This window comes from Salmo salar, chromosome 14 (assembly GCF_965601325.2).
Source record: "Salmo salar chromosome 14, fSalSal1, whole genome shotgun sequence".
NCBI lineage: Eukaryota > Metazoa > Chordata > Actinopteri > Salmoniformes > Salmonidae > Salmo > Salmo salar.
In genome coordinates this window covers 86,188,435-86,260,523 of record NC_138304.1, presented here as the reverse complement: position 1 = coordinate 86,260,523, position 72,089 = coordinate 86,188,435, and the positions used below count along the sequence as shown (strand labels likewise).

The 72,089-nt window shown below is 44.6% G+C and overlaps 2 protein-coding genes across 2 annotated transcripts; one reads left to right on the top strand and one right to left on the bottom strand.

The window, feature by feature from the left end:
- Positions 1 to 1,037: 1,037 nt before the first annotated feature.
- On the top strand, positions 1,038 to 3,906 carry LOC106570364 (small integral membrane protein 13). The gene is made up of 2 exons (XM_014142592.3): positions 1,038 to 1,371; positions 2,889 to 3,906. The coding sequence occupies exons 1-2, from the start codon at positions 1,296 to 1,298 to the stop codon at positions 3,065 to 3,067; spliced, it is 255 nt and encodes an 84-aa protein (XP_013998067.1). The 5' UTR covers positions 1,038 to 1,295; the 3' UTR covers positions 3,068 to 3,906.
- Positions 3,907 to 14,803: 10,897 nt separating this feature from the next.
- On the bottom strand, positions 14,804 to 64,059 carry nedd9 (neural precursor cell expressed, developmentally down-regulated 9). The gene is made up of 7 exons (XM_014142590.3): positions 63,800 to 64,059; positions 41,150 to 41,548; positions 20,260 to 20,358; positions 19,830 to 19,985; positions 17,506 to 18,714; positions 16,551 to 16,640; positions 14,804 to 15,918 (listed from the first exon to the last, which is right to left on the bottom strand). The coding sequence occupies exons 1-7, from the start codon at positions 63,809 to 63,811 to the stop codon at positions 15,355 to 15,357; spliced, it is 2,529 nt and encodes an 842-aa protein (XP_013998065.3). The 5' UTR covers positions 63,812 to 64,059; the 3' UTR covers positions 14,804 to 15,354.
- Between the last annotated feature and the right edge of the window lie 8,030 nt (positions 64,060 to 72,089).

Below are 72,089 nucleotides of genomic sequence, written 5' to 3'. Positions count from 1 at the left end.
CAGTTGTGTGAATTACTCTAAATATGTCACGTTTTGGGGGATCTAGGTCTAACTAGATTGGAAGAAATAACTCTCAAATGACATTGGAGGCGGCTTATGGTAGAGAAATTAAATTATCTGGCAACAGCACTGGTGGACATTCCTGCAGACAGCAAGCCAATTGCATGCTCCATCAACTTGGTTATAAAAAGATGCACATGCAAAAGTTTAACATACATATACACTATTATTAAGATGCTTTCATAATTCATATATACATACTATGCTACAAGAAAATGTACTTTAGTAGCCATGGTTTGCTAGACAAAGCCTGTGGAGATTAATGGTGTTTTTGTATAATGGCCAAAAATAAAGTCTGTGGTACACACAGGTTTAGGAGATCGTATACGTTTTGTCCTATGAGATCATCTTCATCAGCTAACGTCCCTTTTAGTAAATTCTGATGCATTTATGTAGGGTCGGCAGGTAGCCTAGCGTTGGGTCAGTAACCGAAAGGTTGCTAGATCGAATCCCCGAGCTGACAAGGTAAAAATCTGTTGTTTTCCCCCTGAACAAGGTAGTTAACCCACTGTTCCTAGGCTGTCATTGTAAATAAGAATCTGTTCTTAACTGACTTGCCTAGTTAAATAACATTTATCATTTATAAATGTCATGCTTGATATTATCTCATAGAACAAATCGTATAAGATCTCCTAAGCCTGTGTTAACCTCAGACCTTATTTTCGGCGTTTATCCCAAAACCCTATTCTTTCCCCATTAATTTTCACATAGGAACGGCTGAACGAACCAGAGGTAAATCATTTCCGGGTTTTAGAACTGAAAGCTAGCGAACTCTATTGAATACAGTACCCAAAATGCAACGCGTATCTTGAGCCTACTGCGCATGCTCACACCGATTTTGTAATATCTGCTTTTCTTCCCCAAATGTAATCGTTCAGGTTGCAATAATGCAGCTAGATATGAACGGTACTTTATCCGTCCATGATTTTGGCACTGTAAACCGACGTTGACATTTTTGCAGGCGGCGAGACCGCATCACTCAGCAACGAAGGGTTTCTTTTCCTTCGCCGCACTAGCTAGTTAGGTATCCTCCACCCATGTTGAAGCAAGGAATTATGTTGTAACGTTATTTCTGTGGCAAACAACAGTTGTAAACTGTCAGTCTGGTGAATGAGTTAATGGACTGAACGGTAAAGCGAATTGGGGAGTTAACGTAGCTGTCAACAACTTTGACTTTGTAACGCGTTAGCTAACTAGAAGCTAGCTGGCTAGTTAGCCCTGACAAGAAGACAAACATGTGGCAAAGCGTTGGTCTAACTGTGCTGGTTATTGTGGCCACCCTTGTGTGCGCGTTGCTCTTCATGGTGTTTGGTAAGTAACATAATATTTTGCCTTAAATTTTCCGTTTTCTTGAATGTAATGTGAAATATGACTACTCGGACACAGCTGTGAAACGTATTAGCGGTTAGGTACAGTAAGCTAGCTAGCATTCAGCCATGATTATACTTAGTGCTTGCCATGGTGTTGCATATCCAGCTACATGCCATCCATCTTTCTTTAGTGAGCAGTCTTGACCTTTTTCCTTCTCAAAATGTTGAGTAGGTAGATCAAAGTTGTCTATACAAAGAATAATCTCTCAAGCCCTCAATACATCATGTTAGAAGTTTGTCCCCCATAGCTATTATTCATTGGATCAGTTTAAATAATTGATACATATCAGTTGAGTCTCTTTTTTGTGCTTGACCAGTGTTCAGCAGGATTGTCTTGCAACATCATCCAGTCAGGCAGTCCCCTCTATAAAGGGGAGGAGACTGAAGGAGCGTAGCATGGCAATGGCACTAATTTGACCTATAATAATAACCCTATCTGTCTATAATAATCCCAAAGTGTGATGATCAATTGTTGAGGCCCAATTACATTAATTTATACATACCTGTGTGTGGAAAACAATGACTTACTTGATGTTAAGTTTTGGACTTTATCTTGTGTTTTTACACTGAACAAAAATATAAATGCAACATGCAACAATTTAAGATTTTACTGAATTACAGTTCATATAAAGAAATCCAGTTAATGAAATACATGAATTATGCCATAATCTATAGATTTCACATGCCTGGGAATACAGATATGCATCTGTTGGTCACAAATACCTTTAAAAAAAGAAAGAAAAATAGTCAGTATCTGGTGTGACCACCATTTACTTCATGCAGCGGGACACATCTCCTTCGGTTGTGCCAACCCACAGTTTCATCATATGTCCGGGTCGCTGGTCTAAGACGATCCTGCAGGTGAAGAAGCCGGATGTGGAGGTTCTGGGCTGGTGTGGTAACACGTGGTCTGCGGTTGTGAGGCCGGTTGGACGTACTGTCAAACTCTCAAATGATGTTGGAGGCGGCTTATGGTAGAGAAATTAAATTATCTGGCAACAGCACTGGTGGACATTCCTGCAGACAGCAAGCCAATTGCACGCTCCATCAACTTGAGACATCTGTGGCATTGTGGTGTGTGACAGGACTAAACATTTTAGTGGTGTTTTATTGTCCCCAGCACAAGGTGCACCTGTGTAATGATCCTGCTGTTTAATCAGCTTCTTGATATGCCACACCTGTCAGGTGGATGGATTATCTTGGCATAGGAGAAATGCTCACTAACAGTGCCGTAAACAAATTAGTGCACACAATTTGAGAAGCTTTTTGTGCATATGGATCATTTGTGGGATTATCTATTTCGGCTCATGAAACATGGGACCAACACTTTTTTTACATGTTGTGTTTATTGTTGTTCAGTGTGTATATAAAAATAAATTACAACAAATGAATTGTTTGATTCATATACGGTCACTGTTCACTTTCTATTGAGGACTTTTGTTCTTTTTGGCACCTCAGGTTGGTATGTTGTCTGGCAGCTCTTCCTGTCCAAGTTCAAGTTCCTGCGTGAGATGTTGGGCGACACCGGATCTCCACAGACAGAGACCCAGCCGTCCGAATCAAAGAGCAAGCGTACCTCTCCTCCAACCCAACGCCAGAGGCGTCAGAGGGTCATTCCTCCTGAAAGCACTACATAGATGACCACACCCATCCGCTATCAGTCTCACCCTGTCCCCCTATTCACCAACCCTCGTCCCTCTAGGAAACCGTGGTGGACAAAATGAAACCCCTTACTAAATGGCATGATGTCGAATGTCATACTATTCCCATGTCCATGCATACTACTCCCCTTTCCACTACCTTACGACGTCCTCGTCGTAGACACTTGATACTCTACTTTTCTCTCCTGGACACTCTTACTAGACTACGCATAGCTGCTGATGTTATAAAGGCACAAGCCATCAAATCATGGGACGTTCTGTGTACAACTTTTTCACATTTCAAATATGTATTTTAGCTGTTCACAGTATATGTACTGAGCAGCACGTCCAGTCTCTTCACCTGGCCTTAACTGACACTGCAACATGGTCAGCTCTGACTGGCTGACACTGCAATATGGTCAGCTCCCACTGGCTGTCATGCTGCTAACACCTGCACAGGGAATCGCTGCTAACACCTGCACAGGGAATCTGTTTCTCCATGATCACACAAGTGAATTCTCTGTCATGACTGTGTATGTGTGCATTTTGAGAGTTTGTTTATTTGAACATACATGTTTTTGTAGCAAAGCCTATATACTGACAAATCTAGACAAACTGTTGTATAAAACAGGCTCATTTGTTAGCATTTGCTTTCAGAAGCAAACAACTGCTAGAAGAAAAAAAACGGAATGAAACAATTTGTATAACTGACAAAGTTCCTCGTCGTGTTCATTTCACTTTATTTGTAACCAAAGTGCAATGAAAGGAATGTTTATTTTTGTGGTTATTTTATTGTTGGTCAGAAATTAATACATATACAGTGCATTCAGAAAGTATTCAAACCCCTTGACTTTTTCCACATTTTGTTACGTTACAGCCTTATTCTAAAATTGCTATACATTTTTTTTTTTACCCTCATCAAGGGGAAACACAGATCTCCAGATCTGTGCCTCGATACAATCCTGTCACGGAGCTCTACGGAAGATTCCTTTGACCTCATGGCTTAGTTTTTGCTCAGACATGCACTGTCAACTGTGGGGCCTTATATAGACAGGTGTGTGCCTTTCCGAATCATGTCCAATCAATTGAATTTTCCACAGGTGGACTCCCAAGTTGTAGAAACATCTCAAGGATAATCAATGGAAACAGGATGCACCTGAGCTCAATTTCGAGTCTCATAGTGAAGGGTCTGAATACTTATGTAAATAAGGTACTTCTGTTTTTTCTATTTCATCAATCTGCAAAAATGTCTAAAAAACAGTTTTTCTTTGTCATTATGGGGTATTGTGTGTAGAGTGATGAGAGAAAAATGTATTTAATCCATTTTAGAATAAGGCTGTAACAAAATATTAAGTCAAGTGGTCTGAGTACTTTCCGAATGCACTGTATAACGGTTGTTATGGAATGGTGGGGTTACAATAACACAACAAAGATGATATCCAGGCTCCGTATGTACAGTTGAAGTCGGAAGTTTCCATACACCTTAACCAAATACATTTAAACTCAGTTTTTCACAATTCCTGACATTTAATCCTAGTAAAAAGTCCCGATCACCACTTTATTTTAAGAATGTGAAATGTCAGAATAATAGTAGAGAGAGTGATTGATTTATTTCAGCTTTTATTTCTTTCATCACATTCCCAGTGGGTCAGAAGCTTACATACACTCAGTTAGTATTTGGTAGCATTGCCTTTAAATTGTTTAACTTGGGTGAAACGTTTCGGGTAGCCTTCCACAAGCTTCCCACAATAAGTTGGGTGAATTTTGGCCCATTCCTCCTGACAGAGCTGGTGTAACTGAGTCAGTTTGTAGGCCTCCTTGCTCGCGCACGCTTTTTCAGTTATTCCCACAAATGTGTTATAGGATTGAGGTCAGGGCTTTGTGATGATCACTCCAATACCTTGACTTTGTTGTCCTTAAGCCATTTTGCCATAACTTTGGAAGTATGCTTGGGGTCATTGTCCATTTGGGACACCCATTTGCGACCAAGCTTTAACATCATGACTGATGTCTTGAGATGTTGTTTCAATATCTCCACATAATTTTCCTACCTCATGATGCCATATATTTTGTGAAGTGCACCAGTCCCTCCTGCAGCAAAGCACCCCCACAACATGATGCTGCCACCCCCGTGCTTCACGGTCGGAATGGTGTTCTTCGGCTTGCAAGCTTCCCCCTTTTTCCTCCAAACATAACAATGGTCATTATGGCCAAACAGTTCTATTTTTGTTTCATCAGACCAGGGGACATTTCACAAAAAGGTACAATCTTTGTCCCCATGTGGAGTTGCAAACTGTAGTCTGGCTTTTTTATGGCGGTTTTGGAGCAGTGGCTTCTTCCTTGCTGAGCGGCTTTTCAGGTTATGTCGATATAGGACTCGTTTTACTGTGGAAATAGATACTTTTGTACCTGTTTCCTCCAGCATCTTCACAAGGTCCTTTGCAGTTGTTCTGGGATTGATTTGCACTTTTCGCACCAGAGTACGTTCATCTCTAGGAGACAGAACGCGTCTCCTTCCTGAGCGGTATGACGGCTGCATGGTGTTTATACTTGCGTACTATTGTTTGTGCAGATGAACGTGGTACCTTCAGGCGTTTGGAAATTGCTCTCAAGGATGAACCAGATTTTTTTCTGAGGTCTTGGCTGATATCTTTTAATTTTCCCATGATGTCAAGCGAAGAAGGCGCCGAGTTTGAAGGTAGGCCTTGAAATACATCCACAGGTACACCTCCAATTGACTCAAATGATGTCAATTAGCCTATCAGAAGCTTCTAACGCCATGACATTTTCTGGAATTGTTTAAAGGCACAGTCAATTTAGTGTATGTAATCTGACCCACTGGAATTGTGATACAGTGAAATAATATGAAACAATTGTTGGAAAAATTACTTGTCATTCACAAAGTAGATTTGCCAAACCTTGTTTGTTAACAAGAATTTTGTGGAGGGGTTGAAAAATGAGTTTTAATGACTCCAACCTAAGTGTATGTAAATTTCTGACTTCAACTGCATCAAGCATCTCAGAGTAGGAGTGGTGATCTATGATCAGGCTCCGCCCTGTCCAAATAATCTTATTCATTGTGATCTAAAAGGCTAAACTGACCCAAAGTCAGCAATCCTACTCTGATATGCTTGATACATACTGCCCCAGAACTCCCTATTAAGGCAACAAATAAATAAATAGGCTATTGCTCTGGCTAGCTAGCATCCCAGAGGTGATAACTGGGGTGTATTCAATAGGAACCAAATGGAAGCGAAATGCAGAAACGGGGAGAACCTAAACTTGTCCAAAAATAATCCTTTGTTTTCCGTTGTAAAGTATTTCGCTATGGTGTGCCCTAATGACTACACCCCATGTTACAGGGTCGTCACTAGCTTCCGTAGTCATAAATATGGCATCCTTCCCTGTAGTTCATTACATTATCTCTGATCCAGCTATAAGCCTATAGCCGCCTGACATTGTAAAACAAGTTAATTCTCAATGTAATGGTTTAACGTGTGATTGTCCACATTTCAAGTTTGTTTTGGGCTATTGCTGTAATTTACATTCAGAATAAATATATTTCTTAACTCTGTAAAGAAATACATTTCTTTGAATTGCATTGTTTCAAAGCTGAAACTGGCTATTCAAGAATATAGAATTGACGTGGGGGGGGTTGTAAGCATATTTGTTTAACTGTATGTTCAATTTGATGTCACAACACAGACACATTTTAAGGCTTGTACAGCTTTGAGTGTATTATTTTGTCTTGCACATGTGTAGCCAGACGTGAAAGTTATCATTTCTTTGACCCTCCACACTTACTCTGTCATATCTGTATACAGTGACTGAACAACAGGGGGCAGTGTTGCCCAACATGAAACAGTGATGGAGTAAATAACTGTTTTCCAAACTGTAGTCAAAGGGAGTATTTGAAGAGTTTAAAACCAGCCAACTTACATTTCAGATGTAGCTGTATTTAAAGTCTATCAAGCCATGTGTTGTGACTGTGTAATCCCAATTAACCCAGAACTAAAATCTAGAATTTAGTCAGATTGGTAGTCTGTCCATGAGAGATTACAAATGGAATCACAGCTGGGAGCTGCCCAGTGACACGAGTCTACCAGACGAGCTAAACTACTTCTATGCTCGCTTCGAGGCAAATGGCACTAAAACATGCATGAGAGCACCAGCTGTTCAGGAAGATTGTGTGATCACGCTCACCGCAGCCGATGTAAGACCTTTAAACAGGTCAACATTCACAAGGCTATAGGGCCAGACGGATTACCAGGACGTGTACTGCGACCATGAAAATGTCTTCATTGACATTTTCAACCTCTCCCTGTCCGAGTCTGTAATACCAACATGTTTTAAGCAGACCACCATAGTGCCTATGACCAAGAACACTAAGGTAACCTGCCTAAATGACTACTGACCCGTAGCACTCACGTCTGTAGCCATGAAGGGCTTTGAAAGGCTGGTCATGGCTCACATCAACACCATTATCCCAGAAACCCTAAACCCACTCCAATTTGCAAACTGCCCCAACAGATCCACGGATGATGCAATCTATTGCACTCCACACTGCCCTTTTCCACCTGGACAAAAGGAACACCTATGTGAGAATGTTATTCATTGACTACAGCTCAGCGTTCAACACCATAGTGCCCTCAAAATAAGCTAAGGACCCTGGGACTAAACACCTCCCTCTGCAACTGGATCCGGGACTTCCTGACGGGCCACACCCAGGTGGTAAGGGTAGGTAACAACACATCCATCACGCTGATCCTCAACACGGGGGCCCCTCAGAGGTGCGTGCTCAGTCCCCTCCTGTACTCCCTGTTCACTCATGACTGCATGGCCAGGCACAACTCCAACACCATCATTAAGTTTGCTGATGACACAACAGTGATAGGCCTGATCGCTGACAACGACGAGACAGCCTATAGGGAGGAGGTCAGAGACCTGGCCATGTGGTTCCAGGACAATAACCTCTCCCTCAATGTGATCAAGACAAAGGAGATGATTGTGGACTACAGGAAAAAAAGGACCAAGCACGCCCCCATTCTCATCGACAGGGCTGCAGTGGAGCAGGTTGAGAGCTTCAAGTTCTTTGGTGTCCACATCACCAACAAACTAACATGGTCCAAGCACCCCAAGACAGTCGTGAAGCGGGCACGACAAAACCTATTCCCCCTCAGGAGACTGAAAAGATTTGGCATGGGTCCTCAGATCCTCAAAAGGTTCTACAGCTGCACCATCGAGAGCATCCTGACTGGTTGCATCACTGCCTGGTATGACAACTGCTTGGCCTCCGACCGCATGGCACTACAGAGGGTAGTGCGAACGGCGCAATACATCACTGGGGCCAAGCTCCCTGCCATCCAGGACCTCTATACCAAGCGGTGTCAGAGGAAGGCCCTATAAATTGTCAAAGACTCCAGCCACCCTAGTCATAGACTGTTCTCTCTGCTACCGCATGGCAAGCGGTACCGGAGTGCCAAGTCTAGGTCCAAGAGGCTACTAAACAGCTTCTACCCCCAAGCCATAAGACTCCTGAACACCTAATCAAATGGCTACCCAGACTTTTTGCATTGCCCCCCCCCTTTTTTTTTTTACACAGCTGCTACTCTCTGTTGTTATAATCTATGCATAGTTACTTTAATATTAGAGAGGCCTGAAACTTTTGGAAACCCTATATATACTAAACAACAATATAAACACAACATGTAAAGTGTTGGGTCCCATGGTTCATGAGCTGAAATAAAATATCCCAGAAATTTTCCATACATACAAAAAGCTTCTTTCTCTCAAATCTGGAGCACAAATTTGTTTACATCCCTGTTAGTGAGCATTTCTCCTTTCTCAAGATAATCCATCCACCTAACAGGTGTGGCATATCAAGACACTGATTTAACAGCATGATAATTACACAGGTGCACCTTGTGATGAAGATAATAAAAGGCCACTAAAATGTACAGCTTTGTCACACAACACAATGCCACAGATGTCTGTTGCCAGAGAATTGAATGTTAATTTCTCTGTCATAAGCTGCCTCCAACGTCGTTTTAGAGAATTTGGCAGTATGTCCAACCGGCCTCACAACCGCAGACCACGTGTATGGCGTCGTGTGGGCAAGCGGTTTGCTGATGTCAACATGATGAACACAGTGACCCATGGTGGCGGTGGGATTTTGGTATGGGCAGGCATAAGCTCCAGACATAGAACACAATTGCATTTTATTGATAGCAATTTGAATGCACAGAGATTCCGTGACGAGATTCTGAGACCCATTGACGTGCCATTCATCTGCCGCCATCGCCATGTTTCAGCATGATAATGCACAGCCCCATGTAGCAAGGATCTGTACACAATTCCTGGAGGCTGAAAGTGTCCCAGTTCTTCCATGGCCTGCATACTCACCAGACATGTCACCCATTGAGCATGTTTGGGATGCTCTGGATCGACGTGTACGACAGCGTGTTCCAGTTCCTGCCAATATCCAGCAACTTCGCACAGCCATTGAAGAGAAGTGGGACAGCATTCCACAGGCCACAATCAACAGCCTGATCAACTCTGTGCGAAGATGTGTCACGCTGCAAATGGTGGTCACACCAGATACTGACTGTTTTTTTTTATCCACACCCCTACCTTTTTTTAAAGGTATCTGTGACCAACAGATGCATATCTGTATTCCCAGTTGTGAAATCCATAGATTAGGGCCTTATTTCTTTATCTCAATTGACTGATTTCCTTATATGAACTGTAACTCAGTAAAATCTTTGAAATTGTTGCATGTTGCATTTATATTTTTGTTCAGTATATCTGCCTTCATGAGCACCTAGCTTGCCTGTGCTACCCGCTCTTCCTACACTGTGGGTTAGTGGTGAGCCAGAGGCAGGCATTTATAAGTTGTTTGGCAAGCAGCCTCTCTCACCATCCCACACAGACACAGATAGGAGCGACCAGGGCTCATAGGGCTCTGGTCAAAAGTAGTGCCCTATATACAAAATCGGGCAACACAGGACCAACCGACCTCCAGTCCTGAAATAGCTCATTCATTCATCAAGCGCTCTCAGTCTCCAGATCTGCAGCGTTAACTCAGCCAAGACTCTCAGTCTCTAGATCTGCAGTGTTAACTCAGCCAAGACTCTCAGTCTCCAGATCTGCAGTGTTAACTCAGCCAAGACTCTCGGTCTCCAGATCTGCAGTGTTAACTCAGCCAAGACTCTGTCTCCAGATCTGCAGTGTTAACTCAGCCAAGACTCTCAGTCTCCAGATCTGCAGTGTTAACTCAGCCAAGACTCTCAGTCTCCAGATCTGCAGTGTTAACTCAGCCAAGTCTCTCAGTCTCCAGATCTGCAGTGTTAACTCAGCTATAACTCTCAGTCTCCAGATCTGCAGTGTTAACTCAGCCAAGGCTCTCAGTCTCCAGATCTGCAGTGTTAACTCAGCCAAGACTCTCAATCTCCAGATCTGCAGTGTTAACTCAGCCAAGACTCTCAGTCTCCAGATCTGCAGTGTTAACTCAGCCAAGGCTCTCAGTCTCCAGATCTGCAGTGTTAACTCAGCCAAGGCTCTCAGTCTCCAGATCTGCAGTGTTAACTCAGCCAACGCTCTCAGTCTCCAGATCTGCAGTGTTAACTCAGCCAAGGCTCTCAGTCTCCAGATCTGCAGTGTTAACTCAGCCAAGGCTCTCAGTCTCCAGATCTGCAGTGTTAACTCAGCCAAGGCTCTGTCTCCAGATCTGCAGTGTTAACTCAGCCAAGGCTCTCAGTCTCCAGATCTGCAGTGTTAACTCAGCCAAGACTCTCAGTCTCCACATCTGCAGTGTTAACTCAGCCAAGACTCTCAGTCTCCACATCTGCAGTGTTAACTCAGCCAAGACTCTCAGTCTCCACATCTGCAGTGTTAACTCAGCCAAGACTCTCAGTCTCCAGATCTGCAGTGTTAACTCAGCCAAGACTCTCAATCTCCAGATCTGCAGTGTTAACTCAGCCAAGACTCTCAGTCTCCAGATCTGCAGTGTTAACTCAGCCAAGGCTCTCAGTCTCCAGATCTGCAGTGTTAACTCAGCCAAGGCTCTCAGTCTCCAGATCTGCAGTGTTAACTCAGCCAACGCTCTCAGTCTCCAGATCTGCAGTGTTAACTCAGCCAAGGCTCTCAGTCTCCAGATCTGCAGTGTTAACTCAGCCAAGGCTCTCAGTCTCCAGATCTGCAGTGTTAACTCAGCCAAGGCTCTGTCTCCAGATCTGCAGTGTTAACTCAGCCAAGGCTCTCAGTCTCCAGATCTGCAGTGTTAACTCAGCCAAGACTCTCAGTCTCCACATCTGCAGTGTTAACTCAGCCAAGACTCTCAGTCTCCACATCTGCAGTGTTAACTCAGCCAAGACTCTCAGTCTCCACATCTGCAGTGTTAACTCAGCCAAGACTCTCAGTCTCCAGATCTGCAGTGTTAACTCAGCCAAGACTCTCAGTCTCCAGATCTGCAGTGTTAACTCAGCCAAGACTCTCAGTCTCCAGATCTGCACTGTTAACTCAGCCAAGACTCTGTCTCCAGATCTGCAGTGTTAACTCAGCCAAGGCTCTTAGTCTCCAGATCTGCAGTGTTAACTCAGCCAAGACTCTCAGTCTCCAGATCTGCAGTGTTAACTCAGCCAAGACTCTCAGTCTCCAGATATGCAGTGTTAACTCAGCCAAGGCTCTCAGTCTCCAAGGGCCATTTCTTTCTATTGTTTGTTTTGGAGCCAACCACGAGATGTGCCTGGATGCCATTATTAGCTGACGATAAAGCAGTACAGAGTCTTGTCACCCGGGACCTGAGACTTGGGGGGGAATGACACATCTTCCTGATTTACCGTGTCAATCCGCATTCTGGGTTAAATTAAAACCTTTTAAAAGCCATTCCAGAGCGGATTCCGTTTTCTCGTCTCGTCCCCTGGGATAGCAGTGAATGGAATGCAGCAGGTGATAATACCACTGATGGCCTGTTAAGACCCAGGCTCTGTGAGTTAAGTTTTCTGATTGGGAGCTGATAGGGGTTTGGCATAGGCATCTCCTCCATACCCCTTTACCAGTCCCTTATAGCCACAGGCCCACCTCTCCACAGGGAGAAACTACAGTATATATACAGTGTATTTCAGTCAGGCTGTAATGAAAAGGAGGGTCAGGAGGGGTAGAGGGAAAATAAACAATGAATGTTTTTTAGCTGTATTTTAAGGCTCTGTGTGCATATCCAACCCACAATGCCTTTCATTAGATGCTGTTGCACTATACAGTATGCCGTGCCATAATAGATGCTTCATCTGTGTACAGTGCATCAAGAACTATGTTATGACCCTTAACCACTGTGTTATGACACTTTCTAGATGAAAAGAGATAATGCTAAAGATTGTTTCCAGATCAAGACCAGTTGGGCGTGATGTTCTGTCCTCCTCTCCCACCTTCCTAACTACGCCATAAAGGATGTTCCACAGGCTAACTAAGACTGATCATTTGGCATGGATGGACTCCTTTGTGCTGGCCCTGCCCCGCTTACCATGAAATCCTTTTAGCCCCGTCTTTCATCGTCCCATCCGAGGCTTAGATGGCATTAAAAAATCCTCATTGAATATGACGTGGAATGGAAAATAACATGAGGATCCAGGAGAATACAGTGGGGGGAAAAAGTATTTGATCCCCTGCTGATTTTGTACGTTTGCCCACTTACAAAGAAATGATCAGTCTATAATTTTAATGGTAGGTTTATTTGAACAGTGAGAGACAGAATAACAACAAAAAATCCTGAAAAACGCATGTCAAAAATGTTATAAAATGATTTGCATTTTAATGAGGGAAATAAGCATTTGACCCCTCTGCAAAACATGACTTAGTACTTGGTGGCAAAACCCTTGTTGGCAATCACAGAGGTCAGACGTTTCTTGTCGTTGGCCACCAGGTTTGCACACATCTCAGGAGGGATTTTGTCCCACTCCTCTTTGCAGATCTTCTCCAAGTCATTATGGTTTCAAGGCTGACGTTTGGCAACTCGAACCTTCAGCTCCCTCCACAGATTTTCTATGGGATTAAGGTCTGGAGACTGGCTAGGCCACTTCAGGACCTTAATGTGCTTCTTCTTGAGCCACTCCTTTGTTGCCTTGGCTGTGTGTTTTGGGTCATTGTCATGCTGGAATGCCCATCCACGACCCATTTTTAATGCCCTGGCTGAGGGAAGGAGGTTCTCACCCAAGATTTGACGGTACATGGCCCCGTCCATCGTCCCTTTGATGCGGTGAAGTTGTCCTGTCCCCTTAGCAGAAAAACACCCCCAAAGCATAATGTTTCCACCTCCATGTTTGATGGTGGAGATGGTGTTCTTGGGGTCATAGGCAGCATTCCTCCTCCTCCAAACTCAGCGAGTTGAGTTGATGCCAAAGAGCTCCATTTTGGTCTCATCTGACCAAAACACTTTCACCAGTTGTCCTCTGAGTCATTCAGATGTTCATTGGCAAACTTCAGACGGGCATGTATATGTATTCTTGAGCAGGGGGACCTTGCGGGCGCTGCAGGATTTCAGTCCTTCACGGCGTAGTGTGTTACCAATTGTTTTCTTGGTGACTATGGTCCCAGCTGCCTTGAGATCATTGACAAGATCCTCCCGTGTAGTTCTGGGCTGATTCCTCACCGTTCTCATGATCATTGCAACTCCACGAGGTGAGATCTTGCATGGAGCCCCAGGCCGAGGGAGATTGACAGTTCTTTTGTGTTTCTTCCATCTGCGAATAATCGCACCAAATGTTGTCACCTTCTCACCAAGCTGCTTGGCGATGGTCTTGTAGCCCATTCCAGCCTTGTGTAGGTCTACAATCTTGTCCCTGACATCCTTGGAGAGCTCTTTGGTCTTAGCCATGGTGGAGAGTTTGGAATCTGATTGATTGATTGCTTCTGTGGACAGGTGTCTATTTTACAGGTAACAAGCTGCGGTTAGGAGCACTCCCTTTAAGAGTGTGCTCCTAATCTCAGCTCGTTACCTGTATAAAAGACACCTGGGAGCCAGAAATCTTTCTGATTGAGAGGGGGTCAAATACTTATTTTCCCTCATTAAAATGCAAATCAATTTATAACATTTTTGACGTGTGTTTTTCTGGATTTTTTTGTTGTCATTCTGTCTCTCACTGTTCAAATAAACCTACCATTAAAATTATAGACTGATCATTTCTTTGTCAGTGGGCAAATGTACAAAATCAGCAGGGGATCAAATACTTTTTTCCCCCACTGTAAGAGTGAAGGTGAGGCAACTTATCTTGATGTTAACATGATTGACTGCATCTACTACTAAGTATTCTAAGAATTCCAAGTCTACTTCTTCAACACACCGTACATTTCTGTTGTTGTTACGTTCTCATTTATATTCAAACATGACTAGTATCTTCGTCCGTATGTGAAAACGTGAGCGGTTTACCATCCGGTCGTTATCATATCCATTTTATTTATTTCCACCACACCCAGCACTGGGTGAATGTAAGAGATGAATACCAGGCTTTAGCTGTGAGTTTCACTGTTGGTGCCAATATTGTGTACCAGTCCAGCCATTTTGGTCTGTAGTTACTGCTGTACAATATCCAGTTAATAATATCTCTGACTGGTCCACCTGTTTTTTTTGTGTGTGTGTGTGTACGCTTCTGTGTGGGCAATAACATGGTCGGTGAGCTTTTACAACGCATGGTTATGTCATGTCATGTGCAATGTCTGCAAACAAAGTGGAGCCCACTAGTCTTCCAGCAGTTCTTTTTTTTTAATAAAAAGACAGTCATATGGGTAAGAACAGTCCTTTACTTTGTCTGTTGAGAACCCTACCGCCTTCAATAAAAGAAGTACGACATCAAACCATTTACACAAAGTACTACTGTCATTTCCAGCAGTAGGGTGCCTCAACAATCTACAGGTGAAAATGAAAAGAAAAATGGACAATGTCATCATAAGTTGCTTTATAATATATGAAATTGGAATGTTACGAAAACATGTCCAAGTAACCCTAAAAAGCCACGGATATCACATCTATATATTCATATCATAATTAATTATATAAAACAATCTACACAAAAATAGAGCCTAATATTTACAGAACAGAGAAAACGATACTATTTACAACAGCCCAAAAATGTACTTTTAAGATTAACCATAAGCTATATATATATATATATATATATATATATATATATATATATATATATATATATATATATATATATATATGGTATATAAACGGTATATAAACAGGTTGCTGTGGTGAAATAGGCGGGACCAGGAAGTGACAACGCAAACTATCACAAAGCAGCCATCTGCAGCAGCTGTTCTTTGAACTGTTGAGCGTGGTGTGAGAGATCCGTGACTCTGTCCACCATGTCCTGCACGTAGGCTGTGTTGGGGTAGTGCAGCGCGGCCGTCTTGGTAGCTCCCACCACTGTCTTCAACAGGTCACATAGCACATTGCTGGAGTTCATCACCCGGTTGGCCACTTCGGGCGTGGCTGCTTGCCTGGACAGGGTGTCACCGATGAACACCAGTTTGTGGGCGCTGAGGATGACGAACTTGCTGTGCGCCACGAAGATGCGCGGCGGCTGGCCAGCGCCCACGCAGCCGAAGAAAGCGTCCACTGCGTTGAGCAATGTGACAAAGTGCTGCTGGCACTGCTCCGCATAGAAGCCCAGCAGCTGACGGTCCCGCCCACACAGCTGGGCCCCGCCCCCTGCCAGGGAAGGGGAGGGAGAGGAGGAGGAGTCTGAGGGGGAGGAGGAGGGGCCTGTCGGGTGCTGGTGGGAGATCCACTGTGTGATGTCATTCTCCACTGGTTTGATCACCTCTTGCTCCAACTGTTTGAACTGGTTAATCTGTGACATGAAAGAGTAAAGTGATCAATATTTTTGTTTCCATTTCTCAATTGTCTTAAAATGTACATAACTAGATAAACTGTGTGGTATTATGGAGACGGACATCTCTAATGTACACAATAAACATGATGAAAATACATCCTACATATCAGTTTCATCATGTTAGTACAAGCCACATGGAATTCTCATTCTTCTTCCATAGAGAGCATAACATAATTGCTGCATGATTACAGGAGTGAAAAGGTTAATCTCCTGTTCTATGAGAGTATGTTTGACTGCTCTGCCAGAGTGGGCCAGATGTGTCCTCCTGGCTCTGCTCTACTCTAGGAGGTAGGCACTGTCTCTGAACCCATGAAGGAAAGGTCATCCACTGTGAGCGTTTGAATAATATTGTATGTTCAATAAATTATGTGAACAGTATGAAAAGTCTGTTTGAGAGTGGATACATTTCTCTGCCCACATCTCAGTTTTATAGAAAACCAATGTGGCGGAGCAACCATTTTTTTGTTTTTCAAATTGAGGAGTGGGCCTTTAATACTGTAAATCTAGTGCATAGAAACAATACTAATACATGAATAGGCATGACTAAGTATGGTGGCCCAGATTGGCCAAAAGAGGAAAGAAGCCTTTACCTGTTCCTGTCCCAGCTGTACCTTGCTCTGCTTAATGATGTTCTCTTTCTCCAGGAGCTCCTTCTGCTGCCGCTCAAAGTCCTCTTTGCCCTGAGGAGAAACAAGAGTGTGACTGAGGAGAAGACCAACCAAAGCAGCAGATTCACACAGCTGAGGGTAGGTACACGTGTAATTCCCAATGCATAACCTGTGATACTATTCCTGCAACTCAGATTAGGATTGAAAACATAGTCCCTCATACAGTCCTACATGTTGATGCTCAGTAAAACATTTGTATGTTAGTTATTCCTTTCTAATCTATCTGTTGTCTTCCTGGATGAACAGATGGGACTACCCAACAGGCAGATACAGCCTGGCTTTACCCACTCTTAGAAAAAAGGGTTCCAAATGGGTTCTTCAGCTGTCCCCAAAGGAGAAGCCTTTTTGGTTCCAGGTAGAAACATTTTTGGTTCCAGGTAAAACTCTTTTGGGTTCCATGTAGAACCCTCTGTGGAAAGATGTGAATCATTCTGCAGAAAGGATCCTACATGGAACCCAAAAGGGTTCTACCTGGAACCAAAAAGGGTTCTTTAAAGGGTTCTCCTATGAGGGACAGCTGAAGAACCCTTTTAGGTTGTAGATAGCACCTTTTTTTCCTAAGAGTGTACTGATAATGCAGCTAGCATGCTCAACACCACCTGATCAGCATTTCCCTCAAAGGTTAAATATTGTGTCAACACACCTAAGACACGGTATAGGAATCTAGTGATTCACATTTAAACTCTCACGCATAGATCAGGGATTATATGGTGATGTGAGGGGCTAACATTTGACCTAGCTACCGTTTGTCTTACCATCTAAATTGAATGCTCGACTGTAAGTCGCTCTGGATAAGTGTCTGCTTAATGACCAACGTTTTATGTACAGTAAATGTAATCTGTGTGGTAGGTCAGGCTAGAGTCAGAGTCAAACATACCTGCAGATGGACGTAGTCATAGTCCTCCATCCAGCTCTTCACACATTTCTCACTATTGTTCATGTTGCCTTTGTCTTGGTTGGAGGGCACAGGAAAGGGCTTGGTCTGGCCTATGTAGTTGTCGCTGTCCGAGGACGGGGAGGTGAGAGGATGGATGACGGCTTCCTCTGGCGTGCCCCCCCTGGGGTAGGAGGACCCATCCACGGTTGGTGCCCGCCTGAAGAGCAGCTCGGCGTTACCCCCCACGGAGGAGGCCAGCTGTTTGGCATCGTCGGGCACCGTCCTGGACACCATAACGAAGCGGTCCAGGTTGTCACTCTTGATCTGGTGCTTGGTGCTGCTGGAGGTGGCCAGGGCGTTGAGGGCCCAGCCGCAGTTCTCCAGGCTCTGGTAGGTCTGCAGGATGATCTGCTGGGAGTCCTCCAGCCTTCCCAGCTGCCTCCTCAGCTTACTGTGCAGGCTGGGGTCCGACAGGGCTGTGGCGTTGGCCACAGCACCCCTGCCAAATACCACAAAGTCCGCCAGGGCCGCCCGCACCCTGTCCAGCACGGTGCGCACCTCGTTGGTGTGGCGCTCCATGAAGGGGTAAGTCCTCCAGTGGGAGGAGGAGGCCAGGGTCTGCAGGGCCCCCACAGAGGCCTCCACGGCCTGCTGCAGGCGGTACAGCCTCTGGACTGCCTGGTCCACATCTAGGGCCAGCCGGCCCTCAGCGCTGGAGACCGTGGAGGTGGAGGAGGTGGACATGGAGCTGCGTGTGGAGCCCGTGCTGGAGAAGGACAGGCGGTTCACTCCGTCTGTCATGTCCCCCAGAGCAGGTGGGATGTCATATATGCCCTGGCCCTTCCCCCTGTCCCTGTCCCTGTCCTGGGGGGTGGAGCGGTGCTGGGAGGGGGGCTGCTGCATCCCCCTGGGGATATCATACAGATCGCCACGAGGCCCCGCCCCTGAGAGCTGGTGGGCGGGGGGCGGCACGTCGTAGATGCCTTCGTGGTCGCTGGCGACAGGACATTGGAGGTGGTGGGGTCCGATTGGCTCGGAGCTGGGGGGAAAGTCATAATTGGACTGGGGGGATGGGGAGGGTTTGGTGAGGGTGGGTGGGGGTACGTCGTAGATGCCCTCCTGTTGTTTTTGTTGTTTGAGAGGTTGGGGGAAATCATAGTTCCCCTCCTGGAGGGCTGGGGTGTTCCGGCAGGGAGGCACAGAGTACACCTGTACAGAAAATACAAGCGTTTGGTTGAGTGCCTCATAGACTACAGTATTTTAAAAAAAAATGTATTTAACCTTTATTTAACTAGGCAAGTCAGTTAAGAACAAATTCTTATTTACAATGACGGCCTACAGTAAGGAGGGGAGTAGACAGCGCATCAACCAGCATGCAACATAGCTACAGAAATACAGCTTACCATATCAATAACAAACAAGCTTTGCACCACATTATTTCAATTAGATATTGAGGAACTGACAGAACTGACTGTTTCGGTTGATACTATATTTGCAAACCTCAATGCTCAGCCTCCTATTCCTTCCCCATAACTCAGTATCAGCCTGAATACGGCAAAACGCATAAGCAATAAACATCTAGCATTGTCCTGACAGTGTGGAATATGGATTGTGACGTAAATGGCACGTAGCGTGAAAGCGGAGCTGGATAAATAAAAAGAGTGGGCTGTAAGTGATTTCAGTCAGGCTTGAAATCTGCTCCTCACTGCGAGACAGCCGAACCCAACCGTAATTAGGAGCGACGCAAATAACGGGTTCCCACATATTTCACGTTATTACAAACAAACTGATGGCCCTAAGCCTTGGCTGGGCCTAGAACACTGTATCCAGGGTGTAATGTAAGATGGCCCAGACTACATCCCAAATAGAACCCTATTCCCTACAAAGTGCACTACTTTTGACCAGAAGCCCTATAGGGCCTGGATAAAGTAGTGCACTATATAGGGAATAGGGTGCCATTTGGGAAACATCCCCAGAGATGTAATAATTTAGTCCTTGACTTCCCTGCTGGAGTGTTAACAGACAGAGAGAACGCTACTCAGCGAGTTTTGCTCGAACACTATTGGCAGGCAACGCTTTCATTTAGGGAACCGCGAAAATGTCATAAATATGATAATTTGACATATTATTCATTTATTACCAGGCAATTAAGAGGGATAATAGGGCATATATCAATAAATATATAGTAACATTTTCCTTACCTAAATGGCTACCGCTTCCTTTTGACTTTATTAGAATGTAGAATGACCAGGTTATAAACCTTCTATATGTGGTCTCAGTGTGGGTAGTGTTTCTCTGTGTAGTTTGAGTGGTCTCAGACATACCCTTTGCGTAGAGGGAGGGATATCGTAAACCCCTTGTGTCCGGGGGTCCATCTGAGTGGATTGGGGAACATCATAGACTCCTCCTTGGGAGGGAGAATTGCAATGTTGTCCAGGATAAGGCGAACCCATCATTTTCCCAGGAGGAATGTCATACACCTGGAAAACAGAGTGACATTCCCAAATCAGGATACCATAGATTACATTGAATGGCAGAAATAGCAAAGTAAAACACTGAGGCTGTGTCTAAAATGGCTCCCTGTTCCTTATATAGTGCACTATTTTTGGCCAGGGCCCTGGGGTGCCATGTCAGACAAAGCCTGTGTTTTATACAAAGTAGCTAACTGCATAGAGAATAGGGTGCCATTTTAGATTTTCCCTGATGGATTGACATAAGAATTTCTATGTTATGTGTAGAGGTAGTGACACTTACCCCCTGTGGTCTCATGGGAGGAACGTCATAGAGGTCCTGTTGGGTGTGCTGACCAGGGCTGTAGGCGTACGACTGTCCCACTTGTGTTGGGGTCACCACCTGTCCACACCAGGACACACACAAGAAACGACACTATAAGGACCTCTGTCTTGACAACTGGTTCATGACAGTTCCACAACAGTGAGTCTTACAAATTACACACAGTGCACACAGTACCCACAATTCACCTCATACGTCCAATGACTTGTTACTGCAGGCCCTGAGTCATTCTGACTAAACTTATGTATCTCTCTCTCGTGGCTCCAATAGTTGGTTTGTATTCATTAGTGCACAATGGAACGGCAAGTGAAAACCAGCGTTTCTTATTGGAAATGTTCAGGTAGTCCCTCCCTGGACTCCCTTTAAGTATTCTTCTGTTTGGTGCCTAGTGAATACGACCCTGTTCTCTCTGGGTACATCCCAACTGGAAACCTATTCCCAATAGGAAGCTATTTGGGATGTAGCCACGGAACCGTGAAGTAGGGGACTGAGCTGTCATGAGGTGTGGTGCTGCGAGAGAACAGACGTCCCAGAAACATGGGTGTCACGTTGGCTCCTCAGGAGAAGGGAGATGAGAAAGAAAGGAACAGACCGCTTTTTCCTCCCTTTCCATCACTTTTTCACTCGTGTCACATTCCTCCACCTCTCTCTTTCCCGTAAGTGTTAATCACCCTCCCAATCTCTCTTTCTCCCTCCCAAACCTCTGTCAGTTCTCTACTCTTACCCTGTATATCCCAGCCTTCCGAGCTCCAGACTTCCTAGCTGCGTCAGACAGACAGAAGAATGTACGGAATGCTCTTCCCCCTTCCCTGTATCCCGCTACCCCCTCCTCTCTCTCCCTGTCCCTTCCTCCCCCTCCATAGACACACCACCATCACCACACTGGAACATGCAGGGTTCACTGACAGGGCTGGAAAATGGGAACCATACGTATGGCTTCCTGTTCTAAAGACAGAAAGACTCCAGGGAGGTAGCGAGAGGCTGCTTCCCAAATAGAACCCTATTTCATAGGGCTCTGGTCAAAAGTAGTGCACTATATATTGGGAAAAGGGTGCCATTTGGAATGCACAGTGGCTACCCTGAGATCTCTATGGTCTCTTCTTTAGTCCCTGTGTAGCCTCCGCTTTTTGAGAAGTTATGAGCTGAATGATGGCATCCATAACCCCAGCATTAGACCCCATCCATCCACCAGACTAAGATGAATGTCTCAGTGGAGAGAGAGAGAAAGAGAGAGAGAGACAGAGAGAGATACAGAGACCGAAAGAAAGAGAGAGGTATAGAGAGATACAGAGAGAGATATATCTCATCTTTATCAAAGAAACATGGTTATAAAGGAAACAGATCCAATGGTTACAAAGATATGGTAGTCCCATCCACAAAACTACCAGGTGTGAAACAGAGAAGAGACTCTGAGGGTATGCTAATTTGGTATAAAGCAGACTTAACCCACTCTATTAAATTAGTCAAAACAGGAACACTTTACATCTGGCTAGAAATTAATAAGGAAATGATCTCAACAGAGAAACATTTCCTCATGTGTGCTACCTATATCACCCCAATAGAATCCCCATACTTTAACGATGACAGCTTCTCCATCCTAGAGGGGGAGATCAACCATTTCCAGGCCCAGGGACATGTACTAGTCTGTGGCGACCTACATGCCAGAACTGGACAAGAACCTGACACCGTCAGCACACAGGGGGACAAACACCTACCTGGAGGTGACAGCCTTCCCTCCCCATATGCCCCCTTAGACACAACTACGACAACATAACCAACAAAAACGGGTCACAACTCCTGCAGCTCTGTCAGAGGCTGGGAATGTACATAGTTAATGGTAGGCTTCGAGGGGACTCCTACGGTAGGTACACCTATAGCTCATCTCTTGGCAATAGTACTGTAGACTAATTTATCGCTGACCTCAACCCAGAGTCTCTTAGAGCGTTCACAGTCAGTCCATTGACACTCCTATCAGATCACAGCAAAATCACACTCTACTTGAACAGAGCTATGCTTAACCATGAGGCATCAAAGCCAAAGGAAATGAATAATATTAAGAAATGCTATAAATGGAAGAAAAGTAGTGTGGAAATCTACCAAAACAACAATTAGGCAACAGCAAATTCAAGCCTTCTAGACAATTTCCTGGACAAAATGTTTCACTGTAAAACGTGGCAGTAGAAAATCTGAACAGTATATTTGACATCTCAGCTTCCCTATCAAATCAAAACATTTCAAGCAGACAATCTAAGAAAATTAACAACAATGACAAGTGGTTTGATGAAGAATGAAAAAACTTAAAGAAATTGAGAAACCAATCCAACCAAAAACATAGAGACCCAGAAAACCTGAGCCTACAGCTTCACAGCACGTCAGAAATCAGCTCAATGTAATTGAAGAATCCATAGAATGTAACCACTTCTGGGAAAATTGGAAAACTCTAAACAAACCACAACACGAAATGTTATCTATCCAAAACCGAGATGTATGGATAAACCACTTCTCCAATATCTTTGGCTCTATAACAAAGAACGAACAGCCAAAACATATACATGATCAAATACAAATCTTACAATCAACTATTAAAGACTACCAGAACCCACTGGATTCTCCAATTACGTTGAATGGACTACAGGACAAAATACAAACCCTCCAAATCAAAAAGCCCTAGGGGGTTGATGGTATCCTAAATGAAATGATAAAATATACAGACCACAAATTCCAATTGGCTATACTTAAACTCTTTAACATCATCCTCAGCTCTGGCATATTCCCCAATATTTGAAACCAAGGACTGATCACCCCCATCCACAAAAGTGGAGACAAAATCGACCCCAATAAGTACTGTGGGATATGCGTCAACAGCAACCTCGGGAAAATCCTCTGCATTATCATTAACAGCAGACTCGTACATTTCCTCAGCGAAAACAATGTACTGAGCAAATGTCAAATTGGATTTTTACCAAATTACTGTACAACAGACCATGTATTCACCATGCACACCCTAATTGACAAACAAACAAAAACAAAGGCAAAGTCTTCTCATGCTTTGTTGATTTAAAAAAAGCTTTAGAATCAATTTGGCATGAAGGCCAGCTAAACAAATTGATGGAAAGTGGTTTTGGGGGAAAAACATACAACATTATAAAATCCATGTACACAAACAACAAGTGTGTGGATAAAATTGGCATGAAACACACACATTTCTTTTCACAGGGCCGGGCGGTGAGACAGGGATAAGCAGCTTGAGCCCCACCCTCTTCAACATATATATCAACGAATTGGCGAGAGCACTAGAACAGTCTGCAGCACCCGGTCTCACCCTACTAGAATCTGACGTGAAATGTCTACTGTTTGCTGATGATCTGGTGCTTCTGTCCCCAACAAAGGAGGGCCTACAGCAGCACCTAGATCTTCTGCACAGATTCTGTCAGACCCGGGCCCTGACAGTAAATCTCAGTAAGACAAAAACAATGGTGTTCCAAAAAAGATTCAGTTGCCAGGACCACAAATACAAATTCCATCTAGACACTTGCCCTAGAGCACACAAAAAACGATACATACCTCGGCCTAAACATCAGTGCCACAGATAACTTCCACAAAGCTTTGAACGATCTGAGGGACAAGGCAAGAAGGGCCTTCTATACCATCAAAAGGAACACAAAATTCAACATACCAATTATGATCTGGCTAAAAATACTTGAATCAGTTATAGAACCCATTGCCCTTTATGGTTGTAAGTTCCAGGGTCCGCTCACCATCCAAGAATTCACAAAATGGGACAAACACCAAATTGAGACTCTGCAAAAATAAAAATATCCTCCGTTTACAACGTAAAACACCAAATAATGCTTGCAGAGCAGAATTAGGCCGATACCCGCTAATTATCAATATCCAGAAAAGACCCATTAAATTCTACCACCACCTAAAAGGAAGTGATTCCCAAACCTTCCATAACAAAGCCATTACCTACAGAGAAATTAACCTGGAGAAGAGCCCCCTAAGCAAGCTGGTCCTGGGGCTCTGTTCACAAACACAAACAGACCCCACAGAGCCCCAGGACAGCAACACAATTAGACCCAACCAAATCATGAGAAAACAAAAAGATAATTACTTGACACATTGGAAAGAATTGACAAAAAAAACAGCAAACTAGAATGCTATTTGGCCATGAACAGAGAATACCTGACCACTGTGACTGACCCAAAATTAAGGAAATATTGACTATGTTCCGACAGTGAGCATAGCCTTGCTATTGAGAAAGGCCGCACTGGCAGAACTGGCAGTCAAGGGAAGACAGGCTATGTGCACACTGCCCACAAAATGAGGTGGAAACTGAGCTGCACTTCCTAACATCCTGCCAAATGTATGACCATATCAGATTAGACAGACCCATAAAGAATTTGAAAACAAATCCATTTTTGATAAACTCCCATATGTATTGGATGAAATACCACAGTGTGCAATCACACTAACAAGATGTGTGACCTGTTGCCACAAAAAAGGGCAACCAGTGAAGAACAAACACCATTGTAAATGCAACCCATATTTATGTTTGTTTATTTTTGTTACATCTGCCCCTGCCACACCCTCTACTTCTCATCCTGGGTCTCCCTAACTTGCTGCCATTCCCCCAGTGTTATCTCCCTCTCTCTCTCTGAGTGGGTGCATGTGATTGTGTGAGTGGAGACAGGTGTGCTGGAGGCAGAGCAGATCCCCACCAGCTGCAACCTGTTTCATAATCAAGACCTCTACAAATAATCAGCCCTGCAACTTCCAAGCTGCCAGATCTGCCTCTGGTCCCTGTCCCTCGTCTCGTCAGTCCTGCTTCCCTGCCCTGGACCCCCGCTCTATGGCTTCCTTGGATTCCGCTATGGACCTGCTTACCCTGCCCTCGCTCCACTTGCCCCAGCCTCAGCCTCAGTCCTTGTTTCCCTGCTATCTGCCCGAGGCTCCCCTGGCCACCCCATTTTCCCCCCGCTGTTCAATAAATACCTTAGTTACCTTATCCCTGTCGCCTCGTCTGAGTCTGCACTTGGGTTCACTTGCTCCGCCCCGCTTATCAATTTTTATTTTTGTACTTTAACTACTTGAACATCGTTTCAACACTGTATATAGACATAATGACATTTGAAATGTCTCTATTCTTTTGGAACTTGTGACTGTCATATTTACTGTTTTTTACTTTTTATTATTTATTTCACTTTTGTTTATCCATTTCACTTGCTTTGGCAATGTAAACATATGTTTCCCATAGAAGGAGGGAGGGAGAGAGTGAAGGAGGGAGAGATCTGTAAATACCCTCCCAGTGTGATTTAAGGTGCTCATTGTTGGCATTCCTATCCATACATTCAGTTGAAGTCAGAAGTTTACATACACCTTAACCAAATACATTTAAACTCAGTTTTTCACAATTCTTGACATTTAATCCTGGTAAAAATTCCCGTTCTTAGGTCAGTTAGGATGAACACTTAATTTTAAGAATATGAAATGTCAGAATAATAGTAGAGAGAATGATTTATTTCAGTTTTTATTTCTTTCATCACATTCCCAGTGGGTCAGAAGTTTACATACACTCAATTAGTATTTGGTAGCATTGCCTTTAAATTGTTTAACTTGGGTCAAATGTTTCAGGTAGCCTTCCACAAGCTTCCCACAATAAGTTGGGTGAATTTTGGCCCATTCCTCCTGACAGAGCTGGTGTAACTGAGTCAGGTTTGTAGGCCTCCTTGCTCGCACGCACTTTTTCAGTTCTGCCTACAACATTTTCTATAGGATTGAGGTCAGGGCTCTGTGATGATCACTCCAATACCTTGACTTTGTTGTCCATAAGCCATTTTGCCACAACTTTGGAAGTATGCTTGGGGTCAATGTCCATTTGGATGACCCATTTGCGACCAAGCTTTAACTTCCTGACTGATGTCTTGAGATGTTGCTTCAATATAGCCACATAATTTTCCTACCTCATGATGCCATCTATTTTGTGAAGTGCACCAGTCCCTCTTGCAGTAAAACACCCCCACAACATGATGCTGCCACTCCCATGCTTCACGGATGGGATGGTGTTCTTCGGCTTGCAAGCCTCCCCCTTTTTTCGCCACACATAACGATGGTCATTATGGCCAAACAGTTCTATTTTTGTTTCATCAGACCAGAGGACATTTCTCCAAAAAGTACGATCTTTGTCCCCATGTGCAGTTGTAAACCGTAGTCTGTTTTTTTATGGCGGTTTTGGAGCAGTGGCTTCTTCCTTGCTGAGCAGCCTTTCAGGTTATGTCAATATAGGACTCATTTTACTGTGGATATAGATACTTTTGTACCTGTTTCCTCCAGCATCTTCACAAGGTTCTTTGCTGTTGTTCTGGGATTGATTTGCACTTTTCGCACCAAAGTACGTTCATCTCTAGGAGACAGAACGTGTCTCCTTCCTGAGCGGTATGACGGCTGCGTGGTCCCATGGTGTTTATACTTGCGTACTATTGTTTATAAAGACGAACGTGGTACCTTCAGGCGTTTGTAAATTGCTCCCAAGGATGAACCAGACTTGTGGAGGTCTTGTCACGTCCTGACCAGTATAAGGGGTTATTTGTCATTGTAGTTTGGTCGGGGCGTGGCAGGGGTGTGCTTGTTTTGTGTTGTCGGGGTTTTGTTCTATGTTTTGTTTTTCTATGTTGTATATTTCTTTGTATTGGCCTGGTATGGCTCTCAATCAGGAACAGCTGTACATCGTTGTTGGTTATTGGGAGTCATACTTAGGTAGCCCTTTTTCACCTGTCGTTTGTGGGAAGTTGTTTTTGCATAGCTGTGTGTGTAGCCTGCAATACTGTGCGTTCGTTCGTTCATTTTCTTGTTTTGTTTAGTGTTCAATAAAAGTTAAGATGAGCACTCAACCCGCTGCGCCTTGGTCTACTCCGTACGACAGCCATTACAGAACTTCCCACCAACAACGGACCAAGCAGCGGGGGAAGGAGCAGCAGAGGAACTATGTGGACTACAAGGAATCATGGACATGGGAGGAAATTCTGGACGGGGCTGGACCATGGCACCAGGCTGGTGAATACCGTCGCCCACCGGAGGAGATAGAGGCAGCCAAGGCGGAACGGCGACATTATGAGACATTTTACGCGCCGATTGGACAGTGTGAGAGGTAGCACCAATACATTTTTTTGGGGGGGCACACGGGTAGTTTGGCTGGGCCAGGGTTGAGCCCCAAGGCAACTCCCCGTGCTTACCGGAGGCAGCGTGATACTGGTCAGGCCCCGTGCTATGGGGTGATGCGCACGGCGTCGAGGCCGAGCATTCACAGGCCGGTGTGCTCGGTGCCAGCGTCCCGCATTTGCCAGGGGGAAGCGGGCACCCAGCCAGTACGGGTGGTGCCAGTCCTGCGCTCGAGACCGCCAGTGCGACTCCACGGCCCAGTGTATCCTGTTCCCGCTCCTCGCACTAGCCTTGGGGTGCGTGTCTCCAGTCTGGTACCTCCACTACCAGCCCCACACACCAGGCCTCCAGTGCGTAAGCCCAGTCCAACTCGTCCTGTTCCTGCTCCTCGCACTAGCCTTGTGGTGCGTGTCTCCAGTCTGGTACCTCCACTACCAGCCCCACGCAGCAGGCCTCCAGTGCATCAGCCCAGTCCAGCTCATCCTGCTCCTGCTCCTCGCACTAGCCCTGTGGTGCGTGTCCTTAGGCTGGCGCTTCCTAAGCCAGCCCCACGCATCAGGCTTTCAGTGCGCAGTCCCCGTCCAGAGCTTCCGACGACAGTACCCCGTCCAGAGCTTCCGGCAACAGTGCCTCGTCCAGTGCTTCCGGCAACAGTGCCCCGTCCAGAGCTTCCAGCAACCGTGCCCCGTCCAGAGTGTCCGGCGACAGTGCCCCGTCCAGAGTGTCCGGCGACAGTGCCCCGTCCAGAGTGTCCGGCGACAGTGCCCCGTCCAGAGTGTCCGGCGACAGTGCCCCGTCCAGAGTGTCCGGCGACAGTACCCCGTCCAGAGCTTCCGGCAACAGTGCCTCGTCCAGTGCTTCCGGCAACAGTGCCCCGTCCAGAGCTTCCAGCAACCGTGCCCCGTCCAGAGTGTCCGGCGACAGTGCCCCGTCCAGAGTGTCCGGCGACAGTGCCCCGTCCAGAGTGTCCGGCGACAGTGCCCCGTCCAGAGTGTCCGGCGACAGTGCCCCGTCCAGAGTGTCCGGCGACAGTGCCCCGTCCAGAGTGTCCGGCGACAGTGCCCCGTCCAGAGTGTCCGGCGACAGTGCCCCGTCCAGAGTGTCCGGCGACAGTGCCCCGTCCAGAGCGTTCGGCGACAGTGCCCCGTCTAGAGACGGCCCACTGTCTGGAGCCAGCAGAGACGGCCCACAGTCCGGAGCCAGCAGAGACAGCCCACAGTCTGGAGCCTGCTGAGACACTCCTCAGCCCTGAGCCAGAGTCGCCCTACAGTCCGAAACCGGCGCAGCCAGAGTCGCCCTACAGTCCGGAACCGGCGCAGCCAGAGTCGCCCTACAGTCCGTAACCGGCGCAGCCAGAGTCGCCTTACAGTCCGGAACCGGCACAGCCAGAGTCGCCCTACAGTCCGGAACTGGCGCAGCCAGAGTCGCCCAACAGTCCGGAGCCGGCGCAGCCAGAGTCGCTCTACAGTACGACGCAGCCAGAGTCGCCCTCCAGTACGACGCAGCCAGAGTCGCCCGTTGCGAGGGTCCCCAGTCCGGGGTCGACGGAGAGGGACCTTGCTCTGGAGACGTCATGTAAGTGGGGTGAGCCAGGGGTGGAGCGGGGTCTGCGTCCCGCTCCTGAGCCACCTTCGTAGGGGGGAGTATTGGGAAGGGGGGGGGGGGTGTTGCAGAAGCCACCCTCCCTTCCCTCCCATGTAGTTTTGGGATTTTTTTGTTGTTGTGGTTATTTGTTTTGTTGGGCTTTGTTTCAGGTGCATCTGGGGTCTGCACCTTTGGGGGGGGTACTGTCACGTCCTGACCAGTATAAGGGGTTATTTGTCATTGTAGTTTGGTCAGGGCGTGGCAGGGGTGTGTTTGTTTTGTGTTGTCGGGGTTTTGTTCTATGTTTTGTATTTCTATGGTTTTTCTATGTTGTATATTTCTTTGTGTTGGCCTGGTATGACTCTCAATCAGGGACAGCTTTACATCGTTGTTGCTGATTGGGAGTCATACTTAGGTAGCCCTTTTTCACCTGTTGTTTGTGGGAAGTTGTTTTTGCATAGCTGTGTGTGTAGCCTGCAATACTGTACGTTCGTTCGTTTTCTTGTTTTGTTTTGTTTAGTGTTCAATAAAAGTTAAGATGAGCACTCAACCCGCTGCGCCTTGGTCTACTCCGTACGACAGCCGTTACAGGTCTACAATGTTTTTTCTGAGGTCTTGGCTGATTTGTTTTGATTTTCCAATGATGTCAAGCAAAGAGGCACTGAGTTTGAAGGTAGGCCTTGAAATAGATCCACAGGTCCACCTCCAATTGACTCAAATTACGTCAATTAGCCTATCAGAAGCTTCTAAAGCCATGACATCATTATCTGGAATGTTCCAAGCTGTTTAAAGGCACAGTCAACTTAGTGTATGTAATCCTGTGACCCACTGGAATTGTGATACAGTGAATTATAAGTGAAATAATCTGTCTGTAAACAATTGTTGGAAAAAGTACTTGTGTCATGCACAAAGTAGATGTCCTAACCAAATTGCCAAAACTATAGTTTGTTAACCAGACATTTGTGGAATGTTTGAAAAACAAGTTTTAATGACTCCAACCTAAGTGTATGTAAACTTCCGACTTCAACTGTACATCACCCTGTAGGACCTACAGACTAAACTTTTACTCACTACAGGTTAGTGTGAGTCAACCAAGCTATGACAGACTGAAAAAAGCCATGATTCTATTATTAAGACTAGGCATGGGAACCAATATCCATGCTACATTCTATTCTTCTCACTCACACACGTGTATCTTTGGTTGGGTACAAGCTCCCAGGGCATGTGTAACCAGACACACCAGCATAGCTTCCCTTCACACAACGACAAAGGAATGTCCTGGACTAAAAGGTCCTTGTTGCTTTATCTGTAGTTCCTTTACTCACTGTGGTGTGGCTTGTGTGGGAAAGTTGCAGTGAATGTGCATTGCACAAAAGGAGATCTCTGTTTTTGAGTTACTCTCTCTCACACACAGTCCAGAGATGGCTAACATGGTACCTATGAAAGCCAGAAAACCACAGTGACCAATCTGGCTACTCAACAGGTACATGTCAGGCTATGTCCCGAATGGCACCCTATCCATTTTGTAGTGCACTACTTTTGACCAGAGCCTTTTGGACCCTGGTCAAAACAAGTAGTGCACTATAAAGGGAATAGGTTGCCATTCCTTGACGCAGACAGCCACTCTCTACTCCACTCTTCCCATAACGGGGTCTTGTCATTTACTGCCAGACAAACACTGCTCATTTATTTCCCATCTTCACCCACTGTTTACCCAGCAGGCCTTGCCGCTGCGGCGGGCTCTGCCGGGGTACTTGGCGCTCCTAATGGTGGTTGGGTAAATATTGACCTGACTGGTTCCTTTATGGGAATGGGCAGGCGGACGGTGGCATCAGAAAATAGAGTCTTGGTGGGTGAGTGCTGATGACATCATATATGCCAGGGGCCTGTGTAAATACTTGTTCCCACTCAGGTGACGGGATCTGTCCCAAATGGCACCCTATTCCCTATATACAGTAGTACACTACTTTTGACCCGAGCCCATAGGGAATTGGGTTCCGTTTGGGATGCAGACAGGCTCTTTGGGTGGATTCTATCATGGACTAGTCACACAGGACTGTGGGTGTCTACAGAAGGATCAGGTTCAAAATGGTGTCCCCAAGGTGCTGCATGCATTGTTGAGATAGTACTGGGTTGTTCTGAGTGACTCATTGTCCTTTCAGCCCACACCACATTTACTTTAATGTGCTGACAGATTCTAGTTGGGACAGGTTGGGTTTTTTCCCGCATATGATTTCAGTGGTAGTCATCGTGTCATGTTGCCAACAATGACTTCATGGGTTTGATAAATACATACATAGCCTAGCATTATAAGTAGATTTAAAATGTCATTGTCAACTGTTCACTACGACTTTGACCTTTATAAGTTAACCCTGCATTGTGATGACAGTGCTGCTTCAGCTCTGAAAGAAAGCTAGTTTGAGTGTGAATGTTTGTGTAGGTTTGTGTGTGTGAACACTGGAAGGTGTGAGCGTAGGTGCAGAAAGGCGCACTAGGTTGTCATTTCACACCTTCTCATTGCTCATTCACACGCTGATGACTTGATGACACATGTAAACGGTGGCCAGATCACCCTAATGGTGACAATCATATTGCCAGGCAGCCATTGACCCCTGTTAGAACAGGATGGGGTGATTCCATCCATCCATTCCCCCCTATATCACCATCCTTGTCCTGACATCACCACTGTGCCCTTACCCACTCCTCAGTGTGTGTGTGTTTGTGTGTGTGTGTGTGTGTGTGTGTGTGTGTGGCTGGTGACACAGTAAAGCCACCATTCTCTCATATAACTTCCCCGCCCCATCCCTCCTTCATCCCCCTTCATCCCTCCCTTCACCCCCCATCTTCTCATTAGCAGTTGTCAACACAATGGTGTTGTTTCAGCTTTCAGTCACTGATGGTGGGCAGAAGCCACACAGGGAGCCATGTCAGTACCAGGGAAATTCAATCCGTTGCCATCCAATACACATTATTAATGATATGACTAGTAGCGTGTAGGAGAGTGGCATTAGTGATGTTATTCTTTGTAAATGTCACTCAAAAGGGAAGGGGTGTGGCAGAGTTCCTATAATAGCCTTTCAAGAGGGCACCTTGGTTTACAGAGGGCACCTGCCGTGCTGAATCATGGGCTACGTCCCAAATGACACCCTATTCCCTACATTGTGCCCTGGTCGAAAGTAGTGCACTACATAGGGAATAGGGAACCATTTGGGATGCTACCCTTGTCCTCTTGGTTTCAAGGGGATTTCAAGGGGGCACCTGCGGTTGCTGACTCACAGTCGTATAGCTTTACAGTGTTATTCTAGGTTATTTCTCATCAACGTTCACTTCAGCTGAACACTAATGTTCCCTTCCACAGCTCAGAGCGACGGTGGCCTATATAACAAGGCAAACTAATTAATGCAGGTAATTAAGTGGCCAATCCCACAAGGCCTCAATCAGACATCTCCATGATGACGATGTGACCATGTGGTCAAAGCCAAGTAAAGATTGGGCATTACCAGGGGCGTTAAAAGAGCCCTCACACACACACTTATGCACACATGCTCACTGATTCCATCACTAATAAGGATAATCTTTTATTCCCTCTGATCTAAGACTTTGTTCATCTCAAAATGGGCAGAGATTATACTAATAGGGGTAGTTTTAATGATGGAATGGCCTTTTTCTGTTTACTTTCCAGGAATTTATTAATTATTAAGATGTCCTTTTTGATTTGTGAAAAAGCGGGGAGAAGGGAGACGTAGAATGTGACCTACTAGCTGTCCCTGTCAGGATAGATTTTAAACCGGGGAAAATGGAAGTTACCTTTCAGACAAGCATTTCCTGTCCTCCCTTTCTCCCTCCACTTTCTTACTCCTTGGCACTGCAGAAAGAGCTTTTTTTTCTTCTATCTTTACTTTTCTGTAAGGATCTCTCTCTCTCTCTCTCTCTCTCTCTCTCTCTCTCTCTCTCTCTCTCTCTGTTGGTGTGCGGAGGATGGACACCAATTCCCTTTGATACAATGGGATTTATGACCTTGCCCTGGGTCAAATCACACAGGCCAGTGATTCGTCACCGCGGTGACAATAGAGAGCAGACACGTGTCTAAAGGAGTGGAGCGCCACAGGAAGGAATAATTCATTTTCCACACATGATTAGAGGGAGAAAATACTTCTGCGTCCCAAATGGCACCCTATTCCATATAGAGTGCACTACTTTTGATCAGGGCCAATAGGACTGGTCAAAAGTAGTCAAGCAATGTCTTGTAAACCTCACAAACAAGCCATTTATTGGAGCTTCACCAGGTTACCTCCACTCTTAATGGCCAACTCAGTTACCCAAGCAGTTCACTTCCTCAATCCTCTGTGACTTGTGGGAGTTTATTAACTCAGTCACACTGTGTTTCTTACTGTTGATCACAGTCCACATCAGCGAATGATAGGATCTCTACATGGGTATAAGACAGAGACAGGAAGTGGCCATAGAAGGAGCGAGCCTTGTCTTGCTGAGGCAGGATGTGAGGAAGAGGACTGGTAGGAGTAGATAAGAGGCTCGGCGGGGCCTTTGAACACAGAGAGAGAAACAGACGCACCTTTGAGAATCAGAAGAACCAGGGCCAGTGACTGATGATAAAACTGCCATCTAACACCAGTGTGACAAAGGGTGGTGCAAGGCAGCTCCTGGCCCCTGTGAGGTGCTCTTTGTGTGGCAGAGAGCCCCAAGGATGGCTCCCAGCTTCGGCCAGCTCTGGGCAAACACTGGGGCCTTGAATGGGGCAGCTGTGGTTGGGGCGCTTTAGCTCACCCTCTCTGAAGGGTTACACAAGGACAGGCAGCCAGGGCCGCAGCATCAAACTGAGTAGCCTGAGAGAGCTAGCTAGAGCCAGTGCCAAACCTCAGTGTGCATTTATATACCAAAGCCCTACGTCACATGAATATAAAATAACCAGTTGCCAATCTGGAATTTCACAGCGGGGTTGGCATGCTAGACACACACACGCACACATACACACACACCACACACACACACACATACAATTAGTTTCGTTCATCCGGATCCCTATGAGCTTCTGCACATGCAGCAGCTACTCTTCCTGGGGTCCACATAAAATGTACAAATGCATGTCAAAGTACAGAATAGTTATAGACAGGAAAAACAGATATTACATTTAATTCAAAATAATACAAAAAGTTAGATATAGGAATGACACCAAGAGACAACAAAAATACTATTTACACACTATTCATATTCCTATTCTTATATACAGTACAGTTAAATAGATCTTTAGAGAGAGGAGAGGCACTGTGATACAACATGTTTATGATCTGTTTTTAAAGCTAAACTTAGTAACAAAGCTGTGTCCTTACACAGTGTCGACACATGGTGGGATATGAGAGGGGATTCTCAGTATAGGAGGCTGTCTGCCTCAATGCCCATAATCATTTGACTCCTTGGAAGGAGGAAGTGTGTCTGTGTGTGTGTGCGTGTGTTCGTTTGTGTTTGTGTGTGTGTGTGTGTGTGTGTGTGTGTGTGTGTGTGTGTGTGTGTGTGTGTGTGTGTGTGTGTGTGTGTGTGTGTGTGTGTGTGTGCGTGTGCGTGTGTGCTTGGCAACCAGGAAATCCCCCTAACCTCCCTTTTAACCAGCTTAATTAGCCAGAACACCACACCTGAACAGCCCGTAATGCAGTAACCACTCAGCCAGTCAACAACAGAGCTGGCCTGCCTCGTTCTTCATCAACCTAGACCAGGGTAATGTCCCAAATGGCACCCTATTCCCTATGAGCTAGTCAAAGTAGTGCACTATATAGGGGATATAGTGACATTTGGGCCCAGCACAGCTCTGTGTTGGCAAATCAGTGAGTCACTCAGAACTCAGTGGAAAACAACACAGCCCTGTCTGTCTGGACTCCACAGAGCACACAGAGGCATCCTTTGCGGCTTTCTTTAATGGCCAGTATTCAGGAACACAGCTGAAATCTGCAGTGTCACCACTTTGCTAAACATAGATTGAACTTTTCTCCGTTGACACAGTCTCAATTTAATCTCAAACAAGTTGATTATATATTGTAGCGTGTAGACACGAGGTACATTCATATAGACTTATTTAATTGACCTTTTCACCAAAGCCTTAATTCCATTCCCTTAGTAAACTCCTTATCAGTGAGAGGGGAGTGATAGCGATGGTAGGACTGAGTGTGATTATGGTTGTGCCTCAGAGCTCTATGGGTCCTGGTCAAAAGTAGTGCACTATACAGTGAATAGGGTGCCCTTTCAGATGGAGGCTGCATGTTTGCACAGTACAGGTGGGATTGATTGACAGGCCTTTCTGTTCTGAGCTAGTGTCTGTTCTCTGAGTCTCTTGCTCAGCCCCCTGGTGCCTCCTGATTGGCTGACTGGCTTATCGCAGCGCCATTCCTGGCTCCGAATGTGTATCCCAAATGGCACCATATTCCCTACATAGTGCACTACTTTTGACCATGGGCCCTGGTCAAAAGTAGTGCACTATAAATGGAATAGGGTGCCATTTGGGACGCATGGCTAAGCTCCAGGCGCCTGCTCCCTATTTACCCCACAAACACACACCTTAGTTTGGTAACGTCTCTGTTAACTCATGCCTTCCTGTTGAAAATACCCCCGGATAGAAGAAATAACACCAGGTCATTAATCTCCTAAGGGGATGGAATAGAGTGTCTTATCCAGTTTTTGAAGATTTTGAATAAACAAGAAAATATATATATATTTTACATAACTTCCAGTGATGTACCTCCGCCACTCCCTTTCCATTGACTTCCATATGTTGTAATTATTTTTTAAATGTTTTTAACGCGATGTGAAACTACCTCAGAGAAACAGCCAGATACAGTGCATTCGGAAAGTATTCAGACCCCTTAACTTTTTCTACATTTTGTTACGTTACAGCCTTCTGACCATAAGGAGCTACAGAGGGTAGTGCGAATGGCCCAGTACATCACTGGGGCCAAGCTTCCTGCCATCCAGGACCTATACAAGAGGCGGTGTCAGAGGAAAGCCCATAAAATTGTCAAAGACTCCAGTCACAAGTTATAGACTGTTTTCTCTGCTACCGCACGGCAAGCGGTACCAGAGCGCCAAGTCTAGGACCTACTCAACAGCTTCTACCCCCAAGCCTTAAGACTGCTGAACAATTAATAAAATCACCACCGGACAGTTTACATTGACCCCCCCCCCCCCCCCGTTTGTACACTGCTGCTACTCGCTGTTTATTATCTATGCATAGTCACTTCACCCACACTTACATGTACAAATTACCTCAACTAACCTGTACCCCCACACACTGACTCAGTATGGTGCCCCCTGTGTATAGCCTCGTTATTGTTATTCTTATTGTGTTACTTTTTATTTTAGTCTACTTGGTAAATATTTTCTTAACTCTTCTTGAACTGCACTGTTGGTTAAGGGCTTGTAAGTTAGCATTTCACAGTAAAGTCTACACTTGTTGTATTCGGCGCATGTGACAAAGTTTGATTTGATTTATTCTAAAATGGATTAAAACTATTTTTTTAAATCCTCATCAATCTACACACAATACCCCATAATGACAAAGCAAAAACAAGTTTTTTTTTTTTTTTACCTTCGAGAAGGACAACCTTCTCTGCAGCACTCTACCAATCAGGCCTTTATGGCAGAGTGGCCAGATGGAAGCCACTCCTCAGTAAAAGGCACATGACAGCCCGCTTGGAGTTTGCCAAAAGGCCCCTAAAGACTCTCAGACCATGAGAAACAAGATTATCTGGTCCGATGAAACCAAGATTGAACTCTTTGGCCTGAATGCCAAGCATCACATCTGGAGGAAACCTGGCACCATCCCTACGGTGAAGCATGGTGGTGGCAGCATCATGCTGTGGGGATGTTTTTCAGCGGCAGGGAGTGGGAAACTAGTCAGGATCGAGGGAAAGATGAACAGAGCAAAGTATAGAGAGATCCTTGATGAAAATCTGCTCCAGAACGCTCAGGACCTCAGACTGGGGCGAAGGTTCACCTTCCAACAAGACAATGACGCTAAGCACACAGCCAAGACAACGCAGGAGAGGATTCTGGACAAGTCTCTAAATGTCCTTGAGTGGCCCAGCCAGAGGCCGGTCTAGAACCTGATCAAACATCTCTGGAGAGTCCTGAAAATAGCTGTGCAGCGACGCTCCCAATCCAACTTGACAGAGCTTGAGAGGATCTGCAGAGAAGAATAGGAAAAACTCCCAAATACAGGTGTGCCAAGCTTGTATAGTTATACCCAAGAAGACTCGAGGCTGTAATCGCTGCCAAAGGTGCTTCAACAAAATACTGAGTAAAGTGTCTGAATACTTATAGAAATGTGATATTTCAGTTATTTATTTACACATTTTTTCTAAAATGTCGAAAAACCTGTTTTTGCTTTGTCATTATGGGGTATTGTGTGTAGATTGATGATATTTGTATTTTTAAAAAATCCATTTTAGAATAAGTCTGTAACGTAACAAAATGTGGAAAAAGTCAAGGGGTCTGAATACTTTTCCGAATGCATGTATTTATGTGCTTTTATTGATATACTGTAGTGTATAGGTTATTACACGACAGAAATACACAGCTATACTGTACCGCATGGAACATAAATAGACATATAAACAACTGGTGAATCCATTTGCACTGGGCTTGGTTGTTGTCTGTGACCTGAGTATTGTATTTGAGTGCAGAGACCTAAGTACAGGCATCTGGTGCTGCACTGTTTGCTTTTCCATGAGTTGTGCCCCGTTCAGTGCCCTTCTGTGGCTTCCCTGGCCCTACACACAGCTCGCCAACACACAAATAAGCCAAATGGGAGTCTTGCTCTCTCTATGCATAAAAACACTGACCTGTTCTGTGGTGAACTAACATCAGGCCACACCCTGTCCACATTTCATTTACATTTGCAGCCCTGCAATCCCTCTGGCCTGTGACTATGTCTGTGTAATGACTCTCATAAGACAGGTCTGAGGCCAGTGGCGTTGCAGGAGAACAGAACAGCCCATGGTTTAAACTGTAAAGCGTCAAGCCCTGTAGTATTTAATGTCTCCTGTGTCTGCTGGTGTTTATGGGGTTTCAATCCCCTTTGATAATCCCAGAACCCTGAGGTCAGGGGACCAGCTTTAGCTGAGCAGTAACTCGGTCTCTCTCTCCTTACACACACACACACACACGCACACACGCACACACACACACACATGCAGACTCACACGCACGCACACACACATTTGTTTTACTATCCTTGTGGGGACCAAACAAATGATTCTCATTCAAAATCCTATTTTCCCTAAAGCTAACCCTTAACTTATATTAATATTTAAGTTAACCTTTATTTAACTAGGCAAGTCAATTAAGAACAAATTCATATTTTTCATTGACAGCCTACCCCGGCCAAACACTCCCCTAACCCGGACAACGCTGGGCCAATTGTGCGCCGCCCTATGGGACTCCCGATCACAGCCGGTTGTGATACAGCCTGGGATCAGGGACTGTAGTGACACACTGAGCACTGAGATGCAGTGCCTTAGACCGCTGCACCACTCGGGAGCTTTAACCTGCTCCTGGTACAACACCAGGAGCGCTCGCTCACTCACTCACTCACTCACTCACTCACTCACTCACTCACTCACTCACTCACTCACTCACTCACTCCTTCAATTCAATTTAAGGGGCTTTATTGGCATGGGAAACATGTTTACATGGCCAAAGCAAGTGAAATAAACAATACAAAAATGAACAGTAAACATGACTCAAAAAAGTTCCAAAAGAATAAAAAAATGTCAAATGTCATATGTCTATATGCAGTGTTGTAATGATGTGCAAATAGTTAAATTACAAAAGGGAAAATAAATAGACATAAATATAGTTTGTATTTACAATGGAGTTTGTTCTTCACTGGTTGCCCTTATTGAATATACACTGCTCAAAAAAATTAAGGGAACACTAAAATAACACATCCTAGATCTGAATGAATTAAATAATCTTATTAAATACTTTTTTCTTTACATAGTTGAATGTGCTGACAACGAAATCACACAAAAATAATCAATGGAAATCCAATTTATCAACCCATGGAGGCCTGGATTTGGAGTCACACTCAAAATTAAAGTGGAAAACCACACTACAGGCTGATCCAACTTTGATGTAATGTCCTTAAAACAAGTCAAAATGAGGCTCAGTAGTGTGTGTGGCCTCCACGTGCCTGTATGACCTCCCTACAACGCCTGGGCATGCTCCTGATGAGGTGGCGGATGGTCTCCTGAGGGATCTCCTCCCAGACCTGGACTAAAGCATCTGCCAACTCCTGGACAGTCTGTGGTGCAACGTGGTGTTGGTGGATGGAGCGAGACATGATGTCCCAGATGTGCTCAATTGGATTCAGGTCTGGGGAACGGGCGGGCCAGTCCATAGCATCAATGCCTTCCTCTTGCAGGAACTGCTGACACACTCCAGCCACATGAGGTCTAGCATTGTCTTGCATTAGGAGGAACCCAGGGCCAACTGCAACAGCATATGGTCTCACAAGGGGTCTGAGGATCTCATCTCGGTACCTAATGGCAGTCAGGCTACCTCTGGCGAGCACATGGAGGGCTGTGCGGCCCCCCAAAGAAATGCCACCCCACACCATGACTGACCCACCACCAAACCGGTCATTCTGGAGGATGTTGCAGGCAGCAGAACGTTCTCCACGGCGTCTCCAGACTCTGTCACGTCTGTCACATGCTCAGTGTGAACCTGCTTTCATCTGTGAAGAGCACAGGGTGCCAGTGGCGAATTTGCCAATCTTGGTGTTCTCTGGCAAATGCCAAACGTCCTGCACGGTGTTGGGCTGTAAGCACAACCCCCACCTGTGGACGTCGGGCCCTCATACCACCCTCATGGAGTCTGTTTCTGACCGTTTGAGCAGACACATGCACATTTATGGCCTGCTGGAGGTCAATTTGCAGGGCTCTGGCAGTGCTCGTCCTTGCACAAAGGCGGAGGTAGCGGTCCTGCTGCTGGGTTGTTGCCCTCCTACGGCCTCCTCCACGTCTCCTGATGTACTGGCCTGTCTCCTGGTAGCGCCTCCATGCTCTGGACACTACGCTGACAGACACAGCAAACCTTTCTGCCACAGCTCGCATTGATGTGCCATCCTGGATGAGCTGCACTACCTGAGCGACTTGTGTGGGTTGTAGACTCCGTCTCATGCTACCACAAGAGTGAGAGCACCGCCAGCATTCAGAAGTGACCAAAACATCAGCCAGGAAGCATAGGAACTGAGAAGTTGTCTGTGGTTACCACCTGCAGAACCACTCCTTTATTGGGGGTGTCTTGCTAATTGCCTATAATTTCCACCTGTTGTCTATTCCATTTGCACAACAGCATGTGAAATTTATTGTCAATCAGTGTTGCTTCCTAAGTGGACAGTTTGATTTCACAGAAGTGTGATTGACTTGGAGTTACATTGTGTTGTTTAAGTGTTCCCTTTATTTTTTTGAGCAGTATATATATATTTTTTAGGGGGTAGATCATTTCCAATCCCCCATATATTTTTGGGGTAAATATATATATCTATATATACACATACATATATATATATATATATATATATATAAATATACATACATAAACACATACATACAAATACACATGGAGGGTTTGTATTTTGTCCTGTAGTTCATTCAATGTAATTTGAGAATCCAGTGTGTTCTGGTAGTCCTTAATAGTTGATTCCAAGATTTGTATTTGATCATGTACATGTTTTGGCCGTTTGTTCTTTGTTATAGAGTCAAAAAGATTGGAGAAGTGGTTTATCCATACATCTCCATTTTGGATAGATAACTCTTTGTGTTGTTGTTTGTTTAGAGTTTTCCAATTTTCCCAGAAGTGGTTACATTCAATTGATTCTTCAAATACATTGAGCTGATTTCTGATGTGCTGTTCCTTCTTTTTCTGTAGTGTATTTCTGTATTGTTTTAGTGATTCACCATAGTGATGGTGTAGGCTCAGGTTTTCTGGGTCTCTGTTCTCTCTCTCTCTCTCTCTCTCTCTCTCTCTCTCTCTCTCTCTCTCTCTCTCTCTCGCTCTCTCTCTGTCTCCCCCCAACCCTCTGTCTCTCCAGGTCTCTTACCTTGCTGGGGGTGTTGTCTGCAGCCAGGGCGCTCCTCTGTGGGGGGACCTGGTAGACATCCTGCCCTGGAGGCACCTGGTAGATGCCCTGCTGACCCGGGCTCTGGGAGGGCGGCACCTGGTACAGCCCCTGGGACGACGACATGCCCACCTTCTGCTGGTAGGCTGAGCCCGTAGGTGACGATTGGGCAGCCGGAGACTGGGTATCGAACATGGGACCAATCAGCAGCTTGAGGCGGTTGCCGGGGGCGATGCCCTGGCGCCCATGCAGCGAGCAGAGCCACCAGCCCTCAAGGCCGCCCGTGTTTTGCTCAATGATCGTTAGGATGTCTCCCTTCCGGAAGGCCAACTCCTCCGGGGATTCCGGCACGTTGTCGTACAACGCCTTGGCCATCAGGTTCTACAGAGAGAAGAGAGGAAGTCAGTCTACATTTAGCAACATACAGTTTATAGTCTTTTAGCCTGTCACTGCTTAAAGAAAAAGACTGTAGGTTGGACTATATGCTAGTCTACAGTGAGCATTGAGCAACATACAGATGAGTTTATAGCCTAGTTTTAGCCCGTCACTGCTTTTAGCAACACGTCTACGGGCTTGAGCACATAGTGAACATTACTACATGTAAAATGATGGTCTTCTAGTTTAACTAGGCAAGTCAGTTAAGAACAAATTCTTATTTACAATGACTGCCTACTCCAGCCAAATCCAGATGACGCTGGGCCAATTGTGCACCACCCTATGGGACTCCCAATCACGGTCAGATGTGATACAGCCTGGATTCGAACCAGTTACTATAGTGACACCTCTTGCACTGAGATACAGTGCCTTAGACCGCTGCGCCACTCGGGAGCCCATATTTCTACTGTTCATAACACAAACTGTTCACACTCCTCTTGTTAGTATAGAGAATTTTGCAGTTTTAAAGCTTATTTCCTGCAATTGTACACATTTTGTCATTGGATGCAAAGAAAATGTTGCAGTTTTAACGCACATTTCCTTACAATTCTATACATTTTGCCATGTCTAATGTGTATTCATATGATATTTGAGTGACTAATAACAACAATATCTATGGGCTAAAAAACCAAAGTAAAAAAGCATTAGCTGACATGGGCTAGTTGATCTGGACATTTATGTCAAGTTATAAATACAGTAGCTCTCCAAGGTATACAATGACTAATATGACAAGGGGAACTAGTGATGCACTATCCAATTTCAACATAGCACCTTGTGCATTCTACTATTACAACTTTCAAAAGTACGTTTTTTTTATGGGGGGGAGGCCCCCCCGCCAACCCCTCGCGCCGCCCTGAGGGAGTGCTCCCCACAGTTTGGGAACCACTGTTCTAGTCCACGAGGTTGTTATGTACAGTAAGTCTTAGAGTGAACTGTCACAACTGTTCAATGTGTAACTTGCAATTACCATGCAAAATTCTATTAGGTCCCATGCCAGATGTCTTTTTGACTGATTTGAACTTGATAGGATTTTCTCAGTCTTTGCTGTGTGTGCTCCAGGGCACGGTTACCCAACCGGTTGGTTGGTGTGCAGTGGTTAAGGATAATGGTTCCCAACCACAGCACTTGAGATATGAAACCCCCACTATTGTGTCTATAGGGGACAGGCACTTAGCCCAAATTGCCCTGGTAAACACATCCATCTGAGCAAACGGACATACAGTATAGAGCAAAATAAATACATCATATAGATATCCTCTGCGCTAGTAAAGCCACTGTGGTGGTATTACTATCTCAACATACATCCACAAAAATGATTCTCATCATCACATCCCAACCAGAGATAAACTGCCACAGAGGGACTGTCGGGATTGAGGTCACCGTGTAACACACAGTGTGCTTCTGCTTTTCACTCGCTATGACACCAGAGAACCCTTAGCTGGGTTGGGCTGGGCATAAAATCTGACACCAAATCTGATACAGTACAAGACCATTCATTGCAGTAACAAACAGCTCGTTCTACAGAGCAATGAATAGAATACAAAAACATATAGGCAGTTTTTAGGGAACACTTGTATGCTATTCCTGCATATAGCCTCTCATTTAAGAATTCAGGCTAAGTCCCCTCTCTCACACACACTCTTTCTTTCTCTCGCCCTCTCAAGCACACGTTATCGGACCCTTTGCTCTGTCACTCAGGACGCCTTCCTTTCAGCCTGACCGTTCCCTGAATGTTCCCCGACCGTTCCATGGCCTTTTCCTTTTTCCCACCCACTCTGATTCACAGGGTTCCCATGTGAACCTTTACTAGACTGGTGGAATCGTTATCTCTCACTGGGCATCTGGCTTCACTAACCGTTGTGTCAGTGCTCTGTCAGAGCCACCAATTACCCCCCACCACCCGGCTGCTTGCCTGCACGCCTGAAGCTCCGCAATACTTGACCCCTTAATGTCACGGCATGCTGCTGGCCAATGGGAGAGGATCTGCTGGGATCTGTTCTTGTTCATTGGTAATCTGATGATGAACGTATTACTGTTTTATAAGAGGGAGGAAGATAAATGCTGATTATTTTGAGTATGAACCGCCTTGTTAACCCCTTATATGAATATAGACATCTACATAAATCCAATTTCATCTATGGATGAAGGTTTGGTCCATTGCTGAGACAACAGTTCTATAAGTAAACTCTTGGCTATAGTGGTGTTCACGGTGCATTTTAATATTTACTGGGTGAGGAGGACTGGAGAGGTATCATTTCTTTGAGGTCACTGCCATAACAGACATGATAACGTCATCATCCTTTGCAGACTGTTGATCTTCCACTAATTACACAGATTAATGCGATCATCTGCCAACACAAATGACCAGACAGTTCATTTTAGCACAAACACAAACAATTACACACACAGTGAGAGAGCTTTGCTCAGCTAAGCTCTGAGAGTGTGAAGATAAGAGCAGTGAGACGCTGATGAAAAACGCTCCACTAATCCCAACACTTCCAAACCACCCACAGTCTGCTAGTGTTCATCTCTGACTGCCAGCATTCAGTTTCCTCTACTGTAGGGGTGTCAAACATATGGCCCGTGAGGGGGTCCAATCCGGCCAGCGGGTGGTTTGAATAAATAATAATAATACAAATATTTACTAATGAATATAAAATGACTAAAACCAAATCCAAACTGTGTAGAATGATAATGGACCTACATTCATACAGTTTCTTGACTGTTTCCAGCTCGCTAATAATCACCCAAATGAAAGCTAGACAGTCAGGGAGCATCGGAAATTCCAAAAATGATGGATAGACTTTGTGATGGTGTTTTTGATGGTGAGGAAATACAACACATTTTCAGTGCAGCCCTTCGGTGGAGAATTTGACACCCCTGCCCAAGTGTCAACAGCTCAGCCTCACACACATTGCAAACACAATCACACCTTTGTTTTTTTTGCAGGTCTGAAGCACCACAAGGACTTACACAGACATGGTATGCTTTAAACTTATTTTCAATTGTTGTTGGCCTAGTACTTCATCTGAACAAGTGATCCCTTATATGAGTGATTCCATAAACCTCAATTTGTTCAAAACACTTTATCTAGATGCAGTCTCTCCCTGCTGTTTGATATCGATCATCTCTCTCTCTCTCCCATAGATGGACGAGACCGGGTACAGAAAAATACCTTCACAAAATGGGTCAGCAAGGTCTTGATGAAGGTAAGAGGTCTTGATGGTTAGAGGTCTTGATGAAGGTAAGAGGTCTTGGTGAAGATAAGATCAGGACACAGAAGACGGCCAGTACATTAATACAGTAGCACAAATCCAACATATACAGTCTGTCATCAGCAGTCATCACTGCTTACTGACAGTGAATAAACTCAAAGGTTAGACTTCTTAGGAGGTCTGACAACTGGGTGAATGAGCGTGTGGAGAAATGCCGTGACAAACACTAGGTCTAACTAACACACATCACCTGGAACACAGAGAACAGGGTGAAACATACACCCACTCACACAAATTCACACTACTACTACTGATGTGTAATTGGAGCAGGTGTGACTGACCAATCAGCGCATGTGTACATATATGCCCGGCATAAACATTGGTTAGTCATAACGAGGTGACTCAGCTGGCTGCTTATCCTCCAGTAAACACGTGTTTGCCATTTGTCAGAGTGCTGGGAGGCCCCGGCTCCTAGGCTCCGACGTAGCCTTACTCTACATGGTGAGAACCAACAGGCTTACTGTAACTTGGTAGTTATCTTTAAACTAGCTGTTAAGTAGCTTGGTGAGAGAGGCATTCCACCGCCTCTCATGACACCAACCATGACCAGGGGCTTTCTAGTCCTTCCCTTACCTAACGTCCCTAACGGCATGGTAACACAGAGTGACCGAGGTTTACTAGAGTTGGAGAGAGATAATGAATCACCTAGGTTTCTCACCAGGTATCTACAACAAACATTCTTCAGTGTGTTGACTGTGTCCGTCGCTTGGCAGGTGGCTTCATCACAAACTGATAACGAGTTACTATCCAGCACCAGTACTTAGATACGACTTTTAAGATAAGTAAACACACACAGAAACAGTGTGTGTTTAGAGACACGTACGCTAATGACTGAAGTGAAAGGAAACCCTGACACCACCTCGTTGGAGATGTGCTTCATGTTTCTCTGTCCTTGGCTAGCTACATCTGGCTAGTGATATATATACTGTAGCCTTGGCCTCATGCTGTTGTCAGTAGAAAGTGTGGAATAGTGATACGTTGAGCTATCCAGACCCACACCTGGAGGCTGGAACACACACACACACACACACACACACACACACACACACACACACACACACACACACGCGCGCACGCACACACACACACACAGCCCTCCACACACACACGCACACACACACACACACGCACACGCACGCACACACACAGCCCTCCACACACGCACGCACGCACACGCACACGCACGCACAGCCCTCCACACACACACACGCACGCACGCACACACGCGCACGCGCGCACGCACGCACGCACGCACACACACACAGCCCTCCACACACGCACGCACGCACACACGCACAGCCCTCCACACACACACACACACACACACACACACACACACACACACACACACACACACACACACACACACACACACACACATCTAGCTGTCTAGCCCCTTTCATTCCCCTTAACTTAGACCTAACACTTTTCCATTCATTCTGGAGTGTTCTATGACTCACACACTTCTATATCAACAGGGGTATTTTTCACTGGTGTGTCTCGCCGAAGCACAAATAACAGTTCTCTCATTTGAGTGTGGGAACACGTATACTGAGTTGCTGACCAACCGAAAATAAAAAGCCCTTACGTAACGTTACCACTGAACGGGGCCCCAGCTTTCCTCCCAGTCAATAAGTTTACAGGAAGGGCTCACTGGGTGGTTCTGGCTCAGCCTCCAGAGTACACATCAACCTAATGAAGGTGGCTTTGGGTATATGAGCTCACAAATACGACAGTCCAAATTCCCCCTCTGCCGCAGCCAACTTCACCACCACGACCACACCGCAGCACAGATCTGTGTCCCAGGGCAATGGGAAGGAGGGAGCAGCAGCCCTATGCTGCGTTCATAACCAAGTGGGAAGTTGTAAATACCAGTTGGAGGCATTCACGTGCTTTCGAATTCGTTGAGAAACGCCGGAATGACTAATGGCCAACATGCTGTCAACCATAAACTAAAAGTGCAGCTATCATACTTGTTAACAAATAATAGTGTTAAAAAAAACATGTTAATAGATAGCTTTATATAAATAATGTTTTGTTGTTGTGTTTAATTGCCGAAAATGCTCTAATCAAGGTCATTTCCTTAGTATGTGATGTCAGAGGTCAGCATGTGGGAGAAGTCGGAGCTCAGGGATGATAGACGAGTTTCCCAATAGTAATTACCATTTGGAGGGGCATTCAAGGAGATTTTTCCCAATCATGTGGTATATACCACCTTCCAACTTAGTTATGAACGCAGGGTTAGCTGCATTTAAAGAGACATGATTTAAACCTCTCCCAAGTCCCAACAACAAGTGCCTCCCCCCAAATGTGAGAACATCGCGGTGTTCCCATGAAGTCCAGATGTGGTACCCCAACCCCAGCAATGGGCTGCTAGTGTGAAAATTAGGGCCAGCCCACTGTAACACGTGCACCCGGGGGTGATGGTGGCACATACTGCATAAGAACGGGTGAACCAGCACATCTCATTTGGCCTCATTACCATAGGTAAATATAGAAAATAATTATAGTAATGACGGTAATGAGGACCTGATGACTATGAACGGCCTGTTCCTCTGAGTGTACCCTGCTGCTGAAGCTGAGGGTGAGAGCCAGTTCAAGGCTGTGTCCCAAATGGCACCCTATTCCCTATATAGTGCACTACTTTTGACCAGGGCACATAGGGTTCTGGTCAAAAATAGTGCACTATACAGGGAACAGGGTGCCTGCCATTTGGGACGCAAAGCGAATAAATGGGCCTTGTGAAGGGTTCTAGGTAAAACCGACTAGTGGGACTGGAAGGAAGTTCAGAGATCATGGTAATTTCTTCATTTGGACCGATCCTAGAGCACACTGCTGACCCTCTGATTACTAAGGCTGTTTAAACGCGAGCCAATGTGCTTGTAATAACATAATTACACAGGGAGACTGGGTAAAACCTCACGTCCTGAGATTCTCAGATTCTCTTAAGGCCAGTAAGGGCTATACCACCTCACAACTTAGACTTTAACATTTCTAATGTAGCCGACAAACCTACAAGTCTGTATGTAGGCATTACCAACCATCTATCATGGCATGCCACGTTTCCTTTCCCCTTGCATTAGGGTATGATGCCACGTGTATACAGACAGTACAGTAGTGAATCAATACTACTGTCCAGTTACAGACTACAGTAGTGAATCAATACTACAGTCCAGTTACAGATTATAGTACAGTAGTGAATCAATACTACAGTCCAGTTACAGACTATAGTACAGTAGTGAACCAATACTACTGTCCAGTTAGACTACAGTAGTGAATCAATGCTACAGTCCAGTTACATACTATAGTACAGTAGTGAATCAATACTACTGTCCAGTTACAGACTACAGTAGTGAATCAATACTACAGTCCAGTTACAGACTACAGTAGTGAATCAATACTACTGTCCAGTTACAGACTACAGTACAGTAGTGAATCAATACTACAGTCCAGTTACAGACTACAGTAGTGAATCAATACTACAGTCCAGTTACAGACTACAGTACAGTAGTGAATCAATACTACTGTCCAGTTACAGACTATAGTAGTGAATCAATACTACAGTCCAGTTACATACTATACTACAGTAGTGAATCAATACTACTGTCCAGTTACAGACTACAGTAGTGAATCAATACTACTGTCCAGTTACAGACTACAGTACAGTAGTGAATCAATACTACAGTCCAGTTACAGACTACAGTAGTGAATCAATACTACAGTCCAGTTACATACTATACTACAGTAGTGAATCAATACTACAGTCCAGTTACAGACTACAGTAGTGAATCAATACTACAGTCCAGTTACAGACTACAGTAGTGAATCAATACTACAGTCCAGTTACAGACTACAGTAGTGAATCAATACTACAGTCCAGTTACAGACTACAGTAGTGAATCAATACTACTGTCCAGTTACAGACTACAGTAGTGAATCAATACTACAGTCCAGTTACAGACTACAGTAGTGAATCAATACTACAGTCCAGTTACAGACTACAGTAGTGAATCAATTCTACTGTCCAGTTACAGACTACAGTACAGTAGTGAATCAATACTACTGTCTAGTTACAGACTACAGTAGTGAATCAATGCTACAGTACCGTTACATACTATAGTACAGTAGTAAATCAATACTACTGTCCAGTTAGACTACAGTAGTGAATCAATACTACAGTCCAGTTACAGACTATAGTACAGTCGTGAATCAACACTACAGTCCAGTTACAGACTACAGTAGTGAATCAATACTAATGTCCAGTTACAGACTACAGTACAGATGCCCTTCCTCTATCTGACCTAAATAACTTGTATGTATATGTCAACTGATATATATGTACTGTATGTAAGCATGAAATTGATAGATGTGACTGTAGGCCTATGGTATAGGTATCTCTGTCTTCTCAGTGTCTTGTCAGTACAGAACCTTTTGTATTTATATATTTATTTTAAATGTATGTAGCTCTGTCCTTGAGCTGTTATTGTCTGTTATTGTTCTGTATTATGTCATGTTTCATGTGGACCCCAGGAAGAGTAGCTGCTGCTTTCACAACACCTAATGGGGGTTCTAATAAAAATACAATAACAAAATAACGCACAGTTCAGACATCGAATTTATGGGAGTCAAAACTAAATAGAAATTAAGAGCGGGCTGGCACAGTTAAAAACTTTGCTTGGCGTACTGATTGGTTTATACGGTTAAGAACTTTGCTTGGTATATTGATTGGTTCATACGGTTAAGAATGTTGTTTGGCGTACTGATTGGTTTCATACAACCACTCAACACTGCAGCAGACTTCCTCATTGTTTTTGGATCGTATTCAACCATAACAGTCCTTCACCTATGAATCCAAGTCCATGATTGTGCTTCAGTTTTGGGAGTGGTAGAAAAGCAACCTTTATTTGCATGCAACTAACATATATTAATATGCATTGCCATTTCTCCCAACAGTGGAAGAACTGCTCTGGCGCACTCCAAGAAAAGGCGTGCATTATCCGCAACGCACCGAAAGAGCGGCAGAGGCTGCCGAATTATCGTCAAAAGTCCAACGAGGCATACTTAATGTTTTCAGATGGTACTTTATCCCCAAAGACAAGTATTTTTTTAGTTCGGTGTAGCGATAGAGCGGTGTTTGAACTAACAGTATTGAGATAATCCATAAATGACAAACTCCAGGCTGAAGCTAGCATCTCTGTCAAACTAAGTCAATAGTCTATGAGAGGTCGGTCCAGCCACAGTCATGATACTGAAGAGTCTATTGAGTTGCATCTTGCTAGAAAGCTGAAGCAACACAGAGTAACCACAGCCAAACATACCATGTTCTGTATAGTCAAGATATGAGGGACTCCAGCCCGAGTATAGATGTCACCCACCAACTTCCTTCTCTCATCTGTGATTCACACTATTCCGCCACACAAAGGGTCATAACACCTAGCGATACTATCACTGAAATCCCCACCACCCCCACATATAACAGCATGGCAACTGTACCTTCAACAGGATATGATATTCCATGTTGTGTCTAACTGCAATGCATGCTGGGACAAACCACATGCCATACATTTCACCTTGATATTTTGGCATGATGTCTTCTAGCACCAAACTGAAGTCTCAGTTAATACAGCCTGTGGGTCAAGTTTCCGAAGAAATGTCACATGCTCCGAATACACCTTACAGTGAAATGCTTACTTACAAGCCCTTAACCAACAATGCTTTAAGAAGTTAAGATTTTTTTTAAATAAGTGTTAAGTAAAAAATTGAAAATAAAATTAAGAAATATTTCAACAGCAGCAGTAAAATAACAAGCGAGGCTTTATACAGGGGGTACCAGTACAGAGTCAATGTGCGGAGGCACCGGTTAGTCGAGGTAATTGAGTTAATATGTACATGTAGGTAGGGTTAAAGTGACTATGTATAGATTATAAACAGAGAGTAGCAGCAGAGTAAAAGAGGGGTCTGGGTAGCCATTTGATTAGCTGTTCAGGAGTCTTATGGCTTGGGGGTAGAAGCTGTTTAGAAGCCTTTTGGACCTAGACTTGGCACTCCGGTACAGCTTGCCATGCGGTAGCAGAAAGAACAGTCTATGAATAGGGTGGCTGAAGTCTTTGACAATTTTTAGGGCCTTCCTCTGACACCGCCTGATATAGAGGTCCTGGATGGCAGGAAGCTTGGCCCCGGTGATGTACTGGGCCGTACGCACTACCCTCTGTAGTGCCTTGCGGTCGGAGGCCGAACAGTTGCCATACCAGACTGTGATGCAACCAGTCAGGATGATCTTGATGGTGCAGCCATGCCAAGTCTTTTCAGTCTCCTGAGGGGGAATAGGTTTTGTCGTGCCCTCCTCGTGACTGTCTTAGTGTGTTTGGACCATGACAGTTTGTTGGTGATGTGGACACCAAGGAACTTTAAGCTCTCAACCTGTTCCACTACAGCCACGTGGATGAGAATGGGGGCGTGCTCGGCCCTCCTTTTCCTGTAGTCCACAATCATCTCCTTTGTCTTGATCACGTTGAGGGAGAGGTTGTTGTCCTGGAACCACACGGCCACGTCTCTGACCTCCTCCCTATAGGCTGTCTTGTCGTTGTTGGTGATCAGCAAACTTGATGATGGTGTTGGAGTCGTGCCTGGCCATGCATTCATGAGTGAACAGGGAGTACAGGAGGGGACTGAGCACACACCCCTGACCCCCGTGTTGAGAATCAGCGTGGCGGATGTGTTGTTCCCTACCCTTATCACCTGGGGGCGGCCCGTCAGGAAGTCAAGATCCAGTTGCAGAGGGAGGTGTTTAGTCCCAGGGTCTTTAGCTTAGTGATGAGCGTTGAGGGCACTATGGTGTTGAACGCTGAGCTGTTGTCAATGAATAATATTATCACATAGGTGTTCCTTTTGTCCAGGTGGGAGAGGGCAGTTTTGAGTGCAATAGAGGTTGCATCATCTGTGGACCTGTTGGGGAGGTGTGCAAATTGGAGTGGGTCTAGGATTTCTGGGATAATGGTGTTGATATGAGCCATGACCAGCCTTTCAAAGCACTTCATGGCTACAGACGTGAGTGCCACAGATCGGTAGTCATTTAGGCAGGTTATCTTAGTGTTCTTGGGCACAGGGACTATGGTGGTCTGCTTGAAACATTTTGGTATTACAAACTGTCAGGGACAGGTTGAAAATGTCAGTGAAGACACTTGCCAGTTGGTCAGCACATGCTCGCAGTACGCGTCCTGGTAATCCTTCTGGCCATGTGTTCTTGTGAATATTGACCTGTTTAAAGGTCTTACTCACATCGGCTACGGAGAGCTTGATCACACAGTCGTCCGGGACAGCTGGTGCTCTCCTGCATCTTTCAGTGTTACTTGCCTCAAAGCGAGCATAGATGTAATTTAGCTCGTCTGGTAGATTTGTGTCATTGGGCAGCTGGTGGCTGTGCTTCCCTTTGTATTCTGTAATAGCTTGCAAGCCCTGCCACATCCGACGAGTGTCGGAGTCGGTGTAGTACGATTCAATCTTAGTCCTGCATTAACATTTTGCCTGTTTGATGGTTCGTCGGAGGGCATAGCGGGATTTCTTATAAGCTTCCGGGTTAGAGACCTGCTCCTTGAAAGCGGCAACTCTACCCTTTAGCTCAGTGCGGATGTTGCCTGTAATCCGTGGCTTCTGGTTGGGGTATATACCTACGGTCACTGTGGGGATAACATCATCGATGCACTTACTGATGAAGCCAATGACTGATGTGGTGTACTCCTCAATGAAATCGGAAGAATCCCGGAACATATTCCAGTCTGTGCTAGCAAAACAGTCCTGTAGCTTAGCATCTGCTTCATCTGACCACTTTCTTATTGACCGAGTCACTGGTTCTTCCTGCTTTAGTTTTTGCATGTAAGCAGGAATCAGGAGGATAGACAAATGGTCAGATTTGCCAAATGGAGGGCGAGGGAGAGCTTTTTACATGTCTCTGTGTGTGGAGTAAAGGTGGTCTAGAATTTTTTTCCCTCTGGTTGCACATTTAACATGCTGATAAAAATTAGGTAAAACTGATTTGAGTTTCCCTGCATTAAAGTCCCTGCCACTAGGAGCGCCACCTCTTGATGAGCGTTTTCCTGTTTGCTTATGGCCGTATACAGCTCATTGAGTGCGGTCTTAGTGCCAGCATCGGTCTGCGGTGGTTTATAGACAGCTATCAAAAATATAGATGTAAACTCTCTTGGTAAATAGTGTGGTCTACAGCTTACCATTAGATACTCTACCTCAGGCGAGCAAAACCTTGAGACTTCCTTAGATTTCGTGCACCAGCTGTTGTTTACAAATACACATAGACCACCGCCCCTTGTCTTACCAGAGGCCGTTGTTCTATCCTGCCAAAAAAGCTTAAAACCCGCCAGCTGTATGTTAATAACGTCGTCCTTCAGCCAGGTCTCAGTGAAACATAAGGTATTACAGTTTTTAATGTCCCGTTGATAGGATATACGTGCTCATAGTTCGTCTATTTTATTATCGATTGATTGTATGTTGGCTAATAGGACCGATGGTAAAGGTAGATTACCCTCTCGGCGACGGATCCTTACAAGGCACTTGGACCGTCGTCCACGATATCTCTATCTTTTCCTCCTGCGAATGATGGGGATGAGGGCCTTGTCGGGTGTCTGGAGTAAATCCTTCCCGTCCGACTCGTTGAAGAAGAAGAATTCCTCCAGTACGGGGTGAGTAATCACTGTCCTGATATCTAGAAGCTGTTTTCGGTCATAAGACACGGTGGCAGAAACATTATGTGCAAAATAAGTTACAAATAACACGAAAAAACATACACAATAGCACAATTGGTTACGGGATCGTAAAACGGCGGCCATCTCCTTCGGCGCCATTATGACTACCATGAGATCTTTTCACATATCAAAGGTCAAATCTTCTATGGTTGATAGAACCCTTCCAATTTGATGTATCAGGTATTTCACAACTTCCAACATTCCACCAAGACAGCAGTAAAAGTCCAGATGAATGTTGTGGGCAGGGCCAGAATGACAAGTAAAACAACATCTAAAGAGCTCCACTGACCCAAATCACAGAGTTGAGTCAGACAGCCTATTACGTAAAACAAACGTCTTCCAGACCCTTAGGCTAGCCCTCAGTTCATTAGTGTTGGGTTTGTATTGTCATATTGAGGTAACTCGATGTCGACCGCTCTCCTCTCCGTTTCCTCCCCACTCCTCCTTTAACCTGCAGCAGTACTGAGGGATCTACTGCAGTCAGACCAGGGCCCACCTTGCCTAGTCATCTCACGACAACACCAGCTGCCCTGCTCTCTTTCTGTCTGGACACGTAGTCAAAAGACACTCTCTACTACAGAAAACAAGATAAGAAAGTTACAATGGAGTATATTCTTTCAAACGTGTATTGAATGGCCTTCTCCGGAAGGGCTTAGCCTAGTAGTATATTGTGTAATGCAGTCCTTGACATAATTGCAAGTCATGCCAGAGCTATTTCTACTCTCAACTAATGTTACGGTATTCATGTGGTCAAAGATAGGTCTCAGCTCTGGAGAGGGAGGGGGTACTATTGAGAGGAAACAGGGGTGTGGTAGATGCCAAGGGGGAGGGAGGGGATGTGAGTGTATCCCTGTTACCCTTGGAGACATAATCCTTCAAAGCTATTGGCTAAGACGTACGATACGTTTATGGTATCTCTACAGGACCACAATTCATGGCTTTACATAGAAACGAGCTCTAGATTCACTTCACACTGCCAAATCAATTTCACACTCCTCAAAGAGGTCACAAAAATATAAAACGACCTCCTCCGCCATAAACGACCTAGAGCATTTACTCTGTGAAAAAACAAGACTTGTTTGTCAAGTTAAACGAGTAGAAATTATGCAAACAACTAATTTGATAGAACCCAAAATCTATCTGCAATATTAAAACTGTATACAAGACATTGTGCTGTGAAAGCTGAGATTGAAGAATGCCAGCAGGGTGGACCCCCATGTTCGCAGCTGACAAGGTCCTTGTAGTTTGACATCAAGACAGAGTCACAAATGGCTCCCTATTCTCTATATAGTGCACTACTTTTGACCAGGGCCCATATTCACAAAGTGTCTCAGAGTAGGAGTACTGATCTAGGATCAGTTTTGCCTTGTAAGTTATAAGTAATAAGAGCGGGGACCAAATCCTAGATAAGCACTCCTACATGACGGCGCTTTGTGAATATGGCATCTGGGCCTATAGTGCTCTGGTCAAAAGTAGTGCACTATACAGGGAACAGGGAGCCATTTGGGAAACACCCTAATGGCTGTCCAATCTCCACAGGGATTAACTAAGCTGACAGGGGCCTTGCTAGCTAGACTACCCCTGAAAGGATCACCCTGTGAAATGCTTGGCATTCTTAAGGGAGAAGAGCTCTTTCTGCACAATGCCACACACACACACACCACACACACACACCACACACACACACTGAAAAGACTGTGAACTCTTGGTATGCCCCCTGGCAGGGGACAACCCTTGTAGCCAATGAGAGGAGGCACCTTGAAACAATCAAGTGCATCTTTTAACTAACCTTTCCTCCAGAATGTTTTTTCTCATAGGAAGCTCCTTGACCCAACTCCCCCAACCCACCACCATCCCTCTATACACCCAACTCTATTTACACTCCCTCCGCCTACCCACTTCCTATTTCTTTCATTTTCTTTCCCTTTCAATATTAGAAACCCCCCTCCTCCCTCCTCAATCACTCTCTCACTGAACAATGTTTTCTCTCCGCTCTCCTCCGCCCCACTCTCTTTGGACCACTGCCTGGAACCTGAGACTGTAAAAAAAGAGACCGAGACAGAAAAAAAACACACCCCAGAAGAACTTTGGTTCACCTAATCACTCTTCACTGGTTTTGGAGCTATTTCTGCCACGGTTATGTAAGTCTCAAAAGAACCAGTGAAAAGGGGGTGGATGGTGTAAGACTATGGGACGGGTGTGTACTGTGTATATGTCAGTGTGTTTTGGATAGGGTGGGAAGGGGTCTCCTTTCCTCTCGTCCCAGAAAAGAAAATTTGTGTCGTAACACCCTTAAATGCCAAGGGCCACATCATTCAAACTCTCTCGCTTTCTCGCAAATACATTAAAATGGGCTTTATTAGCATGGGAAACATATGTTTACATTGCCAAAACAAACTAAATTAATATTAACAAAAGTTAAATAAATAATCAGAAATTAACAGTAAACATTGCATTCTCTCTCGCTCTCTCATTCTCTCGCTCTCTCATTCTCTCACTCTCTCTGTCATACAAAAACACCCCCCCCTCTCTCTCTCTCTGTCCTCTCTCCCCCCGTTTCCGTGTTATGAATCCCTTAACCCTACTCACTTAGTCAGTGAGGCAGCCAGAAGTCTCTGTCTGTACAGACTCGTCCTGGGGGGATTACGTGCATTAGAGGACCTATGAAACTGAGCCCTTCCCCTCACACCTGCCCACCTGTTGGAAAACATCTCTGATGTCACAGACAAAGGCTACTGCCGGATACACCGACCAGGAGCGGTGTGTAGGTAAAAATCAACGGGGAAGCTAAGTCAGGAAAAAAAAAACATATTACAACATATGTTGTGATAATTGCGTTGTTGGCTCTATAACCTCTTAGTTCATATGCCTTGTCACCGTCATATATAGGCCCAAGGTCGAGACAATAAGAAGACACAGTGAGTGGCTGAATAAATTCAACCACAGCTTTGTTTCATCACAAAACCGGAGAGCAACCTCTGTCCGGTGAAGTCCACAAAGCATATTGCATGTAACAACCAGTTACATAACCTACAGCATGGTCAAGCAAGTTCATGTTTACACAACTTTTGATTTCAAACACTAGAGTTAGTGCAAGTCGCAAAGAAAACAGGAGCTGCCTCCACTATTCCAGCACCATTTCAACTTCAACATTTCAACATCATCGAATCACCTCTGCTTTGTTTAATACAGTGACAACTAAAAGATTCCTAAAACGATTTAGTCCAATCAACATAAGTTAAATAGCATATGTGTGTGTGTGTGTGTGTGTGTGTGTGTGTGTGTGTGTGTGTGTGTGTGTGTGTGTGTGTGTGTGTGTGTGTGTAAACACAGCTGTGTGTGTGTGCGTAAGTAGAAACACAACGCCAATGCCATTCTCCTCTCTTTCATGTTGACGAAACGGTCTATGACATACAATACACGCTTTTAGTTTTTGTTGTCCTAGGCTACCTGGCTAAAATGCTTGCTCGCTAGCCTAACTTCCTTTCATGGGCAACGATTAGCTAGTTAACATCAGCATATTACATATATCTACATATTGAACCTCCATCCTTTCAGGCCAGAAGCACAACAATGTATGAATTTATGGTTGGATCAGAATCGCCATTATAATCACTGGCCAGTACAGAGAATTACGTAAACCACAAGTCCAAATCCCTATCTCCATCCATGGCTAATTTAGGAAAGGGACAATTTTAGCTAGCTAGCCCACGGAGGACAACAACACAGCAAGAGTTTTGTTCTGTCAATGACGTTTGGCTTTTGTAACCTTTATTTAACTAGGCAAGTCAGTTAAGAACAAATTCTTATTTACAATGACGGCCTACCCCGGCCAAAACCGGACAACGCTGGGCTAATTGTGCGCCGTCCTATAGGACTCCCAATCACGGCCAGATGTGATACAACCTGGATTGATGTGATCTGATTGATATGATCTGATTGGATTCCATTTATACTTTTTTGTTTGTGCCAGGACCATTCACATTTGAGCTCACTCAGTTTAGCTCAACGCTGATTGGCTTTTCTTGTATATTTTTTTTAATCAAGGGATGCCAAATGCTCGCTGGCTTCCCTTACATCCAGTGATACGTGCAGCAACAGTGTCATACTATTTTTGACCAAACGTGATCCAGCCACTTAAGCTCTACTTGGACACATAGGATGCATTCCAAAATGGCACCCTATTCCCTATATAGTGCACTACTTTTGATCAGAGCCCTATTCCATATATCGAGAGTTTGGAACTATAAGGTTCTAGCTGCATTTTTGTCAAAATGTAGTTATTGATGTAGCCTTTTTCAGTTCAATGTTCTCTACCTATATAGTACTCTAAAAACCTAAATTCATGTTGTTAAGTTCAAAAGAACACAGATTAAAATTGCTGACACAAATCAAACCAACGAGGGTTGGGAACTTTGAGGTAAATTATCTCAGAATCATCTTTTTGCAGATAGAACCTTATAGTCCCAAACTCTCGATACAGTCCACTACTTGTGACTGGCCCATGGTCAAAAGTAGTAAACTATATAGTGGAGATGCACGATATATCGGTGAACATATTGGAATCGTCCGGTATTAGCTAAAAATGGCAACATCGGTATCGGCCGATGTCTAGTTTATCCTGTTGGGGATAGGGGGCAGTATTTACACGGCCGGATAAAAAACGTACCCGATTTAATCTGGTTACTACCCAGTAACTAGAATATGCATATAATCATTGGCTTTGGATAGAAAACACCCTAAAGTTTCTAAAACTGTTTGAATGGTGTCTGTGAGTATAACAGAACTCATATGGCAGGCAAAAACCTGAGAAGATTCTGAACAGGAAGTGGCCTGTCTGACAAGTTCTTGTTCATCTTGGCTCTTTTTATTGAAGACTGAGGATCTTTGCTGTAACGAGACACTTCCTACGGCTCCCATAGGCTCTCAGAACCCGGGGAAAAGCTGAATGATATCGAGGCAGCCCCAGGCTGAAACACATTAGCGTGTTTGGATAGTGGCCTGTCAGAGGACCATTAGACTGGGACTCGTGCACGAGGGCACGAGATGTTATTATTTTCCCTCTCTTTGAACGAAAACCACCACTCCCGGTCGGAATATTATCGCTTTTTTTACGAGAAAAATGGCATAAAAATTGATTTTAAACAGCGGTTGACATGCTTCGAAGTACGGTAATGCAATATTTAGAATTTTCTTGTCACGAAATGCGTCGTGCTCGTCACCCTTCTTTACCATTCGGATAGTGTCTTGAACGCACGAACAAAACGCCGCTATTTGGATATAACTATGGATTATTTGGGACCAAACCAACATTTGTTATTGAAGTAGAAGGGAGTGCATTCTGACGAAGAACAGCAAAGGTAATAAAAATGTTCTTATAGTAAATCTGACTTTGGTGAGTGCTAAACTTGCTGGGTGTCTAAATAGCTAGCCCTGTGATGCCGGGCTATCTACTGAGAATATTGCAAAATGTGCTTTCACCGAAAAGCTATTTTAAAATCGGACATAGCGAGTGCATAGAGGAGTTCTGTATCTATAATTCTTAAAATAATTGTTATGTTTTTTGTGAACGTTTATCGTGAGTAATTTAGTAAATTCACCGGAAGTGTTCGGTGGGAATGCTAGTCACATGCTAGTCACATGCTAATGTAAAAGGCTGGTTTTTGATATAAATATGAACTTGATTGAACAAAACATGCATGTATTGTATAACATAATGTCCTAGGGGTGTCATCTGATGAAGATCATCAAAGGTTAGTGCTGCATTTAGCTGTGGTTTGGGTTTATGTGACATTATATGCTAGCTTGAAAAATGGGTGTCTGATTATTTCTGGCTGGGTACTCTGCTGACATAATCTAATGTTTTGCTTTCGTTGTAAAGCCTTTTTGAAATCGGACAGTGTGGTTAGATTAACGAGAGTCTTTAAAATGGTGTAAAATAGTCATATGTTTGAGAAATTGAAGTAATAGCATTTCTATGGTATTTGAATATCGCGCCACGGGATTACACTGGCTGTTGAGTCCCACCTAGCCCAGAGAGGTTAACGCCCCAATGTGCAAAACCAATGTCAAAGCTGACGTGCATACCTATATAACGTAGGTACATGACGTAATGACACCACGTATAATGTTGTCCTATACCTGCAACACATCATTCCTAAACTAGCCCACAATGTCTGTTGTGTGGATCGAGCAGTCATTTGAAAGAGTAACAAAATTTCAGCAAGACAACTCAAAGGCGAAATCCATTAAAGCCAAGATAATGGAATTAATTTCCCTTGACAATCAACCGTTCTCTGTCGTGGGTGATGTTGGCTTTCGCCGACTGGTCGAGCACACACTACCAAGTGCGCTATTTTTCAGATGTTGCCCTACACAGTAATGGCGTCACTGCTATTAGCTTCACAATATACATACTATGGAACACCGTTTGGGTCTTTGCATTTCAAAAAAGATACAGTAGCACTGTCAAAGCTGTACAAAAAAGTCTGCAAACAAGCAAACACCGGCCACGAACGATGTGTTTACAATACCGCGAGAGGTATGTGGCAGGGTCTACAGTCAATCACGGACTACAAAAGGAAAACCAGCCTCGTCGCGGACCACGATGTCTTGCTCCCAGACAAACTAAACAACTTCTTTGCTCGCTTTGAGGACAACACAGTGCCACTGACACGAGCGGGGACCAAACTGTCAAGAAAACAAAGGAGATGATCGGGGACTTCAGGAAACAGCAGAGGGAGCAGCCCCCCATCCACATCGACGGGACAGTAGTGGAGAAGGTGGAAAGTTTTAAGTTCCTCGGCGTACACATCACGGACAAACTGAAATGGTCCACCCACACAGACAGCATGGTGAAGAAGGCGCAGCAGCACCTCTTCAACCTCAGGAGGCTGAAGAAATTTGGCTTGTCACCAAAAACACTCACAAACTTTTACAGATGCACAATCGAGAGCATCCTGTCGGGCTGTATCACCGCCTGGTACGGCAACTGCTAGCTAACTAGCTAGCTAACTATAGCTACTGAAACAGATGTTGTGTTATTTGACACGTCAAATAGTGTTATTTGACGTGTAGCTTTTTTGACACACAAAGACTCAAACGGCGTTCCATATAAATCCTGGTTGAGAATGAAATGACTGAACAAATGAACAACAAAACAGCACAGCAAGTAAGTGAAAGAAATAGGTTTTGATGATATTTTACTGGTAATGGGGACATAAGTAAATGCCAACAAAATAACTTTTTGGTCAGTGTGGTGTGTGTGTGTAATTTAACTAGGCAAGTCAGTTAAGAACAAATTCTTATTTACAATGACGGCTCGGACGACGCTGGGCCAATTGTGCGCCGCTCTATGGGACTCCCAATCATGGCCGGATGTGATACAGCCTGGATTCGAACCAGGGACTGTAGTGACGCCTCTTGCACTGAGATGCAGTGCCTTAGACCGCTGCGTCCATGTGTGTGTGTTAACTATTTAACTGTACTAGAATGCTTAAAAGGCCGCTAAAATTGTAAATATCTGTTATCGGTATCTGGGTTTTGGAAAGGAAAATATCGGATATCGGTATCGGCCAAAAATGTCATATCGGTGCATCGCTACTATATAGGGAACAGAGTGCCATTTGGGACACATCCAGGATTAATTTAATACTTAATACTTAACTTCAGCGCTATGAATAATTCACCCTCAGTAAGAGCGTATAGGGACATCTGATAGAGAGGACATAAAACTTCCTGCAAATATTTAACTGAAATAAAGTGGGCTACATCACAAGACACAGGCTGTAAACTGTAAACCTAAGTGGCTGACTCAGGAGCAGAGAGCAAATAGATTATGGCTACGTCCCAAATGTGCACCCTATTCACTATGTGGTGCATTTCAAAGGGAATAGGGTGCCATTTGGGACACAACCTGTGAAGGGATAGGTCAGTCCGTGACTGACCTGTCACAGCCTGGTGTGCATCCGCCCTTTCCCTGCACTGTTGCGTAATACAGCGAGGTTATCGCAGAATGGTGTTGGCTGTGGCAGGCTGACTGTGTTATTGCTAAGCTCTTTCAGACAGAAGTAGGAGAGTGGAGAGAGGACAGGTCTGCTGCATCAGAGGGTATGGCTGGCAGCACACCGATCCAAGCCCAACAGGGCCTGATAACAAACCCTGTAGCCCTGACCTACACAGCCCTATATTACTCTAGATAGCTTGTGGATAGCTGGAATGTGGTTTTAACCAATCAGCATTCAGGATTAGACCCACCTGTTGTATAAAACCCTATATTACTCTAGGAATGAGGAAACCAGGTTAGAAGAACAGACCAATAATGCAACATACTGTACATAGGCATGCCACAAACACACATAGCACACATGACGACGCAATCACTAGGCCCTTGGGAAAAGCCTGCATGTGCCATGTGCTCAGAAGTGTGAAGTGGACTTCAGCCAAGTGAGTGATCGTCTACTACTAATCTAGATTTGGGGGCTTTTCACCGTGATTAAGGCCAAACAAAGCCTCTACAGCATTGTGTTAACTTTACACTGAAGTCATTGGCCCTTGATAGTAATGTATCACCAGGAAACTACTTCACAGCTTTGCAAGAGAGAGCTGTGAGTTCTGGCTTTTCTAATATGGTATTATGACACAGACTTCAGACCCAAGCACATGTCTCCAATAGAGAAGAAAATAGGATGGAGTGAAATAACACTTAGCTGGGAAAGCACATGATCGGTTATTTCAGTAAGTACAGTACCATAGAGGAATCCAAACAGCACGGACAGTTTCATAACGGTTTGCCAGCTCTCTTGCCAAGTGCCCTACATTCCCCAGATAGTGTGAAGTAGACAAAAGCATTCCATTCAAGAAGATCTGTGAACCTCATACCATAGTAGGAAGTGGATCTTCCCATAAGCTCCAGACAGTGCCAGTGTTAATGGTGAATGAACGGAATAGAACTATACAGAGGCCAGGTTTCCTTGGCTTGAGATTTGAGAGACAGACAGCCCCATGCCTTCAAGGCAGGGTTTTATGTTGATGCTGACACAGGCCCTGATTGCCAGCGCAATCTCAGTTACTCCTTACTTTACAGAGCTCATGGACAGTGCAGTCTATTGATTTATACAATCTAAGCAGCTTTTAAAAAACCATGAATAGGCTAAGTTCTAGAAACATTTATGAATTATGGTTTGCATGTTACAACAGGCTGAGGCCAGTCCTGCATACAAGGCAGAATTGAACACATGATGTCAGTGCTTGGACTCACAGGTCACACCCTCAAAGTAGAAAGGTTAAATCCACTCCACTGAATGTCTCGCTTGTTCGTCAGTCCTTGAGTGTAAACAAAATGTATTTCCCAAACAAAGCTACAGCCAAGGTCGAATGGGCAGCAGGGAGAGAACGCAGCGAGAGAATGAATGCGCCAAAGTATCCTTTAAGTGCTACTAAGTAACTTGAGTCGATGCAATTATTTATTACCCGTGATGAAGGTACAATGGCGTTCCCTGTCAACGCATGGTCATTTGATTGCCCAATAATAAATCATTACCCACCCTTCAGAATAAGCATAGGAGAGAGAATTCTTAGATAGGCAGCTCATTTCCCGCGATCCAAACGTCACTGCGTTAGTTATATAGTGTGGCTTTAAATCCCACATAGCCTACGCACAGAGAAAGTAACGGGACCAATATGTATGCCAATTTAGTTCACAATATTCTTGTGTATGTCTTGTGGAGACCAAAGACTGAACCAAGAGTAGACCAGAGTATCATCTCTGCGTTGACAGCCCAAGTCTGCGGTGGGCTGAATGCAATCTACTTATGTAACATTGTTACAACAAAAGATTGATACAACGGTGTAACATTGTTACAACTATGTTGTTACAACAATGTAATGTTACAGCATCCATTGACATAATCAGTCCATCATTTCAACGCTCTGTTAATCTTCAAAGAAACGGTAACTTGATGATTGCTATTGTATTCACAATATGGAACATTGCTTTGTGGTTATAAACTGTTATGACTTTTTCCAATAAAGTTTATTCTAGAAGAGCCAAAATATTGTTGCTACGCTAGGTTATGGTGACAAACCCAATACATTCATTACACTCTCATCACAGAGAATTTCTGGAGAAGTGATTTCATTGCATTGCATTGAGGCGAGTCACTTACTTTGTACTTCATTTTGAGCGCCTACAGCTCGTCTTCTCTCAGACTCCGGGAAAGTGTAAAATATCCGCTTTCGCGTCAAAGAGAACACATCTGAATGTTTTCTTTGCGATCAAACAGCCATGAAGAGTTGGTAAATGGTAAAGACAATAAAAAGCGAATGTTTCCTTCAGTGATTTCCAATCCAGTTGGCCGTATCACTATGGTTCTGCAATATACTTCTGCTAGCCCGCTGTAGGAGAATGCGTTTACTTACTACATGACTCCCTCTTAGCTCATTTACATAATGCGGTTCTCATTGGTCAGATCCGTACTGGTACCCCCCCTGCGGAGGACACCGAACGTCATAAAATGAATGGTCTGTGCTAAAATGATCATTTCCATGTCTATTGACTAGCAGCAAGACCAAAATGTATTGTATTATAAATCAAGGTCTTATGGGACTTTGCTTGGTGCAAGGTACAGAAGGCTACTACTATGGCCTACTTAGAAAAGTCTTTAGAGTCCTATAGGCACCACATTGAGAGCAGAAATGCAGTTCGACCAGCAGAGCTCACCTGATGCTAGGAATTACATTACTCTCTAATCCTTTGATGAAGCGCAATATTTTACACATCTGAAACTTGAAACATCAAGACATGTATATATGCTGCATAAATGAGCAAAGTATTATTGAGCAAAGGGCCTATCAAAGAGTCAAGTGTTATACCGGAGGAAAGCAGCCACTGCCGTGTCATCCACGCCAGGAATTCTTAACACCTCGGGTGTTAACTGGTTCTGATAGGGGGATGAAACAACAGAATCCATTCATTTTCAATGAGAGAGAAGCAAAGTCGGTGAGAGAACGTTGAGTGATGTGAGCATGGGCGAGGGTGGGTGAACAAGGCGGGACGTAAATTGAGGAAAGCGGAACTGTATGCAAATACTCCACGACATCGCAGCGCTATTGACCAGTCGAAGTTCACTATAGCTTCCAGCCCCTATAGGATTGGCTGATGATACCTAACACTACCTTGCATGCTTGCTAGCACCCACACGAGCGCGAAGCTAGCATGGCGAGGCGAAATACAAGTGCTAATTAATCAAGGCAGTAACCAACCCAACTAATACAGTTCAATCGAAACCATGGTTAACCATAAAATAAGAATAGTTGCCATCCACCCCGCCAGACCCACACAGTCAGACCTAGCAAAAACAAATACATAATACTCATCAGCACCCCCCAAGCCACTGCATGTTGTTCAATTATGATGAAATCAAACAAGTAAGCCTACTATGTTCATTCTACAGCCTCATGCGAGAGGTCAGACCGTTGGAGTGCTCAGGGGACAGGAACAAGAACTAGGCTTACTTGTTTGATTTCATCATCATTGATTTCATCATCATTGAACATCATGCAGTGGCTTTGAAACCAAAGTAAGTTTTCTAAAATGTAGACATGGTCGAGATGGTTTTGTGCAAGCAGGACATGAGTGGAGAAAGAGTGGGTGAAGTTGGTGCAAGACATCCCAGAAGGCTGTCTAGGTATTGTGTCCATCAAGTACATTTTTACATTTTAGTCATTTTAGCAGACGCTCTTATCCAGAGCGACTTACAGTAGTGAATGCATACATTTCATACATTTTTATTTTTCTGTGCTGGCCCCCCGTGGGAATCGAACCCACAACCCTGGCTTTGCAAACACCATGCTCTACCAACTGAGCTACAGGGAAGTACAGGGTTTCATCATAGAACTAGCTTACCCAACATGATACATTTACACACACACACACACACACACACACACACACACACACACACACACACACACACACACACACACACACACACACACACACACACACACACACACACACACACACACACACACACACACACACACACACATATATATATATATATTTGAGTATCAGCCGGAAGAGCATTTAGGCCTAACAGTTTTGAGGTTTATGTGATGGAGGGAGGCAAAGGAAGTAGGATTGTATGATGCTTTTTTCAAGATCAGGCTCCAACAGAGTTTCAGTTTCTATAATGATAGATTGTTATTCAGCAATCTTATAAACATACATTTCTGAACTATTTATCTAAATTGTCCATGTCAAAAAAGTGTTAGGCTTGGTTGTTTATCAGTAGCTTCTAGTTTTTGTCTTGACATTGAGTGGACTTTAACCCATAATATTCATGATAACGTGTCTTTTTTCCCCTGATAGACCCACACATGGACCTTGATCATGCTGTTTTCTTATTTTCCCGCCCAGTAAGTTCAACCACCCAACAGCATCTGCAAAGAAAACTCTAAATCAGCCCCCCAAAACAAATGTTCTGCCTAATCACCTACTTTTCTCAAGATGTAATGGTAAATGTATTCTTCAATTATAGACATAAGATGATGAGTTATTGTGCTTATAACGGAGTAATCAAGGAAACACAACCTAAACAACTTTAAATCAAGTGGACTTACCCAGTCTTTGTGTGTGCAGTGTAGTAGTGTAACAGCGCAGATGAGACTTAAGATGTGTCTTCGAGCATGGGGTACATACATACAGTAAGAAAAGAGAGGTGAGAAACAACGCCCTAGTGAGCATCTATCTGAGCTGAGAGAGAGCTTGGCAGGAAGGCCTTCATTTCAACACCCTGTGTCATCCCAAACATGTGGCTAGACACACCACACTGTACTAAGAACAGATATAGCCCTTGGTTTACCCTAGAACTGACTGCCCTCGACCAGCACAAAAACATCCTGTGGTGTACTCCACTGGCATCGAATAGTCCCTGTGATATGCAACTTTTCAGGGAAGTCAGGAACCAATACACATAGTCAGTTAGGAAAGCAAAGGCTAGCTTTTTCAAACAGAAATGTGCATCCAGTAGCTCTAACTCCAATAAGTTCTGGGACACTGTAAAGTCCATGGAGAATAAGAGCACCTCCTCCCAGCTGCCCACTGCACCCAGGCTAGGAAACACTGTCACCACCGATAAATCCACGATAATTGAGAATTTCAATAAGCATTTCTCTACAGCTGGCCATCCTGGCTACCCCAACCCCGGCCAACAGCTCTGCACCCCCCACAGCTACTTGCCCTAGCCTCCCCAGCTTCTCCTTCACCCAAATCCAGACAGCAGATGTTCTGAAAGAGCTGCAAAACCTGGACCTGTACAAATCAGCTGGGCTAGATAATCTGGACCCTCTCTTTCTAAAATTATCCGCTGCCATTGTTGCAGCCCCTATTTACTAGTCTGTTCAACCTCTCTTTCGTTTCGTCAGAGATTCCTAAAGATTGGAAAGCTGCCGCGGTCATCCCCTTCTTCAAAGGGGGAGACACTCTATACCCAAACTGTTACAGACCTATATCCATCCTGCCCTGCCTTTCTAAAGTCTAGTTAACAAACAGATCACTGACCATTTTGAATCTCACCGTACCTTCTCCGCTGTGCAATCCAGTTTTCATAGCTGGTCACGGGTGCACCTCGGCCACGTTCAAGGTACTAAACAATATCATAACCGCCATCGATAAGGCTTTCGACTCTGTCAATCACCATATTCTTATCGGCAGACTCAACAGCCTTGGTTTCTCAAATGACTGCCTTGCCTGGTTCACCAACTACTTCTCAGATAAGAGTTCAGTGTGTCAAATCGGAGGGCCTGTTGTCCGGACCTCTAGCAGTCTCTATGGGGGTACCACAGGGTTCAATTCTCGGGCCGACTCTTTTCTCTGTATATATCAATGCTGTCGCTCAAGCTGCGGGGGATTCCTTGATCCACCTCTACGCAGACGACACCATTCTGTATACATCTGGCCCTTCTTTGGACACTGTGTTAACAAACCTCCAAACAAGCTTCAATACCATAAAACACTCCTTCCGTGGCCTCCAACTGCTCTTAAACGCAAGTAAAACTAAATGCATGCTCTTCAACCGATCGCTGCCCGCACCCGCCCGCCCGAGTAGCATCCCTACTCTGGACGGTTCTGACTTAGAATATGTGGACAACTACAAATACCTAGGTGTCTGGCTAGACTGTAAACTGTCCTTCCAGACTCACATTAAGCATCTCCAATCCAAAATTAAATCCACAACAAAGCCTCCTTCACTCACACTGCCAAACATATCCTCGTAAAACTGACTATCCTACCAATCCTCGATTTGGGCGATTTCATTTACAAAATAGCTTCCAACACTCTACTCAGCTAACTGGATGCAGTCTATCACAGTGCCATCCGTTTTGTCACCAAAGCCCCATATACCACCCACTACTGCGAACTGTATGCTCTCGTCGGCTGGCCCTCGCTACATATTCGTCGCCAAACCCACTGGCTCCAGGTCATCTATAATTATTTGTTAGGTAAAGCTCCGCCTTATCTCAGCTCACTGGTCACCATAACAACACCGAACAACACCCGTAGCACGCGCTCCAGCAGGTATATCTCACTGGTCATCCCCAAAGCCAAGACCTCCTTTGGCCGCCTTTCCTTCCAGTTGTCTGCTGCCAATGACTGGAACGAATTGCAAAAATAGCTGAAGATGGAGACTTATATCTCCCTCACTAACTTTAAACATCAGCTATCTGAGCAGCTTACCGATTGCTGAAGTTGTACATAGCCCATCTGTAAATAGCCCACCCAACTACCTACCTACCGCATCATTTTTATTTACTTTTTTTGCTCTTTTGCACACCAGCAGTTCTACTTGCACATCATCATCTGCACATCTATCACTTCAGTGTTAATTTGTTAAATTGTAGTTACTTCGCTACTATGGCCTATTTATTGCCTCACCTCCTTACTCCATTTGCACACACTGTACTGTAAATTCAGGACTATAAGCCGCAACTTTTTTCCCACGCTTTGAACCCCGCGGCTTAAACAATGACGCGGCTAATATATGGATTTTTCCCGCTTTCAATTTTTTATTTTTTTTTAAACACATTCTGTGACGTGCTCAGTTTTTTGGCGGCATGAAGCTTTCATTAGACCAATGAAATTGCCGAATGGGTTAAGGTCAAACAACTTTTTTGTTTACTGTTTAGATTAAATCGAGCGCTTTCAAACTTTCCATCATTCTGATTACGGTAGTCATTTTGTGACCCTCATCATGGCAAAGACACGGAGAAATGCATATGATGCAGCTTTCAAGTTGAAGGCGATTGATCTGGCTGTTGGAAAAGGAAATAGAGCTGCTGCACGGGAGCTTGGTCTTAATTAGTCGATGATAAGACGTTGGAAACAGCAGCGTGAGGAATTGACTCAGTGCAAAAAGACAACTAAAGCTTACTGCAAATTTTTTATTTTTGTTACAAGCCGTGTTTCGTTAAAGCATATTTATTTTTGTTACAAGCCGTGTTTCGTTAAAGCCTGTGTAAAGTTCATTCGTTTCAATGTACCGGTAGGCACCTGCGGCTTATAGACATGTGCGGCTTATTTATGTTCAAAATAAAAAAAATGTTTTAATTCAGTGGGTGCGGCTTATATTCAGGTGCGCTTAATAGTCCGGAAATTACAGTAGTTATATTTTTCTATTGTGTTATTGACTGTAGTTTTGTTTATCCTATGTGTAACTCTGTGTTGTTTTTTTGTCGCACTGCTTTGCTTTATCTTGGCCAGGTCGCAGTTGTAAATGAGAACTTGTTCACAACTGGCCTACCTGGTTAAATAAAGGTGAAATATATATATATATTTTTTTTAAGTACAGCAGCCTCATAGAAAAGCAGAAGTTACAGATGTCATTTTAACGTCTAGTTTGATCTACATTTGGTTTAGTTGTCAACTAACGTAAATTCAACATGAAATCCAAAATGTCATCATGTTATTGGATTTAGGTTAAAAGTTAGGTGAAAAAAATTACGAAATTTCCTTACGTTGATGACTTTTCAGTTTTCCACATTGATTTAATTTCACATATAATTTTTTTGTTAAAATGACGTTGAAACAACGTTCTTTCAACCAGTTTTTGCCCAGTGGTTCCATATCTGAAGATATCTGGGGATCTATGCTGCAGGTGTCATATCTCTAACACTTTTCATAGCCTCAGGCTGACTAGTTTGTCTCTGTGGTGGTTTCCATTGTCTATATATCTTCAGTCACAATGTGACTGGAAAGAGGGAGAAAACACCTGTAATTAGCCACCTTTCATGTGTTCGTTCTCAAATTTAATCTTTCTAATTATTGTCAGCTCATTTGTCACAATCACAGAATCACATGGCCTCGAATAACTCTCATTGTCTGTGCTGCACAGTCATATCCTCCATTATAATACTTCTTGTGGAAACACTCAAAACAGTCACTTGTGTTGCGTGCACCATGCCCAGCTGGAGACCATTCTCTGGTCAGAAAAGCCTTCTCTCTCTGTACAGGATAATAGCGTGTGGTTGTCGAGAATATGCACCTGTTTCCTAAGACAAACACAGCCCTCATTTCCCTCTGTTTATAAGTCACAACATCGAGAAAAACAGCCTGAAACACACTAAAGGTTTGTTTATTCCTTTTTGCACGACCTTCAGCTTGATTGAATGAGATGTCAGAGACTGCCAAGCAGCAGTGCACCTCAACAGTATGTGTCAGTTTATGCAAGAATGTACTCGTTTTTTATACTATTTGTAGATAAGATGGAACTGATAAGGATCCAGAAAGCCACTAGCATGGAGGTCCTGCATTGCATTCTCTGCTAGATTGTGTATCCAACCAAAATCCTCTGTTTGAAGTGTCTGCAGACAAACCAAACAATCAATGGCCAGAGAAAGATTAGTTTTAGCATTCAGGCTCACAGCATTCCTTCGCTACCACACGTCCCAATGACAACAAGTCACCACAGCTGTAGCATTTTGTTCTAGTTCTACTGTAGTGTGGTGGCAGAAGAGTCAATGCAATCTTCTTATAGACACACAGCTCCCAGATCTGTTTGTGCGGTCTTGCCAACTTCATTGCTCTATCATCATGCCAAACAATGACAACAGTGGAGTTTGGCAAAACAGCACAAACCAATCTGGGCATTCACTATCAATGGTATTGCACTACTGTTTTTCAGCACGGACTGAAATAGCCCTACAAATAGCCTGACATGAAAAATGAGCATTCACCCTTTCATCTTTGTGCCTGGTTATCAGTTTTGTCCCGTGTGGCTCAGTTGGTAGAGTATGGTGTTTGCAACGGCAGGGTTGTGGGTTCGATTCCCATGGGGGACCAGTACGGAAAACATTTTATGAAATGTTTGCATTCAATACTGTAAGTCGCTCTGGATAAGAGCGTCTGCTAAATGACTAAAATGTAAAATGTAAATGTTTTGTGAAGTTTGGGTTGCATAAGAGCCCTGTAGAGTTGACCTTTGTATAACAGGGCCAGATGGGTCATACGTCTTCCATACATGTTCCATAAGAAGTTCACAGGGTCCTGTGAGGCAAACCAGAACTGGGGCTTATTCACTAGGAAGCAAATGGGCCGAAATGAGGAGGGACTAACCTGAACTTGTCCAATAAGAAACACTTGTTTTTGCTAAATGTTTTGCTACAGTGTGCACTAATGAATACACCCCTGGACTGACGGAGGCAGGAGGCAGGGTCTCCAGGCGGTGTACCCTGACAACAGCCTCTCTGTGCTGGGTAGAAGAGGGTAGAGGTGGCCCTTCGCGGATTACAGGCCCCCCTGTGAATAAGGAGCTTTAGCACTCTCCCCAAACCGCCTCAAGCAGATTTATAGGTCTCCCTCCCTACCCTACCCTACCCTGGCTGCCTCCCACCTCGTCCAACAGGGCCCAGATAGGTGTTGCATCCCAAATGGCACCCTATTCCCTATATGGTGGTACTCCAACATTGCTCATCCTAATATTTATATATTCCTTAATTCCATTCTTTAACTTTTAGATTTGTGTGTATTGTGTGAATTGTTAGATATTACTGCACTGTTGGAGCTAGAAACACAAGCATTTCGCTACACCCGCACTAACATCTGCTAAATATGTGTATGTGACCAATAACATTTGATTTGATTTGCTCCGGTCAGAAGTAGTGCACTATATAGGGAATAGGGTGCCATTTGGGACTCAGATAGGGTGAGGCCCCCTGCTCGACCCCCCGCTCGTCCTCACTGTCTCTTCTCTTTGAGGGCTGTGACCCCTAGTGACCTCGTGGCCTGGCAGCAGTGTGATGGAATGCACGGCCCGCTAAGACAAGGGTGTCTGAATAAGGAGTTATGAGCCTGCCTGGCACACACTGTTCCTTGCTAGGAGCCATTTTGAATTGACACTGAATATATCTTCTCCCCATGTGATTAGATGTGCACAAACAGGACCCCCAGCTGAGTTA

What these genes read in the sequence shown, in the direction of transcription:
- LOC106570364 (XM_014142592.3), top strand. Translation starts at nt 1,296, where the DNA reads ATGTGGCAAAGCGTTGGTCTAACTGTGCTGGTTATTGTGGCCACCCTT. An exon ending in GTTGCTCTTCATGGTGTTTG is followed by an intron (nt 1,372 to 2,888) that starts GTAAGTAACATA and finishes TTGGCACCTCAG; the next exon opens with GTTGGTATGTTGTCTGGCAG.
- nedd9 (XM_014142590.3), bottom strand. An exon ending in CAGACAACACCCCCAGCAAG is followed by an intron (nt 20,359 to 41,149) that starts GTAAGAGACCTG and finishes TGGTGTGGACAG; the next exon opens with GTGGTGACCCCAACACAAGT. An exon ending in TACAGCTGGGACAGGAACAG is followed by an intron (nt 15,919 to 16,550) that starts GTAAAGGCTTCT and finishes TTCATGTCACAG; the next exon opens with ATTAACCAGTTCAAACAGTT.